The sequence below is a fragment of the Macrotis lagotis genome, chromosome X (assembly GCF_037893015.1).
Source record: "Macrotis lagotis isolate mMagLag1 chromosome X, bilby.v1.9.chrom.fasta, whole genome shotgun sequence".
Taxonomy (NCBI): Eukaryota; Metazoa; Chordata; class Mammalia; order Peramelemorphia; family Peramelidae; genus Macrotis; species Macrotis lagotis.
This window is the reverse complement of record NC_133666.1, coordinates 587,469,957-587,542,045: the sequence shown is the minus strand read 5'-3', so window position 1 is coordinate 587,542,045 and position 72,089 is coordinate 587,469,957. Positions and strand designations below refer to the sequence as shown.

Genomic DNA, 72,089 nt, shown 5'->3' with positions numbered 1-72,089 from the left:
TCAACTTTTTTTCAATTAGATGCTCTTGAAGAGGAGAAAACCAGTAAGTCATAGGACTCTGGCTAACCTAGTATGCTTTGAAAAACTAGCTATAATAACACAGCACTTTTAAATTTATAAAATGTGTTTTACATAATTAGTTCATTTGAACCCTATAACACAATGTATGAAAATCAAATATTGAGTTGCAGTCACATCATTTAGTATGTGACCTTTTCCAGTGACCCTCTCTCTAATTTATACTACAAGGTGCAGTGGTTCCCAACAATTTTAATTCCATGAACCCTTTCATTCCTTTTCAGGAATGAAGTAGAAAATTTAACTTCTAGCTTAAGTACATATGTTCCATGATTAAAAAATTTCTACTGTCTTGGAATTTTTAGAAAAGCATTTGATTTAGCGTAACAATGCATCTTTTAAAACCTCATCTCAAATAAAGTGAATCCACACACATTAATCTATTAAGTATCAATAGCAAGTGATGGGGGGAACAGGAAGAAAATTCATTTATTGTGGATGTTTGGCAACATCATGACAGATGTACTGTACAGAGTTGGATGGAAGATTACCCCAAGGGGCAAGTTTCTTCAGATGCTCCTGATGCTGATGTCAATTGTACTGAGCTTTGGAACACTACAAAGGCTCCTTAATTAAATCTTTCATCATTCCAAAGAGGTTGAGCTAACCGCCCAACTGAATAAATGAAGTGGCTAAAAATTTATGTTGGCTAGATTTTAGTATCCATCCCATTGGCTCATTAAATGACTGATGGCCAGTGAGCTGGTTGCAGCATTGAAAGAATTTACATCTAATCTGTGAAGAATGTGTAGCACTTGGCAAAATTCCAAGGTGTTTGCCTCTGCAACAATCCCTTGTTGATACTGTTCTTAAAAACAAAAAAAAAAAAAAATAGATTGTACCTTATTAAACCATTTCAGAAGAATCAAAACTGCCAGTAATCCAAAAACACATGATCAGTCAGTAGACAATTAACAAGCATTTAATTAAGCACCTACTATGTGCCAGGCACTTCGCTAAGTGCTGGGGGGATATAAAGAAAGGCAAAAGACAGTTCCTGCTCTCAAGGAGCTCACAGTTTAAGGGGAGAAACAACATGTAAATAACTATATACAAGATAAATACAGGGTAAATAGATAAAACAGCAGAGAAAGACATTGCATTGCCCGGGATCCAGAAGGGCTTCTTGTTGAAGTAGAGATTTCAGCTGAGACTGGAAGCCAAGAAAGCAGAGGAGGGGGACTTGGAGGACAGGCAATGTAAAAAGCCTGGAGTTTGAGACATGTTTGTGCAAGGAAAACAGATGAGAGGACTGAAATCTGAGGAAGTTAGACCAGGTTGTAAAAAAGACTTGGACTCTACTTTTAAAATTAATTCTAGAGATGATAGAGTGTGACCAGAGTTGGTTGAATAAGGGACAGACATGGTCAGACCTGTACTTTATGAAGATTGACAGCTGAGTGAAAGATGGATTAGAATATGGAGACATCGGAAGCACTGAGATCAACCAGCAGGCTGTGGGTTGTGAGGTGATGAGGACTCCACCAGGGAACTGACAGTGTCAGAGGAACAAAAGGGCCATAGAACAGAGATGCTGCAAAGCTTGACAGGACTTGACAATAGATCAGATGCAATTGGTTAAAAGTGAGGAGTCAGGACATCTAGAATGTGAACCTGGGCGATTGGAAAGATGGTGTTACCCTCAGCAGTAATAGGGAAATTCAAAAAAGTGGGCAGGTGTTATGCAGGAGATTCAGTTTTGGACATTTTGAGTTTATGATGTCCACAGAATAACGAGTTCAAGGTGGCTGATAGAGATAAAAATCTGGAGATCAGGAAAAAGATTAGACCTGGACTAGTTCATATTGGGTGTAAAATGGTCTTAAAAGTATTACCGAAGTGACATTAACTGTAAAAGTGGCATTCAAGATACTCTTTTAGAGGCAGCTAGGTGGCACAGTTTAATAGAGTGTTGGGTCCGAGTCAGTAAGACAATTCTGGCCTTAGACTTTTAGTAGCTATGTGATCCTGGAAAAGTCACTGTCTGCCTTAGTTTACTCAACTGTAAAATGGGACAACAGCACCTCCCTCTCAGGATTCTTGTGAGGATCAAATGAGATAATCAGTGCCTGGCACATAGTTAATGATATATAAATATTGTTATAATTCCCTCCCCATCCTCTTTTTACGGGGGGGGGGGGGGGGGGGGGGATTAAGTGAGCCAGACTAGGGAATGAAAAACAGTTGTACCATGTGAATGATGTAGTGTTATCCCACCAAGCACTAAAAAACCAAAAGCTTCTAGAATGACTAAGGGAAATTAACAGAAAAATCATTGAATATTTAGAAATAAAGAAATATTAGAGATCATCAGATTCAATCCCCTCACTTTAAAGGGGAGGAAACTGAGGCCCAGAAAGATGAAATGTTTGTCTCTTAGGTTCATATAATGCACCTGTCAAGAGTGTGGAGGAGCAGAACCCAGGATTTCCAGGTTCTAGTTATCTGCTGCTCTTGTTCTTTCTGAAAAAAAAATGCACAGAATGAGAAAGGGGAGGGACATTCTACACAAACCTGCATAAGGACAGATCCTGATAATTGAGACTAAAAAAAAAAAGTTCATATTTAGTTTATACCATTTTAAATTGACAAATCTTACAGTTTCATGGATTTGTACAATTTAAATGTGGAATGCAGCAAACCAATTTTTCTTTCATTTAACTTGGTTTAACTAGTATATACAGTTGTTTCTTTTCCCCCAAGTTATATATATTTTTTTCATACTGTAACAACAATCACAAAACTTTAATCAGGAAACCATTACTATAGTTTATACTAGTGACAAAAAAAAAGAATAAATGTTGGGGCAATCCACACCTCAAATGTAGTAAGTCTTACATCAATCAGCAAGCATTTGTTCAGGCTAAGTGCTGGTATACAAAGTCAAAATGAAAAATATTCTCTGTTCTTGTCTCCCTCCTTCAAGTTTACATTCTCTTCAGATTTCCAAGTTATTTAGAATTATAGTTTTGTGGGGAGAATCTGACTTACACTAGTAAGTCTGATGATGAATGATCTTATGACTTTTTTAAAGTTTTATATATATATATATATATAACATATATATAAAACATATATGTACACATGGACTTCTCAAATATTTAATTATATAAAGCCCAATTCAAAGTTTATCATATTTATAAGGGACTGATACTTATATAAATGTCAGCTTTTTAACATAGTTCATGAATTCAAGAAAAACAACAGCCTTAACTCAGGAGAGAGTCTGAGAGTCATTTTAATTTCTAATACAGTAAGAACCAATAGGCATAACTCATATAAATAAAACCTCTTTGGGGTAGAGCCATAATATGGGGGTTCTGAGACCAGAAAGTTTGAAACCACTTTAATTTATAAGAAAGGGCTTTCTACATAAGTCCTTTCAGATTTAGGTCATGGGTCTTCAGATATAGAAGCATCTGCTCACCCTTAGTTATTTCATCATGGAGGCTCAACCCCAAGTCTCATTCTCAGGGAAGAGGAACTTAAAATCCTGGAGTTACACTGGAAGTTGATATAGCTTATTATGAAAAACTTTGTTAAGTGATACCATTAATCAAGGAGTAAAATCCTTTACCAGAAGCTCCCTCTGCCATTTTTAGTTGTGGTTCTTCCTTGTTACCATGGCAATTAAACCAAAATGACCTGTTTAATACTTATATCCTGTATCATTGAAAGCTATCTTGAGTCAGATTTCATTGTGGCATAAAAGTATCCTTATGGAGAAAAAAAGACCAAATGATAGGTAGATTTGGACCAAAAGCATGGGTAGTACCAAGAGATATGTCTGTAATACAGTAGGCACAAGGCTGTACCTTGCTATATTCTGTTCAACATTTTAAAAGCTTTCACGTTTCTCTTTGAGAGTAAATAATATGAAGCTATGGGAGATAGTTAATAATACATTGAATGGCAAATCATGATCCCTAAAAGATAGATAGTTCAAATGTAATAAAATGAAATCTCTGATAGGGATAAAAGACTACTTTGCAGAAGAGAATGCAAAAGATTTCAGTGCAAACTCAAGTTTAAAAAGCTAATACCATTATTATGATCTTTGGCTGCTTTTCCAAAAACAAACAAACAAACCAGTATATCCAAGAGTAAGAGTTTATAATCCTGTTGAATTCTGCCTTTCAACCATATCAGGGACCTTAAGTTCAGTTCTGTGTGCTGTTGTTTTAGGAACAATATGAATAAACCAATGTGCAGAGGTTGACCAAAATTATAGAACTTGAAATGTCATGGCGGGGGGGGGGACAAATGGAGGTAATCAGAGATATTTAGACTCACTCAAAAAACCTTAACATTCATATTTATAAGGCAGAAGTTAAGAATTGTTTGCTTGCCCACCAAGATGAGAAGTTGGATGTTTGTCAGTTATGTTATTGAAGGGAAATTGCTGTTATGAATTAATTCAACTGATGTGAGGCCCCATCACAAGATCATGATCTAAAACTGTGAGAGGCATCTTGTCTGTCTAATCAGGAAATGGGTCCTAGTCATGTATAGGTTTTGAGTTGGAAAGCCATGATTCCCCCCCCCCCCCCCCATACTAGGATGTCCTTTCTCACATGGCGTAAGGTTCTATTTCACCCCCCCCCGAATGAAGAAAACAATTTATACCACTCCTTAAAAACATGCTGACTTCAATTTATTTTGTGTGTGTATAAATATAGGTACACAAACACGAATGTCTATGTGCCTGTCTGTATAGCTATAGTTACATCTAATTGTATGAATACTCCCCTGCAAAAATGTGCACATGCGCACCTGCACTCGCATGTATGACATTGGATTATACATTTTTGAATACACTGATCCCTGGATCTCCCCATCCCAAGTCTCAGCAGTTCACGGGACAAAAAAAAAATATTTAAGTGACATTAGGGATCATCCTAGAAATGTCTTTTTTTATGGGTAAGCAAACTTAAGTCCAGTGAATTTAAGAGACTCATCTAAGGGTGATAGTGATGAGCCCCAAAGATAGTACTTACAAACCTGCAAACTGTGCCACCAGCTGTAAAATTTATCTAGTTCCGTTCAATTATTTGAATACCCCTCTTGCAAAGAAAATACTTTCAAACATCATGCAATATAAGTTCAGTTAATAAGCAAATGTGAAGGGAGCTAAGATGTAAAAGGTCTAATTTAAAATTTAAGAAATACTTTTAGCACATTAATTTGATTGGTCAAGACCCAGATAATCTGTGCATGCTTAATACTGAAAACTTGTGGGTGCCATTGTTAAAGGACAAACACTAATTTTAACCTATTCTCATAATACCTTAGTGGAAAGATACTCATTGGAAAAGGAAAGAAAATTTAAGGGTATTTAGATTTCATTTTTTTATGTTGAAAAATAATTTAGGGGCAGCTAGGTGGCACAGTGGATAGAGCACCGGACCTGGAGTCATGAGGACCTGAGTTCAAATCTGAACTAAGACACTTAATAATTACCTAGCTGTGTGGTCTTGGGCAAGCTACTTAACCCCATTGCCTTGCAAAAACCTAAAAACAAAAATAATTAAAAAAATAATTTAACCAATCCTAAAACCAACTGTACCTATGTTATTTCTTGGGAAAATGACAGGGCTGGCTGTTTTTGATGGTAGGAACTAGAAGAAAGTTAATAGTTCTCTCTCTCTGTGGAAAAACAGCCTTAAATACCACTTTCTTAACTGCTTCAAATAATCATTGGTTCTATATAGCAACTGCCCTTGATAAATTTTGCAGGGATAGGTTTTGTTTTTTAAATAAGGCAATTACTTGTTTGGAAAGGGAAGGATACCTTTTGAAAGTTTCACTTCTTAAAATTATTATCAGTTTCTTTTATTCACTGGGTTGGTTCCAAGGTTTGAAATAGGGAGGTGGATTATATGGTTTTTTTGGGGGGAACTCAGTTCTCAATACAATAAGATAGTCTTTTGTACCTCATTAACTGCTCCTTCCCTTATTCTAGAGTTTATGAAGTCATATCAGTCTTATCTTTTGAGATGTATTAAACTACTAAGTGGAATTTAGCTCTGAAAAAAAGGTTTAGTAGTTTTACTTTTCCCAAAGATTAAGTTCAATTTTGAAATCAAACCAGAAATGTTAGTTGATTAAGATAGATAAGTCAAATAAAATGGCTTTTTCCTCTATAAAACTTACCATTAAATTAATATTCTCAATTTTTTATTTTTTTCCTTTAAATGCAATCCTTCACTAATCTACTGGGGTGGGGGTGGGGGGGTTTGTATGTTTTTTAGTCAAGTCCTGGAAATAATGGCAGCCGTAAGAGATGATGACCCACTTGAACTGGCCAATACACTGTATAACAACACTATTAAAGTCTTCTTTAAAAACATGTAAAGCAGCCATTTGTCATATGTGATTTTGTAATGTAAAACTGCATGGTAAATCTTAAATAAAAGTATGAAATTTATCTAAAGAGGTATGTCTGTCATAATTCAGTTGTTCATTCTTTGTCCTACACAAATATATCAATCAAGTATACCAAATATTTAAAAACAAAACCAAAAAAAAAAATCTAATTTAGTTATAATGAATCTCTTCTAGAGTCTGAAAAGGCAGTTTTTTCCCATAAATGCTAAATACAAAATTGCTATGTCCATGCAACCTTTATGACATAATTCCATTTAGAATACATTAGAAGTTACTACACCAAAGCTTACTTGATGAAAGCCCCAATTCTTTAAGACAGCCCCTTTAGAAACCAACCTTCAAAACACAGGTCAAGGTAAAGTACTACCTAAAAACTGAACAGACATTTCTATCAGTTACATTCCAGGAAGTTTATTTTCTTGGATTTCAAGCCTACCCCATGTGTGGCTCTCATATCCTTAGAAAATACTTGCTCATTTTTTCACTTTAGTCTGTGTAAAGTATCTTTAAGTTTTTTCAGGGCTAGATAATTCATTGTAAAGGAATGCTTTCTTGCATTTTTACTATCCATTTCAATGAGAAAACTGGGGTCCAGAGCTAACACATGTGTATCTTTGGCACAGTTGACGCACTGTATGATCATTACATCTATCAAAAATTTTTTTGTCCAACTTTGTCTTAAAAACATGTGAAAACGTTTTATTCTATGTACAATAATGTACACAAATTTAAATAGGTCACCAAAGAGACCAGCAGTAATTAAAGAGGTATATTTACAGTAGCACATCACAGTAAACGGAAAACCATTCACAGACTCAACATTGATACTGTTTTTGTGCTTGGTTACACACTGAAGTGAAGTATTTTACTCCATTTTTGTTGAACTGAATTTTAAACAAATACCTCAGTGATTAATAAATGCCATTTTTAATCAGTCAGTATCATCATTAAGAGATTCTTCAGCTGTTGTGTCTGTGTGCTGAATCACTCCATTTCTTTCATGTTGAACATCATCATCCCAATCGGTACTGTCATCTTCATTTATGTCCCTATCAGATTCAGCAGCAGCAGCAGCAGCAGCTTCTCTTACAACTTGCTCAGGATTTTCATTGGGTGAGATAAATCCATTGTTGTTAGATGAGTTTGCATTTTCCTTCACATCTTCAATGTATACTTTTTGATGGCACATTGGACAAGTATCTTGAATATACAGCCATTTCCGAAGGCAAAGTGCATGGAAGTAATGATTACATGGCGTAATACGAGCAGATGTTGTAAACTCATGATAGCAGATTGCACAGACATCATCTATTTCATGTAAGCGGCCCCCTTTTATTTCAGGAAGTGAATTAATTTTCTTAACAGCAGTTCTACGATTGATAAATGTCTTCCAGCCATTCTTTGCTTGTAAGTAGATGTTAAAATATGCATGTAGGCACATCATGCAAGCCCGAATTTTACTTCCTGACTCAAACATCATGGTATAAGCCCCATTTCCAAACATAACCACTCCAAATATAAATTCAATAATATTGCCTGTTGAACGAACGTAGTAGACGTAATCATCAAGCTTTTCCCAGAGGACATTATAGTAGCCATCAATCATGAATAACGTATAAACAGTGAGAGATACAATTACTTTTAAGCAAAGTTCCACACAAAATGCTGTAACTGCAAACAGCCATGTATTTAGTGCATAATGATGCCAGAGAACATAACTGAGCAAAATCGGAAGAATAAAAAGACAAGCAGAGACGAAGAGCACAGGAAAATGTCTACGAAAAGATGACACATGAGAGGCACTGAGAGACATTAACACAGGGTCTGTCATTCCGTGGATGAAATGTAGGACTGCAGTTAATAAAAGGCACATGTTTCTACTTAGGCGAACAAGTCTTTCTTCTGGCCTTAACCCACTTAAACCTGTCTGCAGAGCCAAGATAAAAAACAAAACAGGTGCTACAAAGCCAAGCCTCCTGTCATCATCTTCAGTTGACCCAATGAAGGCTAGTATCCCTAACCCCAAATAATGGGCGATTGATGAAATTACAGCACTCATGCCCAAAACAGTTAATGTGGAATCACATCCACTAATTATAAGATTGCAAATTAGTTCCCAGAAATTATCCCAAGAAATAAGGTAGGAGTTTTCTCCAGTGTCATTTGCCATCTTTAAAACGTATATTAACACAGAAGCTTGGGCTGCAATTCTTGTTAGCCAGAAGACTCGCAATATGTCTGGGAAACGAATCCTTTTCCAGGTATCCTCCATCAACAGCTGTAATCCATAAATACGATACATATGCCTTACCAAAAGATAAACATATCGTGTAGAATAATAAAACCACTTAATTTTCACAGCCAACACAATTGTGGTATTTAATGTCAGAATCAGGGAAGAAGCAAAAACTAAAGTCTCTCTGACATGTAAGGGTAGCTCTGTGATTAGGCCTATTACAGGAACCAAAAAATTCATTATGATCAGTTGTGAGTAGATGGACTGAATTTGAAGTAATGTGATATATCCAATTCCAAACGTTAGTTGAAGAACAACGAGTGCCATCCATAGCGAGGGCCCTTTCCGAGGAAGAAATTCAATTCCAAATGCTGATGTGTTGTAGGCACCATAGAAGTCAATGTGCAAAGAGGCGTAATAATTCACGAACACTGAAGTTGCAGCTAGTAGAAAGGCTGAGCTGTACATGTAGAACTTGAAAAGTGATCGCTGTGACAAGATCAGAACAACACTGGATACAAATATACCTAAAAGAAAAAGATGGAGAGAAATCACTGTTTGCTTCCTTTAAAACAAACCTCTTGTCTTGGGATTTTGGGAAGAACTGATGGACCTCTACATGTCAAGTTCTTATAGTACTCTATGAATGTCTTAAAGTCCATCAAAAACCCACCTGAAAAGACCCATCAAAAGGGTCAGTAAGACAGAAGACCTGTGAACTCGGCACTGTTTGCCCTCATGTCTTTTTTGCACTCTTAATAAAGTTAAATTATTTGAGATTAAATGTGTACATAGTCTTATTTCTCTGGCAGACAAATCTGCTAAATGTATCCTGTGTGTTATGGACAATAAATGAATGCACTGAATAAAAAAAAAATAGGGTATATTTCCTTAAAAGTGGGTGAAAGAATTTTCTCCACAAAAAGCATGAGAACGCAACAATTCAAAATTGTTAGTCTGGAAAAATATCCATTGCTGCTGTTATATTTTGTTAAAACCAAATAGATTGGGCGGCTAGGTGGCACAGTGGATAGAGCGCCGGCCCTGGAGTCAGGAGTATCTGAGTTCAAATCTGGCCTCAGACACTTAATTACCTAGCTGTGTGCCTTGGGCAAGCCACTTAACCCCATTGCCTTGCAAAAAAAAAATAGATTGTGTATTTAAATCATAGTTTAATTATTTTACTCTGATAACTTTATAACCAGCAAATTTCTTTTCATTGCCAGAGGTTATATATTATCTCTTGGTGCAGAACATACTTTCTCCCCTAAGCAAGAGAAGAGCATTCTCTCTTCCCTCCACATTTCCCTTTTAAAGAGCACATCCACTCCTGCATTCCAGGTATCATTTCTGTGACAGGTGACAAATTGCCATCTTCAGTCACACATTCACAACTGCCTGTTGTACCCCTGTACCTAAATGTCCTACCAACATTTCAAATCAACATGTCTAAAACTTCTCTCCCTTTTAAAACCCATTTTTTTCCCTCTTGATTTTCCCATTTGTTTAGGATAGTGTACTGAAATTCTGCTCAAAAAATTTTAAAAAAAGAGCAATCTATAACTTTTTTTCATTTGCCACCCATTCATTCACTAAGTCCAGTCATGTCTTCCTTTGTGCTGCCCTTAAATCACTTCCTTTCCATTCTTAATGCCATCACCCTTATTTCACCCTAATTTCTCCTACAATACTGCAATAGCATTCTTAACTGATACCCCTTCTAAACATCCCTTGTCCCAAACACAGAGGCCAGATTAATCTTTCAGTTCAACTCTAATATTTTCCCTGCTCAAAAACATTCAATTCCTCACTGTCAGCAAAGTCTCCACTTATCAGGTCTTATCTCCTACTACTCTATACTTCTTTAACTATCTAAAAATATGTTATCTTAAACTATCTCTGTGCTTTTGGTTATGTAAACAATTTTCCTGTACATTTCTGTTTATCCTATCTGGCCTTTAGGGCTCAATTCATCTTTACTTTGTGCAGCTCAGATTACCTGTCTGAAAAAATTGATCTTTCTTCCCTCACAAGGGAGAACTCATTATTTCCTAGGGAGTCCATTGCACTCCAGGACAGCTCTTATGATTAGGAAGTCTTTCCTTGTATCAAGTTTAAATTCACCTCTTTGCAACTCAATACTCCTTTATAAATTTTGCCTGCAAGAGCCAATTAAAACATGCCTCATCTTTCATGTGACAGCTTTTCAGGAACTTTAAGACAGCTCAAGTGTCCTCTTGGAGCCTTCTTTCTCTTCTCTATGCAAAACATTCTGTTATTTCTTCAATTGATCCTCAACCCTTGACCATTCTTGCTTCCTCCAAATCTGTTTGATCTGAACACAACAGAGAATACTAGGACTAGGTATCACAACTATCTTCACATCACTGTTAAAGGTATAGACATCTTTCTCCATCCTCCCACACCCTCCCTCATCACCCCTAATGAGTGGCACTGAGTCTCTCAAATTATAAGAGCATCATATCAACTTTTATGGCATCATACTTGATAACTCACTGAATTTGCAATTAACTACGACTTCCAGGACCTTTTTTCCTTTAAAATGTCTCCTCCCAGAGTTGCAATCAGCAATAGCAACAGTGGAAAAATATGGAAGTAGTTTTTGTGATGGACTTATCATAAAGAATGTGATCCACCCATGACAGAGCTGGTGGTGTTGTGACACAGACTGAAGCACATTTATTATTATTATTATTATTATTATTATTGTTATTATTATTATTATTATTATTGAGGTTTGCAGGGCAATGGGGTTGAGGTGACTTGCCCAGGGTCACACAGCTGTGTGATTATTGGGTGTTTGGGGCCTGATTTGAACTCTGGCGCTCCTGAGTCCAGGGCCAGTGCTCTGTCCACTGCGTCACCTAGCTTGCCACTATTTTTTTTTAATTTTTTTCTCTTTATTGCTCATGAGGGTCTATATTTTGGGGGGAGGGGTATTATGTTTACTCTTAAACAAGAATATTTTAGTAATGTATAAAAAACATCATTTGTACAAAAATAAAAATATAATAAAAAATAAATGTCTCCCTCTTATTGAATTTGTGAAGTTCATTCCTTGAACTAAAGTGCCCCCCCAATTAAATTTAATCTTACTGGATTCAGTCCAGTGTTCTAGCTTGTCAAAATCTTTTCAGATTCTGACATTTATCAAATTAGCCCTCTGAAATTTGTGCCTTTTACATATTTGATAAGCATGCTTTATCCAAATCAATGATAAAAATGGTAAGACACCAAGTATTGACTTCTTGAGCACTACACTGAAAAGTTGATGCCAAATTGATTGACTACTTTTTGGATCTAGACAATTTCTTGGTGCAAGTCATAACTATGAACAATAGGTTTCCCACTGTAAATTCAGATGTAGCAATAGGGGTTAAGAAAAAAACAAATGAGACTGCGAAAGAGAGAGACTGAAGAATGCTAAAACTGGATTTGAAATCAAGGTATAATATACCTATGTTCAAATTATTCCTCATTTACTAGGTGTGTGAACATGTCAGGATTTCATATTCCTCATCTGTAACAATGTTACTATTTGCAGCTCCATTGCTGCTAATTCAATTTGAAAATCATTTATTAAAACACCTACCCTGCATGGAACTATGCAAAAAATAAGCAGTCCCAACTCTCAAGGAGTTTACAATCTTATGCAAAGTGCTTTGCAAATCTTGAACTGCTCTACACTGAGTTGGTGCTTTTAAATTGCCAAACCACCTACTAAAACCATAATTATTCATTCACCCTAAATTATAAGAAACATTATCAAAACATTGTCGTCCTGTTTTTACCATGGCATCAGGGAGGTAATGGCACAGTATACATTGTGCATTAGATCAGAGTGAGGGAATGCTGTTCTAAGTCACCAGCCACCTCACTTTCTTCCCCAAAGCCATCTAGGTCCAGTGACCAGATATCGATCAGAACACCTAGGGATAGCCCTGGACATAGTGCAAGGCCTTAGCCTTTTTTAAGCTAGGTCTTTCCCAAATCACATTGGACTGAGAACACACTCCTTCAGTGATAACCTTAATCAAAACATTAATGCAAGTGTGAAGTATTAAGTAGCCTATATTTCGGACAACATCTGGAACCTAAGGTATAACCATATAGCTTACCAACTTTGGAAAAAAAAATACTTACCTTGACTGAACACAAAAAAAAGTCAAAGCAGCACCAAGGTCAGTGAATTACTAGACTAAGTTGTTTCATAAAAGACTGTGATTTCATTAAAGCCTGTGAACATCTTGGTCACCCCATTTAATCACCAAGCTACTGACAGATTTTTGGAACTTCTGAGTAGAAAAATGTCCTAGGGGGGACATGAAGAAGAATCTGCTATCACTGTCAATGCATGTGGGCTTATAAAGCTTAAATATCAGGTAAACTGAAAGTGGAGAAAACTCTGAATTGGATATCTTGAGTTAGTAATCTGATTTCTTTTGAGAACTGAGTGACATTCATTATTTGGATTACATTTTTTAAAAGAACATTGACAATTTGAAAGAAATTAGAAAATAATGTTACAAAAAAATTGAGCAATTAATTCATGGAAGTTAGGGGAAAAGATACTAAAACCATGATCACAAAGGAAATGAACAGAGCCAAATATTATCTATCTGCTGTTTTATCTTTAGACCATGAAATGTTAAAGACTAGAATTAGGAAATATCACAACAAAATAACCAAGATAGATAAGTGAGTCCCAACTTATATTCAAGATGTCCATAGGGGCGGCTAGGTGGTGCAGTGCATAGAGCACCGGCCCTGGAGTCAGGAGTACCTGAGTTCAAATCCGGTCTCAGACACTTAATTACGGAGCTGTGTGACCTTGGGCAAGCCACTTAACCCCATTGCCTTGCAAAAACTGAAAAAAAAAATGTACACAAAATGGAACTTATCATCTTTGCCTCTCCCCCACTTTGAATTCCCTTATTTACCATCCTGGATACCTATATCCTTTCCAGTCACTCAAGCTCCCAACATAGGTGTGTCATCCTTAATTCCTTACACTCCCCCCATCTGATGATCTATTATTAACCCCTATCAATTTTACCTTTAGCATCTCTACTCTAAATTCCCTTCTGTACTCTTGACATTGCAGCCACCCTAATACATTACCGCAAGCCTCTACTACTGCAATAGCCTGTAGATTTGCTCACACTGCTATAAAGCTTCCCACTCAGTTATCAGTCTAAAGCCCAAATAACCATGTCAGTCCCAATTCAACTAAATCCATGGGCTCCCTACTGACTCCAGGATCAAATATTTAAATATCTATTTGGCCTTCAGAGCACTTCAGCTGGCCCCCTCCTACCTTTTTTATACTGAACTCCCTACCAAGTCTCTGCAATCCAGTGACACTGGCTTCCTTGCTATTCATTACACAAAAACTGGTCATCTCCCAACTCCCAGGAATTTTCAATTGTTCATGCCTAGAATACTCTTCCCTCAACATCATTATCAGAGCTTAAAATCCCACCTTCTGCAAGCCTTTCTTGTTTTACATTAATGCTAGGACCTTCCCTATACTATGTCCAACTTACTTTATCTAGTATATATTTTGTTTGCACATGGCTATTTATATGTTGTCTCCCCCATTAGTGGTTTGGGATTTTCTTCCTTTCTTTACACAATACCTGGCCATATGCCCTTAATAGATGCTTACTGACTGCTGCTAGATGAGACAGTAGAGAAGTTAAATCTATGCACAATTATGAACTATTTACAATGTTTATTCAATGAATCTATATCACTAAAGTATATTAATTCCTATGATCTCTCCATCAAGGTAAAATTTACCCTACCCTACCTTTCCATATATACAACAAAAAGAAGAATCCACTCAAAGTACTCAAAACCTTTCCCTAATTTTTTTTTTAAATTTTTGGGTGTACTAGTGTTACACACTGGTCATAACTTATCCTTTGCTCTCCATACATGATGACCATACCCCCTTTTCCATACATATCCTGAATATCTCTACCCCATAGAGAAGAAAGGTCTCTCACTAGAAAGAAATCCATTTTTAAGGGCAATTAGCATGGGCCCTGGAGTCAGGAGGACCTGCCTTCAAATGTGGCCTCAGACACTTAATACTTACTTAGCTGTGTGCCCTCCAGCAAGTCACTTAATCCCACTGCCTTGCAAAAATTAAAAAAAAGATCCATTTTCAAAAATATTAAAAACTTTAAAAACCATAATAGGATATGACAGTCTTTCTCATAGGCTAGACCCACTAAAAATGTTAAATATTCACTCTATACACCTTTTCACTCTAATACTCCACAAACCTTCAGTAACTGAGAGAAATTCATAGTCTAAAAGAAATGTCAGGAAAATGTTTTCAGATATGATGTAGAGATATTTATGGGCTAATTAATAAAATTAATGGATTAGTGTAGCTAATTTTTGCTGAAATGAAAGAAACCTAAGCAACAAGAAATGCATCAATTTCAAGGAAAGGAAGTCTTAAATAGCATGACTAAGTACACCCTAACTCATCTCCTGTAGCAACTACCAATTGCCTTTTTCTACTAATGGTCTCAAAAGTAAATGTGAAGGCTCCAAGTACTATTATCCATTTTTCTTATCTGTTGTTTTGTTATTGGAATAAGATATATTTTCATACAGATAAGAGAACTTTTATATTTACATTTCCAAGCTTGATTTCAAGTTATCTATGACATTACATTAGCTATGGATTACAAATTTTGAAGCACATTTAATGTTTCCTCAGAAAAGGTTAGAATATTGACATTATGAAATAATCTATTATGGTTTTTCAAATAATATCTATGGTTTTTTCTAACATTTGGGAACAAATTCCTGAAATTAATGATCTCAAATCACGAATACTAGACTATTATGGGAAATGTCTTCAGCTGTCTTTATCTGGTCCAAATGTTGAGGACAGAGGAGGAGGTGGAGATGGAGGAGAAACTCTCAGTAATAAAAGGAAGGAGAATAACCCAAGTCCAGAAAGGAAGGAATAAAACAATTCCAGGTAGTCTTAAAGGAAACCTTGAGAAAGAGAAAAACAAAAATGATTCAGAAACAGGACACATCACTGTTTCTGTAAATTCTGGGTTAAAAGCAGCAAAGATAAAAATGAGACAACTCCCCCCCCACCCAAGCCAAAAAAAGGTATAAAATGGCATGAATACAGATTCCTTACCGTAAGGGCATTTTTTGGTCTGTATTATTGCCATTTTCAACATTTTTTTTAAATAATCAAAAGGAATTAAGTTGAAAAGTAATTTCCTTGAATATACATATTCTTTTTTTTTTCCTTTTTGCAAAGCAATGGGGTTAAGTGGCTTGCCCAAGGCCACACAGCTAGGTAATTATTAAGCGTCTGAGGCTGGATTTAAACTCAGGTACTCCTGACTCCAGGGCTGGCACTCTATCCACTGCCACCTAGCCACCCTGGGGTATTTTTTTTTTTAACATGGTAGTATCTTATATCTGTTTTCTAGCGAAAAATTTAGTTCTAGCATTTAGTTTTTAAGTGAATGCTAATCTCATAAGGATTTAGTACAAAAAACATTCTTAGAAACAATCTCTTATGTCTACCTATCCACTCTCCCTCACTTACTCCCCCCATTTTACACATGAGAACTCTGAAGTCCTGAAAGGGGACATGACTCGTTTAGGGTCATGCTGGGAGTGAGGAGTCAAACTCTCAAATTGTTTTATTCCGCCCCCCCCCCTCCAAATTCAGCACTCCTTCCTTTGGGTTTGTTTGATTTAGTTTGGGTTTTTTTTAAGTTATTTTTAAACAGAATGGTCCATGAAGCCTTTTGTTCCCAACAAAATTACATTATTTGAGTACAATATTGTGATTCTCTTCTAACATCATTTTGCAAACAAAAAGCTGCTGAACTTGTATCAGAAAACCTGAGTTCAAATTGTGACTAAGCTTTGTAATTTCTTCCTGAGTTTCCCAGCTCTTGGATTAGTAAAACATGGCCAAGTCCTTTAATTTCATTGGTCCTCTGTCTTCTCAACTTTAAAAATGAGGTGATTGGACTAGACAACTACCTTTAATTTTTACCAGTGTGAAGTCTATCATCCTACTAAAGCCCTAACCCAGTATTTCATCCTGGTGCAGAGATAAGTCAGAGTCATGAAAAGCCCTCAAATTTTAAAGACCTTACACATTTGGTAGGTGGGAGAATCGAAGGACGGAGCTGCAACTAGAGACAGAAGACCCAGATTCAAATCCAAACTCATGACACTTTCTTCACTTAGAAAATGGGGATGGATAATAGCATCTAATTCTGAGAGTGGTAGTAAAAACAAAATGAGAAACAAAGTCAAAGTGCATCAAAGAGTTTGCATGTTGGGATTTCTCCCCCCTCTCTCTCCCACCATGACAAAGGTGTGCCATTTTGTTAAGATTTAATCACTCTGGGGAAAAAAATGCGATGATATTTGTAAAGCTTCAAGCACTATAAAAATGCCAACTATTGGGGCACCGGCCCTGGAGTCAGGAGGACCTGAGTTCAAGACACTTAATCATTCCCTAGCTGTGTGGCCCAGGCCACTTGACCCCATTGCCTTGCAAAAACCAAGAAAAAAGTGCCAACTATTATTAAATGTTGAAGAATGCTGATCTGTTTGAACTGAATATAGAACATCTGGCCCTTAATAACAAGTTGTTATGACTGGCTAGTCACAAAGGTCTTACTAAGAACAGGCAGGGAAGCCCCCAGTCCCCGGTGGAAGCTGTCCCGGCCCCTCTCGGCTTGGCCGGGCCTCAGTTTCCCCGCCTGCAGGACCGGGGGACTTCGAACCCGTTCCACGGAGTCTAAGACAAATGGGGGCTGAACTTGACCCGCAGCTGCTGAGCAGCACCCGGGAGGACCCCCCGGGCCGGCGGGGAAGGGGCCCGGCAGGCCCGAGCTGCCCGGGCGGACGTCCGAGGCGGCCGCGGCCGCGTCCGCCGGGCTGGACGCCCGCTCCCAAGGTCACGCCGCGCGGCCGGGCGCGGGGCTCGGCCGCAGCCGCACGGAGCCGGCGGGCCCCAAGGTCACGCCGGGCCGGGCCCCGTCCCCGGGCCCCGTCCCCGGGCCGGCCCCGCCGCGCCGCCTTACCCAGCAGCCGGACGAGGATCTGGAGCCCGACGCAGAGCCGGCCCTGGCTGGCATCGTAGTACGAGTTGAAGATGGCGTCGATGATGAAGAGGCAGGGGACGCGGAGCGCCACCTCCAGCGCCGTCCAGACCTGCGGCGGGGCCATCCGCACCTGCTGGGCCGCCCCCACGGCCGCCATGAGCCGCCGCCGCCCCGGGCTGGCCGGGGGCGGGGGCCGAGGCGCGCTGCGGGCCGGCGGAGCGCGAGGGCGCGGAGGGGGAGGGGAGCGGCGCGAGGGCGGGGGCAGGAGGGCGGCCCCGCCCGCCCGCCGCGCCCGCCCGCTCCTGTCTCTGTCGCGGCCCGCCCCGCCGCCCGCTCGCTTCTCCCGGGCGGGAGCAGGCGGCGGCGGCGGCTCGGCGCGGGGCCTCGGGGCGTCGGTGTTCCGGGCCGCCTAGCGCCAGCGTCCGCCTCCCTCCTCCCCCGCCCGCGGAGCGCCCATCTTGACCTCTCCTCCGCCCCTCTGCCGTAGGCGCTGCGGCGGGGCCCCGAGGCGTCGCCCGCGGTCGCGCGAGAGCGGAGAGCCGCCTCCGTCTGGCGTCATAATCCGGCGCTGGGGGCGCTCCCGCGCCATGGCGGGGAACCCGCGGCGGCCCCCCCCCCAGGCCCGGCCGTTGCCATGGCGCCGGCGCCGCCGGGGGCGGGGAGGCCCGGCGGCTGCATCCGGGAACCCTGGGCGGGCTACGGCGGCCGCCGGCGTCCAGCCCGCCGCCGCGGGGGCCTGGGCCTCGGCCCGCCCGGCCTTTCCGCAAACACCCCCGGCCCCGGGCCGGACTCGGGGAGCGAAGGCGCTGCGTTCAGGCGGCGGAGGACACTGAGGCCCGGGCTGCAACCCGGCGGCCGGGGGGAAGCGGGCTCAGAAATGCAGCCTCCAGCGTGGACGATTGACTTAAAAAATAGACAAACAAATAAATACATAAATAGGGAAAAAAGGAAATTTGCTGAATGAATGAATGAATGAATGAATACTAGGGGCGGCTAGGTGCTGCAGTGGATAGAGCACCGGCCCTGGAGTCAGGAGGACCTGAGTTCAAATGTGACCGCAGGCACTCAATAATCACCTAGCCGTGTGGCCTCTCAACCCCGTTGCCTTGCAATAAAATAAAATAAAATAAATAATAATTGGACTCTAGATGTTGGAGAGCTCCCCTGCTTAAACTACCATGATTCCCAGCTGCCTGCCAGATACAGCTTCCCTGTCACCCAAGGCCTGCCATCTGACTCCATGCTATCTTGAGCTCTTTAATACTCTTTTGCACTCTGATTCAACCATTCACGCTACTCCACTGTTGACTTTTCTTACTATATATTTGCACTTGGCTTTCTCATCCCTAAAATGAATTGCTTCTACTACTTGATGAAAATTCTTCTCTTTCAAGGTCAAGGGGAAGGGCCACTTCCTCCTCGGTTACCAGGAGTGGAGTGCCCCCTCTCTCCCTTTGCACCTAACTTCCCCCCACACACCAAGGTTTTCTTGTGTGCATGGTAGCTATTAGATTACAAACATTTTTTAAAGCTTTCATCTACATAATCCCCAGGACATGACCTAGCGCCTTGCGCAAAAGAGGTGCTTAATGAACAGGTTGATACAAAAAAAAAAATGCAAACACCTGCTATTTGTCTTCCTGTTGCTCCTGGGATAAAACAGTCTTCTCTTTTAGCTTTAAAAACCCTCAAAACCTGCTTCAAATTATCTTTCCAGCTCCATTCCCTTTACTCCCCCTCATAGCAGCTTTCTTTCTGTCCCTCACAAGTGATATATGCTTCCCCATATCCCCTTGCCTCGTTGAACATACTCTCCTCACCTCCTACTTAGCTAAAGCACCACCTTCTGAACCTGAAACCTTTCCCGACCCACCCAACTGCAAGCACCCATCCTCCCAAATTATTCATTCTTTTTATTTTTGTTCGTCCTTTTTTTTGGAAGAGGATATGACATTGATGTCTTGACTCATAGGTGAATTGGATTCAAGTGAGGTAGAGTTGCCTAAAGTTACCACCCTCATTCTTTCCAGAGTCCAGTGGCAGGAGAAAAATCAAAACAACTGGCAATGAGCCAGGATGCAGAGATGACCTTGTGGCGTCTGAAGTCTGACCAAGATCTGAGTGTTCCAAATTATTCTCATGTGCCCATTTCACTAGGGGAAGTTTTCACACACCTGGGGTATGCATCCTCCAATTCACTAATAGGCTTGAGGCCTGTGGGTTACCCTCAACCCGGTTTAGCCAGTCTGCCGAGATAGTTTAACAGGACATGGTCAGTACTCAAGAATTCATCCAAAGATGGATGAACAGTCCTGAAAAGGGTTCAGCAGGCCCCCAAATCAAAGGTGCTATTCTGCGTAAGTGGAAAGTAATCTTCCAGGCACATACTTGCACCTGCTCCCCATTAGAATTTGAATGTATGCTCCTTCCACCACTTAGCACAATGCTTACTCCATAAATACTTATGAATAATTATAAAACTCTTTACCAGGATGCAGAAGTGGGAAAACATTCTTTGTAGATTCAAGGATATATATATATATATATATATATGCAGAAATTAGTATACAATTAATATATAACTGAAGGAGGTAGCATGAAATAATATTGAGAGGTAGAGATGAAGGAGGACATAGAATATAGTATGAGGCTCAGGGCAAAACCAATAGTCTACTTTGGCAGAAATTTAAGGAATACAAAGGAGTGATAAATCTAGAAAGATGGACTGAGGCAAGATTATGAGGGACTTAAACACTATGCTGAGGAGTTTATTTTTTTTCCTGTAAGCAGAGTTAGGGATACACTTTGACATTACACAAATGATAATGTCTGGATTAAGAGCTCCACCAACATTATATTAGTGTACCTATATTTCCATGATCACTCCAACATTGGAAATTTCCTTCTTTTGTCTGCTCAGCCAATTTGCTGCTGAATGTAAGGTGAAACTTTGATCTTCATTCCTCTTATATGAAACTTTCATGCAACTATTCCTCTGAGAACTGTTTGCTCATATGCTTTGACACCTTTGAGAAATGATCTGTGTTTGATGAAGCCATGGCAGCTCTTTATGATTAGGGCTTCTTTTTTCTGGATGCTCATTAACCATCTTTTTAATAATAAAATGGAATATTGTCATGTATAATGCTGTTGTAAAGGATTATATCTTGTCACTGAATGATTGGCAAGGGCAGGGGGGGTGGGTACCAAATCCCTGCTTTCATTACATTTGATGTATGATAATTATGTGTTCTTTTGCCACTCAGAAATCAAACATTAGATATCAATTTTATACAAAAAACTTTCAAATAGGAAGTGAATGAATCATGACAATTTTCATGTTAAAGGTATGATTCATATAGATAATGCTTCCCCACTATTTTAAATTTAAGGCAATTTTTCTCTGACTCATAATCGAATTTACCTAATAATGACTTTGGAGAACAAATTTGACAATTCTATAATAAATCAAATTAAGCTTCATAAATAAAATTATTTAACAGTTGATATCTTGGTGTCTGATTTAATTATATGAAATTTAAAAAAATATAAAACAATAATTAAGCATTTTTAATTAATCTTGAAAAAAATATTTTAAATACCCTCACAAGGAAGTAAATTCAGTTCCTGTTTCCTATAAAAGATGTTCTAATTAATGAAACCTTTCTCAAACAGAAATGGAATACGTTGATTCTAATTGGAAAAGCATCATAGTTACCTAAATATTACAAGCAGAGAAATATTAGAATCCTCAACTTTTTCTAGTGAATTTTGAAAACCTGGGTAATCAATAAAGAGAATAGGGTGAAGAATCTTTTGAGTGGGCCATAATAGTTGTAAAAGGACAATGTTGGCTGTGAATGAATCTCCCCCTCCTCCAATATGGCCTATTTACTCTAGACTCAGCAATAGCTCAGACAATAGGTCAAATCTCAGAGTATGGGTAACTTGAGGTGTGGGAGTTTTCTCACTACTATGAGCCCACATCCAATGTGTGTCCCTTATTTTCATTCAACCAGTTAATATTCTTCAATATCCATTAATCAATTGATATCAATTAGTTTTTTCAATGGATATTTATTGAGAAAGTTTAGTAAGGACAGAAGTAGAGAAATAATACCTATAGGAAAGGGCTTCTTAATTATTCATACCCAGAAACAGATCCATCAAATCTCCAGTAGATGGGATTAGTATCAGACAGAATATATTGCATTTGGGTCTTCATCAGCCACTCCCCCATTACACAAATATATCACTGAAAGAAAAGTAATCCCCATGTAATACTTTCAAACTGAAAAGGATACTCTCTAAAGATTCTCAGTACTTATTTGGCTGATCATTTGCCTGAATATACTTTTCTGGTCAAGATGAAAGGAAAGGGAGCAGTATTTATTAAATACCTTCATGAATTGTGCTAAGTACTAAGCTACAAATAACTCATTTGATCCATACAACAACCGTGGAAAATAGGTTCTATGATCAATCCTATTCTACAGTTGAGGAAACTGAGGCAAACAAGAGTTAAGTATTTTAACAGTAGGCTAATAATAGTAACAAATGTCTTCAAACTTAGCTGGACTGATTCCCAGAAAATAGTCTATTGCCAGACAGTTCTAGAACATGGTTGGGGCTTGCGCATTGACTGGCACTACTAATCAAAAGAAAGCCCTAATTTGCCCAGCTAAAACTCCAAGACAACTCACTGAGGCCCCAGGGCTCTTGTTTGCTCCCTCCCACTCCATGATGTAGAGTAGCAAAGGGAAATTTAAAAATAGAATGTTAATCAGGAATGATTAGTTAACAAATATTTATTGTATACCTAATTATAGTAGCTGGAACTTCAATTACACATGATTTCACATGGCTATTGGATGAACTTTAGTCAACTTTGTTTTTGAATTGCTGAGGTCAAACTAAATGAAAGGGCAGAACAAGGCAGAAAATTACCTGTCTCCCTGAACTCCCATGCTCCCTCACCCCCACAATAATAACAACACCTCAAAGGAAATTTTAGTGATATAAATAATTAAAAGTTGAGGCAAAGCAATTATTCAGTCTAAAACAACTTGAGAGGACATTAGAAAAGCTCTGATCTCCCAGGGTGGTCTGGCTGGAGGAAGTACAGACACAAATGGACAGATACCATCATCTTAACAAAAACCAAGTTTTAGGGGCCAACAGGAGGGTGGTGGCCTTAGCTTAGAACTTTCACCACACAGCTGTGTCAGGGTGTGGTTTTTGTTTTTGTTCATTTTTTTTTTTGAAGAGGACCACAACATCAGGGAGGTGATGCCATGACAAGTACATGAATTGGATTTGAGTGAGTGGGGTGCTGTGTTAAGTCACCAGCCTCACTTTTTCCTCCAGAGACATCTTGGTCCAGTGACCAGATATGAATTGACTAGAGATGGTTCTGGCAGTCAGGGTTAAGTGACTTGACCAAGGTCACACATCTAGTAAGAGTCAAGTATCTGAGACCAGATTCAAACTCACTGCTTCCTGAATTCAAGGCCAGTACACTATCCACTGTGCCACCTAGCTGCCCCAGGGGTTGGGTGGCTGATCAGGGAAAGATTGAGAAGTGGGTTCCTCCATAAATAAGCCTTAAAAATGAGTAAACAGCAGAAAGAACCCAACTGTAAAAAGTTATTATGGTGATAGAGAAGATTAAGGTTCCAACTCAAAAGAAGGCAATGAAGTCAAAACAACTATTTGTAGAACTTCAAGAAAAAAAATGTAAAATGATCACATATCCCAAAAGAGTTCTCCAACGAGCTTTAAAAAGGACTTTAAAAAAAACAAAAAGAAGTTAGTGAAAAATGGGAGTGGGGGTGGAGAAATAGGAATGATGCAAGAAAGTCAATAATAATATGAAACCAAATAGGAAAAAAATTCAAAAATTCATGGAAGAAAATAATTTTCTAAAAATTAAAATTGGGCAAAGGGAAGCAAATGACTTCATAAGGCATTAAGAAATAATATAATAAAATTAAAAGAATGAAAAATAAAAGAAAACATGAACTATCTTATTAGAAAAATGAATGATCAGGAAAACAGATTGAGGAGAGAGAATATAAGAATTTTTGTATTATCTGTAAATGATGATAAAAAAAGTTCAGATATTATACTTTAAGAAATTATTGGGGTGCTAGGTGGTACAGTGGATAGAGTACCATCCCTGGAGTCAGGAGTACCTGAGTTCAAATCCAGCCTCAGATACTTAATAATTACTTAGCTGTGTGGCCTTGGGCAAGCCACTTAACCCCATTTGCCTTGCAAAAACTTTAAAAAAAAGAGAAAGAAAGAAATCATTAAGGAAAATTTTCGTGGAGTTTTAGAGCTAAAGGGTAAAATAGAAATTGAAAAAGTCCACTGATCACCATCTGAAAGAGATGCCAAAATAAAAACTCAAAGAAATGTTGTAGCTGTTCTGAAGCCTAGCAGGTCAAGGAGAAAATGTTACAAACAACCAGATAGAAACAAATTAAATATCAGGGAGGTACAGTCAGAATAATACAAGATTTAACAGCTTTTACATTAGAAGACTGAAGAGCATGGAATTTGATATTCCAAAGAACAAAAGAGTGAGTTTGCAACTGAGAATAACCTACCCAACAAGTCTGAGTATAATCCTGCAAGGGAAAACATGGATATTTAATGAATTAAATGATTTTTTAGGAATTCTTGAGGAAAAGACCAGAATTGAAAAGAAAATTTGATTTACAAGATTCAGGAGAAATATAAGAATGTAAACATGAAGACATTATAATGTATTAATAAGTTAAATTGTATACTTCTTATATGGGAAAATGTTATTTGTAATTCTTAAGAATATGGTTTAAAAGAACATACATATATAAAAGGCTTGGGATTGGGTTAGTTATGATGAGATGATATTAAAAAAATAAAACTGGGTAGGGAGAGGTAAAATGGAGCAATTTATCTCCTACAAAAAAAATGTGGATGGAAGAACTGTTAAAGTGAAGATAAGTAGGGTGCAGAGGGCAGGTGGTATGGAAACTTTATTCTCATTGGAGCTGGGTTAAAGAGGGAATAACATATATGTCTAGTATGATAAAAAAAAGTCTTAACTTACAGAGAATTAGGAAGGCAAGGGGAAAGGATAAGAGACAATTCTTAGAAGGAAGTGTGGATTAGGGAGGCAATGAAGTAAATTAGACTTCTGAGGAGAGTCAGAGTTCTGAGAAGGATAAGAACTGAGGAAAAATAGAGTGGAGGGAAATATAAAATTAATCATTATTATTTTGAATGTGGATGGAATGAACTTACTTACAAAACAGAAATGGATAGCAGAATGGATCAAAAACCAGACCTCAACAATATGTTGCTGTCTGATTAATGGTTTAGTTGGAATTCTCACCTAAGTAAGACACATTCCAGAAGGGGAAAAAACACAAGGTAGTTTATTATTATTACAACAAAGATAAAGTCACAGAAAGCTTACAACAACAATAACTAATGATTTCTAAGAGGATTATAAGAATAATAATTATAATTAAGATAATGAAAGAGATAGGAAACAATATCAAAGATAATCAAAAGAGATAGAAAGTTTTACCAATAGATAAGCAATCAAACTACAGAGGATGGGGGAACTCTGACTCATGAAATCTCAGGCTGGAAAACTCCAGGAATTCAGCCATTTCACATTCCTGATCAGAAGGGTCCCTCCATCAGTGAGATTCCAAAGGGGTCTAAGTAAGGCTTGTGTAATTATGGGATTCTGATCAAAGAAGCCATGGTGCCAAGTATCCACGTGATTCTGGACCCAGAAGATCCATCCTGAAACTGAACAAGTTTCAGGATGAATGTTCGTTCTCCAAGTAATTGAGGAAAAAGGGGGTATGCTCACAGGACTGGCCAAGTTCCCAGTAAACACTCCCCTCCTTATCGGGAACTGGCTAGGTTCTGGATTAGGAGAGTATTTTACTTTAAGGTCACCATACCCCTAATTTGTTCTACTAGTTTTGTTCAGGTCATACTAGGGACATGGAAGAGCTTCATTGATTAATCATTCAGCTGCTTAAAAGAAACACATTTAAACCTGTGAGACACACATAGAGTTAAAAGACATATAGAATTTATTATGTTTCATATGATGTTAAAAAAAGCAAGTGTAGTGATCTCAAAGTTAAAGCTAAAAATGGATTTAATTAAAAGGCATAAACAAGGAAACTATAGTATGATAAAAGCTAGAAAATAAAAGAAAAGAAAATGAAATATTATCAATACTAAACTTATATGCACCAAATGCTATAACATCCAAATTTGTAAAGGAAAAGTAGAAAACAAGTCAAGGAAAGATAATCTAGGAATTATCAGATTATCTGAAAATCATTATCTCTCAAAAACCTGGATGCCATATTTCAAGAAATTATACATTGGTAACTAGCCAGAACTCTTAGAAACAGAGAGAAAAATGAAAATTAAAATACTTCACCTGTAATCACCTGAAAGAAACTCAAAAATGGAAATAATCAAGCATATCCCTGCCAAAATTCAAAGTTTCTAGGTTTAAAAAAACTATAGATCACAAACACACACACACACGCACACAACAGGTGTCACTATAAAGGAGAGGAGAATTTGAAATATGAGAGTCTAAAAAGCAACAAATAAGGTCATAACTAAGGATAACTTGCTACAGAAGAAAATGGATCTTTAAGGGAAGAAATTTCTAAGAATATCTGATATAAAAAGAAAAATCCAGAGCAAAGTTGATATTTTACTGTGGAAATGTAGGCTCTGAGAAAAACATGGAAATACACACACATTTATTTAATAGGAAGACAATATTCAGGAATTAATTATTTACATGATTATAGGGAGATATGTGACAAAATGCCTTCTTAGAACCGGAACACCCTAAAAATCACAGAGAAAGATCATGATACAGAGCTTTTGCCTTGTTTTATTCTGTTTTGGTGGTCATAGGAGAAGACAAGAATGGAGAGAATAAGAGACTCCTTGAGGAGAAAGGAGAAACAAGGGGAAGGAAATCACTATCACATAATACAGGTTCATAAGATGAAGAGTATATAATCATTGGGTAAGGGGGAGAATAGACATCTCATTAACCTCACTTACATCTGAATTGGGTAAAAGAAGATTAAATACAATTGCACAAGTGCCACAGAAATTTTGATATAAAAATAAATTCAATTCAAATAGAGGGAGACAGGGACAAGGAAAGGGAAAAGGGAGATCTAAAAAGGAGGGGCAATAGGTAAAGGTGTAGTCACAAACAAAATGAATTTGAATGTTGAAGACAAAATGAATGGGAGATTAAAAGAAAGGAAGAAATACTAAAAGCCTGGTAATAAGAATAAGACAAAGGGAAGAGAAGAACTGCAATAGAAAGGAAACAGATTTTTCATTTATGTATTTAATATCAGGTAAACAAAGGCCCTCACTTTTACCATTATCTTCTCATCTGGAAAGGGGGAAAGGATTGAAAACAAAGAGGAAAAAAACATTAGAGGACAGGATTGAAAGTAATGCACATTTAATAGACACAATGTTGAATGTGAATATGGTGAAATAGAAGATAGTTAAATGTAAGAGAAACAGAATGCAACAATATGTTGTTTATAACAAGGCCACAACATACATTGGAAACACAAAGATTCACACACAGTTAAAATAAAAAGGCTAGACCAAAATCTATTATGTGTCATCTGAATTATTTTTTGAAAAAACAAAGGTAGTAATTATGATTTTACAAAAGGCTAAAATAAATACAAATAAACTAATAGAACTTAAAACTGCACTTAGACTTTTGCTTCACCCTGTATAGATATCTTAATAAAAAGAGATATGTAAGAAACTGACATTCTTTTAGGTACTATAGATAACAAATCAACTTCAGTACTTAATATAGATGCACTAAATAACATCTAAATAAGTATCTACTAGGGCAACTTAATCAAATTATAGGTAAAAATAGATGGTAAAATTATAGCAGTGGAGGACTTTAATGTATTCTTTTTAAAGCTAGACAAATATAAACAAGAAAAGCTAAAGACAGAATAGAATTTTAGAAAATAAGATAGTATAGATCTTTGGTATTTGAATAGGAACAGAAAAGAATTTACATACTTCTTAACTGTGACTGGTACCTTTACAAAACTTACTATGTATTGACTCATAAAGACCTCACCAAAAAAATTGTAGAAATACTAAACATATCACATACTGACCACAAAGTTATGTTCAATACAGGGCTCTTACAGAATTAAAGTAAATGAAAGCTAAAAAATCATAATTCCACTTAATAATTACCTAGCTGTGTGGCCTTGGGCAAGCCACTTAACCCCATTTGCCTTGCAAAATCCTAAAAAATAAAAAAAATCATAATTCCATAAAATTGATATTGATGCAGAGAATTATGAGAGAATTATAAATTTAGCAGAAACAAATTCTGTAATTTTAGCTTTCTCTGTTAAAATATCTCTCCCTATGGTTTTGCTTGCTCAATCGTTTTTTACCCTGAGTTTCATTTCTCTAGGTTACCAGCTGTATATCTCCAAGACCAGTCTCTGCAGGATGGCAGTCAGCTGTGCCAGTCCTGATAGCCAATACCCTCTGGACTCTGCCTCAATGGAGTTCTCGCTGCAATGCATTCATCTCCAAATGGACTCTGAAAGGCCCTGAAGTATCTGGATCCTGAATAATTTTGAGGGGGAAATATCTATTTAAATTCATGAGCAAATATTAAATGTAAAAAAAGAGAAGTTAGGGCTCAGTTAAATAAGAGCAGGGGTAAGGCAAGGATGTTATTATCAATACTTCTATTTAACATAAAACTAAATATGCTAGTTATAGTAAGAAGTAATATAGACAAAGAGGATAAGTATAAGTAGAAACAAATATTTCTCTTTTATTGCAGATGATGTGATTTACAGCAAAATCCCTAAAATCCCTAAAAATCAATTGAAACAAATAACAAATATCAAATTCTAGAATATGAAATAACTCCAAATAAATTATCAGCTTTAATTTATGCTTCAAATAAAACCCAGAAGAACTAGAAAGCCAAGTTCCATTTCCGCTAACTAAAGAATCCACAAAAATACTTGGATATGTCTACCAAGTTGCACTCAGAAATTATATTAATCCAAATATAAAGTACTCATTGAAGAAATAGATCTAAATTTTTTTTGAGGAACATTAATTCTTATGAGTATATTGAGTAAATATAATTAAATGACAATATTATCTAAATTAATTTACTTATTCAGTGTCATATGAATCAAATTACTAAAGAAATTTGTTTAATTACTTAATTTATTTAATATGTTTATAGCGCTAGAAAAAATGCAAAATTCACATGGTGGTACAAATGGTCAAGAATCTTGCAAGTGCAGTAATGAAAATAAAAGTGGAAAGGAAGAAGATCTATCAGTACTGGAACTCAAACTATAATACAAGTCAGTTATCATTAAAAAACAATTTGGTTATGGTAAAAAAAAACAACTAGCTGTTGTAAGTGTAATAAACTACTTTCACAACCTATAGGAGCAGAGTGTTTGATTTAAACTAAAGACCCTAATTACCGGGGGAAATGACTCAGAAAACACTGTTGGGAAAACTTGATAGCATTTGAGCAGAGATTCTATTTAGAGCAGTATTTCCTATCACTCAGCAAGTTGATGAAGGTTTGTCCTTCATTCTTGCAGAAGACTATGACATCAGGGAGGTGATGTCATGACAAGCACAAGAACTGAATTTGAGGGAGAGGGTATTGTACCTCGCTTTCTCCTCCAGAGCCTTCTGTGTCCAGTGACTAGATATTTATCAGGACAACTGTAGATGGCATTGGATGAGATAATCAGGGGTAAGTGACTTGCCCAAGGGCACACAGCTAGTAAGTGGCATGTGTCTAAGGCTGGATTTGAACTCCAGTCCTCTGGACTCCAAGGACAGTGCTCTATCCACTGTGCCACCTAGTTGCCCTACAACTCATCAAGGTAAGTTCCAAATGGATATATAAGCTAGATATAAAAGGTCAAATCAAACAAATTTGAGGAGCAAGAAATGAGTAAATGAATTGAAACATTTATTAAGAGTTTAGGACATGCAAAGCACTGTGCTAACACTCTAGGGTTAGAAAGAGAAAAAGATCAACAGTCCCTTCTCTCAAGAAACTCCTATTCTAATGGAGAAAACAATCTTTCTGGAAGATTTTTAGCTGCAGGCCAGATGGTAAGGTCCCACGTTCCTTCAGGTGCAAGGACAAAGTAGGTTAATTAATGTTTCTCCTTTATTATTATTCTCATTGATAAAATTATATGTATTTCTGATGTTGAACCATGTAACAATACTAAGGACTTTGGTGACTTTTTTTTTTTTGTCCTCAGAAGCTTGTTGCTACAATATTCACAGGAGCAGTTGCCAAGTTGCATCTCTAAGGAGGTTACTTTCCAGGATGATGACTAAGGACACTGACTGGAAGCACTGCTTACACAAGGCTCTTGGGTTCAGTGTTCTAGTCTGTGGAGAGATAGTGGTCAAGGCTGTGATGATGATTTGACTTTCCTGGCATATACTTTTGTTTTGCTGTTTTAGCTGGGCAACTTTGCTTGCTGAAATTGCCTTTTGGATCTATGAATAGAAGAAAAGTTGATTACTAAACAAATGATTGAGAGGATGTTACAAAATTTAATGGACACTTTTGATTATATAAAATGTAAAAGTTTTGTCATGAAGAATCCAATGTAGTTAAACATTAGAAGGGAAACAGGTAGATGGGAGAAAAATCTTGACAAGTTTCTCTGATAGAAGTCTGATATCCAAGTTATATGTGGAACTAATTCAAATTTATAAGAAAAAGAGCCAGTTTCCAAAGATAAGGGAATAACAGAAAACAAGTAGATAGTTACTTCAACTATAAAATGAGAATAATAATAGTATTTACCTCCAGGCTTATTGTGAGCATGAAGCAATCAATAAATATTTATTAAGCATCTACTCTGAGCACTGGAGATACAAAAAGAGATAAAGAACAATACCTGTTATCAAAGAACTAATGGAGGGAGATAGCATGCAAATAAATACAAAACAAGCTACATACAAGATAAAGAGGAAATAATTAAAAGAGAGAAGTCACTGGAATTAAGAGGGGTTGGAGAAGGTTTCCTAGAAAGTGAGATTTGGTTGGTATTTAAAGGAAGTCAAGGACATCAGTAGTTTGAGTGCAGAAGAGAGAACATTCCAAGGCATGGGAGACAGCCAGAGAAAATGCCCAGAGCTGAGAGATGGAGTATTGTTTGAGGAAAAGTCAGGAGGTTGGCATCACTAGATTAAAGAGAATGTTGGGAAGAAAATAAAACATTTATAATGTGTTTAGTATGGTATCTGTTACAGAGTAGGCTCTATATAATGCTAGCTACTATTATATCATTAAAGGAAGACATTCAAGCTCACTCATCATATGGAAAAATGTTCTAATTCATTAATAATTAGAGAAATGTAAATTAAAGCAATTTGGGGATTCTATCTTACTTATCAAACTGACAAAGATGACAAATGACAATATGAAAAATGTTGGAAGGGCTTCAGAAAAAACAGGTACACTAGTGTAGTTTATTGGAACTGTAAATTGGTCTAGCCTAGAATGAAAGTAATTTGATTCCATGCCCCAAAAGTGTATGACCTTTGACCCCACTATACCACCTCTCCCTTATTCACCAAAGAGATCAAAGAAAGAGAAAAAGGACATTTCATATATATATATATATATATATATATATATATGAAATGTATCTATAATAGTACATGTGGTAATAGCAAAAAATGAAAACAAATGGGCTATTCTATTGGTGAATGACTACGCAAATTATTGGCAAATGAATGTAATGGAATATAGTTACACAATAAGAAATGATGAAATATACAGTTTAAGAGGAAATGGAAGACTTTTTTTGATGTAGATGGAGGTAGGCAGATCAGGGAGAAGTTGTATAATGATAATAACATTATAGAGAAAAGCTATTTTTAAAGACTTTAGAACTCTGATCAGAGAAATGACAAATCCTGAGTCCAAAAGAGGTTGAGATATGTCTTTCATCTTCTGGAAGGGGACGAATTTTTAAAAAAAGTTTTTTAAAGCAATGGGGTTAAGTGACTTGCCCAAGGTCACACAGGTAGGCAATTATTAAGTGTCTCAGGGCTAATTTGAACCCAGATCCTCCTGACTCCAGGGCCGGTGCTCTCTCCACTGTGCCACCTAGCTGCCCCCTTGAAAGGGGATGGATTTAAAATGAAGAGAGGAACAGTCATTTTAGGATGCAGTTAATGGGGGAATTTATTTTACTAGTCTGTAAATGTTTATGGTAAGAGCTTTTGTTATTATTTTGTTCAACATAGCAGTGGTGGGGCAGATTATGAATGCATATAAAACATTTTTACTTTTATTTAAAAAATGACATTAAAACATAAAAAGTAGATGACATGGGCCATGGGTGTCTGAAATGTTGTCTGTGGTTCAAACATAGTCCTCTTAACCCTGGATTGCAGCCTGGATGAAATTTATTTAACAGCTTTGTTTTTTACTTAATTTACTAGGATACTACTTGTCAGAAAATCCATCAATAAGCATTATTTAAATGTTTACTTTGGGCCAGGTATTATACTAAGCATTGGAGATACAAAGAAAGCAAAGGATGATGCCTCCCCTTGAGGAGTTCCCAATCTAATGGAGGAGACAAAAAGCAAACAAAGATGCACAAATAAGCTATATACTGAATACATAGGAAATAATGCAGGGAAGGGAAGAGAATTAAGAGGAATTTCTGTAGAAGGTGGGATTTTAGCTATGACTTTCTAAAAGTCAAGAGGCAGGGCTGAAGAAGGAGAGAAATCCAGGAATGGAGGATGGCCAGTGAAAATGCCTGGAGCCAAGGGATAGTTGTGTTGCTTATAGCAAGTGGGCTATTTGCCATTTCTGGGTAATTGTTGCTGGATGGTCATGTGAAGGTTCCAGCCTTAGGACATTTTTGAATTTCTAGTATATTGCAGAATTGTACTGAATACGCACAGCTGCTTGAGCAAACCCGGAGTGACCTCCCTCTTGCTCCTTGAAACCTACTGCCAATATTGAGGAGTTTTTAGTGGTATATCTACTACAGACATGCTGGTTATTATTATATAACCATATTTATTCAGTTGTTAAATTCAGTTTTAAAAAGTGTCTGATATATGTATTGTCTAAAAACACATTTGTACTTATTGTATAAAAATTTGATTAGAACTCAGAAAAATGTATTTTAAAAATACATTTAAATCAGAATCCTTATCCTTTTTTGTGGCATGAATTACTTTGGCAGATATGAAATCTATGGACCTCTTTTCAGAATAATATTTTTAATTAATTAAAGATACTCCCCCCTCCCCCCCATCTAAGTTCATGGAGCTCAAGGGGCAGCTAGGTGGCACAATGGATAGAGCACCGGCCCTGGACTCAGGAGGACCTGAGTTCAAATGTGACCTCAGACACTTAATAATTACCTAGCTGTGTGGCCTTGGGCAAGCCACTTAACTCCATTGCCTTGCAAAAAAAACTAAAAAAGTTCATGGACCTCCCTGAAATCCATTTGTAAACCTATTGGGGGTCCATGGATCACAAATTAAAAACTTTCAAATGAATTATCAAGATGTACTTGTTTTTAATTCTCTTATATTTTATGTCCCATCTTCCTCCAAAGAAATGTCAGAATGTCTCAGTGATATAGAAACCGGAGTAGTAACTAGCATAACCAACTGAGGTTTTGCCCCCAGGGACAACATGGGAACAATGTGCACTTCCTCCCAAAGGCAAATACCTTCCCTGTACCTCTTCTGGAAGTCCTCCAGAGGCCTGGAATAATTGCCCCTGATCATCAACCCTGGGGTATGTACATTTGTGGCCTTTCTCTTTCTTCCCCCAATTCTAAATGGGCAAAGTCTATCCTCTTTGGGGGACTAATCATTCCCTTCTAGCTTGCACATTTCCCCTTCTCCAATGCCAAATAAATTTGGTCATGTAAGTTTGCAGTTAACTATTTTAAGTTTTTAACTCTGAGGTAAATTCAAATGTTCTCTCTGTCTCTGTCTCTCTTCTTTCTCTCTCTGTCTCTATTTCTCTCTCTTTCTTCCCTCCCCTCCCTTAATTCTTTTCAGTCACTCACATTTCCAAAGAGAGGAAGTCACTATCTGAAATTTTCAGTAACAGATCCTTAAACACCACTGTTTAAAATAGAAGGAAAATGGTGTCTTTAAACTTATTTTTAAGTAATTAACTGTGCTTTTCATCTCAGGGTTACAGAATATTTTGAAAAAGAGAAAAAAGGGGAACCAGCTAAATCAAATGACTAAAGATACACAGTCCCTGGTTTCCACAGTTACTTAAAGACAGAGTTACAATTTGATTCTGTTCTGTTTCATTCATCAGACACCCTACTATATATTAGGCACCTGAATTAAAAAGACAAAAACAAAGTATTCTCAAGAGAGTTTACTTTCTGGGGGTTGGTGGGAAGAGAGAAGGAATAAAATAGTTCAATCTATGCAAAATATATATACATAATGAATACAAAGTAATTTGGGACTTGGGGTGTTTGGGATCAGACTTATTGTCATTAAGTTATGTCAGTATTGTTTTAAGTGAAATAATTATTTTAAACAGAATATTGGTAAAAAAAATTCAATTCTTCTATCACCTATTTAAGAACTAACAATTTATTTCATTTAGTTCATAATTTAATTCATTTCCAAAACAACTCCTTTCATGATATGTGACAAATGATCCCTTCGAACCCCTACTCTCTTCCAATCAGTATCAATCAGCTTGATATGATTTCGTAGGGTTAGTGATTATAAGTTCCAGATATCAAACCCCAGAATTGTGAACTGCAGATTGTATATTCACTTGCTAAATCTTAGGTAGCTAACTAGAGGTGCTCCACCCTTGTTTTTCCTCCTTATGGCTATCCAGCCCAGAGTGGTGGCATTGATTCAATTACACAAAAAAAGTCCCCAACTATTTTTGTTGCCCTTTGTCCCTTGTCATCCTTCAATTGCCCAACAAATGGCCCTGGCTGCTGGCCTGCAGTCTGCCTTTCTAGCAGCCCATAGGTGTGTTCATCAGGACCTCCTGAAAGGTCAAAGTCGGTCTGTCAAGGTCTGTTCAAAAGCAATGCCTATCAACTAGAGAGTCTATGTTTTACATGCCTCTTTTGCATATTTAGTTATCAAACTCTGTAAAAACTAAGTCTTGGGGACTAGGGGCATGTCAGATCATGAGGAAGATAGGTCTACTTCATTAGAAGGGACCATGGACTCTTTAATAAAATGCCATTGACTCAGAGCTCTGCCTCAGTTTCTTTTATTAGATGGAAAATTTTAAACTCCACAATTAAACAGGAAGAGAACAAGAGCTTTGGATATGAAAAGGTGATGGGATGATAAAATATCAAGTTAGACTAAGAGAAAAAGCAATAAATAGCATTATATGTCTCTATGAAATAGGAAGCAACCTAGAACAACAATTCTCAAAGTGGTCTCATGACTAGACCCTTTTAAGAGAGGAGGTCCACAAAGTCAAACCATTTTCATAATAACAAACATGTTTTAATTTCTAAAGCAGTGAATGCTGATAGGCATAACAATAGGTACCGCAAAAGCTCTTTAAGGGGTTCTCAATAGTTGTCAAGATTATAAATTAGATGATCTGAGACTAAAGATTTGAGAACTATTGATTTAGAGAATTGGTCACCATACTTTTTTGATCTTGCTGCCACATCAATAAAACCATTTTGAACATTTACTACTATTATGTATTTATTTATAAATGGTATCTGTCAACTATATTAATATATTGTATACATTGTGCTAAAGTTGAAATAAATTATTGATTAATGGTAGGAAATATTTTGCTCTTATTAAATATTATTAATAATATTTTAATAAGATTAATTTAATATGATTGAATATGCTTTTAAAATAATTCCTGAGTATGCTCTAGAAGGTAGGAAAAACTTGTAAATAATAATTATTTACTAATAATGAATTATTTAGTTACTTTGTAAATGTAGCTAAGATCTTTTTATTGAATGATGTACAATAAAATCAATAATCAAATAATAGGTCAATAAACTTACAGTTTTTCAATGGTATCTCTCTCTCTCTCTCTATATATATATAGCTACTACTACAAAGTGTCCTGAGTGACAATCAGGTTACTCAGAGGGGCAGGTCTGAAAACTTGTATTATAGTGTGGAAAAGCCAAGTGCAATTGGGCAATTATAAATGGAAGGTAGCTATGGTTATATTGGAGACAAGCCCTACAGCAGTCTAGAAAAGGGATCTAACTCCACACTTTTCAACTGGTTAATCATATATCCTTTGGAATCATACCAAAACCCTCTTTGTGCTTTATCACAAAACCCTGGAATTTTTTTTTTGGGGGGGGGCTCCTATTTTCAGAACCGACAATCTATAGGTCTTACTGTAGTGAGTGTTTTTTTTTTTAGGTTTTTGCAAGGCAAATGGGGTTAAGTGGCTTGCCCAAGGCCACACAGCTAAGTAATTATTAAGTGTCTGAGACCAGATTTGAACCCAGGTACTCCTGACTCCAGGGCCGGTGCTTTATCCACTGTGCCACCTAGCCTTCCCTATAGGTCTTACTGTAGCAAAAGGCAGCTAGTTGTTGCAATGGATAGGGCAATGGGCTTGGGATCAAGAAAACTCATCTTCATGAGTTCAAATCTAGTCTCATATACTCTGGAAAAGTTACTTAAGCCTATTTGCCAGTTTCTTCATCTATAAAAATGAGTTGGACATGATGGAAGAAAAAACAATAGCAACCTAGAACAGAGGTTCTTTTTCCTTTTCAACCAAGTTTTATTTAAAAAAATTTTTAAGTGGTATTTTATTTTATTTTTCTAATTATATATGCTATGGCTGGGTTTTTTTTTGGCAAGGCAATGTGGTTAAGTGACTTGCCCAAGGTCACATGGCTAGGTAATTATTAAGTGTATGAGACCAAATTTGAACTCAGGTCCTCCTGCCTCCAGGACCAGTGCTCTATCTGCCATGTCACCTAACTGGCTGTGCTATGGTTGTTTTTCATCATTATCCATTTGCAAATTTATAAGTTACACATTTTTCTACCACCCTCCCTTCTCTTCCTCCTCCCCTGGTGGCAGGCAGTCTGGTAAAAGGTGTATGTGTACATTTATGTTCAGCACATTTACATTTTAGTCATTTTGTGCAAGAGGAATTAAGACTAAGAGAAAAGAAAGAAAATTATGATATAAGGAGGAAAAAACTTAAGAGAAGTTTTACTGAAGTTAAGCATAGTATGCATTCAGAATCTATGTTCTTGTTTCTTCTGGGTATGGATGGTATTGTGCATAACAGGTCTCCCAGCTTGTCCTAGTTCTTAACCTTTTTAAATGTTATAAACTTCTTTGGCAGTCAGGAAACCTTGAGGAACTCCTCACAATGTTTTGAAATAATTGAAGGTAATGTTAAATTTCAATTAGAAGGGGCGGCTAGGTGGCGTAGTGGATAAAGCACTGGCCTTGGAGTCAGGAGTGCCTGGGTTCAAATCTGGTCTCAGACACTTAATAATTGTCTAGCTGTGTGGCCTTGGGCGAGCCACTTAATCCCCATTTGCCTTGCAAAAAAAAACCTAAAAAAAATTTCAATTAGAAGGTAGTGAAAATAGTTGTAATTCTTTTTTTCCCATTCAAGTTCATGGACCCCTGAAATCTAGAGTCAAGAATATCTGACTTGTCTCTCAGCACTCTGAGTGAATCTCTCTGTAGGGAGTTGATGGATAAGTTTCACAGGAAAATAAAACATGCATGAATTAAGAAATGTAAAATAGGAAGGAGTTGAGATTATAGACCTAGTGAACACTTTCTCATTTTTCTATATTTTTATGTGTCAAAAAATACACATGGAAGTTGGCTTCAGATTTGAAATTTCTGAATGTTCTTTTTAGGATTCTATGTGTGAATGTGGTCTCTATTATCTTAATTCAGTACATCACAACATAATAAGGGCACTGAAAGAATGATGTCTTAGTTTTATATATTTTATATTTATATTCCTTACTTTTATATATTTGCAATTAATGTCTCTAAATGGAATAATTGGGTGATAAAATACAAAAGAGCAAATGACCTCTCTGACTTTCTTTAGGTTCTTTTGCCATATATATATATTTTACCAGAATGCTTTATTTTTTTCAGTCTTCAATCATTTTTTAATCAATTACTTCTTAGAGAAACTATTAAGAATAGATTAGAATTTTCATGTCTTCAGTTAGTAGATAAAGAAGCTAAAATTCAATTAATGTTATCTAAGGGATCAAGTTAATATTGGATATTTGACAGATATTTGACACATTTTATGAAATTCTATCTATAACTTTAAAACCACTTTCAAGCCATAAAAAAATCTGTAAATTTGATCACTAGTACTATTTTTGAAATATGTGACTTCTATCTTTTTTGGTCTTTCTATACTGTTTCCCTTGGTGGGTTCACTTCCTCCCAATCTGCACTCATGCTGACAGATTAAGTCCCTCAGAGAGAATCAGAAACTCAGAAACAAGAATATGAGGCATGTTCAAAGGACAAATATAGAGATGCAGATTTACAATGTTACAAATAGTTAATAGCCAATTGTGTTACAGTAGAATTTCAATTATGATACAGTAGTATTATAAAGTATCACTTTTTTCAAATGAAGGATTTTGGTTGATTTATTTTTATGAACTATATGCAAATTATCAATTTGACTAGAACAGAAGTGTGGGACAAGTGCAACAAGTCACAAAGGGGTTCAAATCTTGACTCTGAGGTTTGTGTGACCTCAAGCAAGTCACTTAACCTACCTATGCCACAATTTCTTCCTCTGCATAAAAAGGGGATTAGACTAACAGGACTTCAAAGTCCCTTCTGACTCTAGCTCTATGCACCTAAGTAATTTTATACATTGGGCTTTGGTTTCATAAAGATAATCTCTAAGATTCCTTCCAGCTCAACATCCTATCATAGGGATAGATTGTGTTAGATTATAGAAAGTTTGAATAAGCTAAGTAATTTGTACTTGATCATGAAAAGAGATTTAGATTTTTTTAGTTAGGAAAGTTATATATATAATAATAATAATAATAGTAATAATAACTCATTTTGCATAGTGCTTTATTTAATGTCTGCAAGTGTTTTACATATTGTTCATTGATATTTAATTAGGAAAAAATCAATAGATTAATTTGGAAACACTAGAGAATGCAATAGAAGGAGTTGAAAATGGAGGTAGGGAAATCACAGAACTTTTTTTTTTAGGTTGTTTTTTTTTTTTTGCAAGGCAAATGGGGTTAAGTGGCTTGCCCAAGGCCACATGGCTAGGTAATTATTAAGTGTCTGAGACCAGATTTGAACCCAGGTACACCTGACTCCAAAGCCAGTGCTTTATCCACTACGCCACCTAACCACCCCAGAACTTTCATATAATTTTGGTGCTGTGTGGGTTGAATTATCAGCAGTTTTTGTACCCAAGGAAAGCCAAATAAATTGCACTAAGGGCAGAAATAAAAATGTACCCCCAAATCAACTTTATAAGAAAAAGTCAGATTATGGAAGGAAATGCTCAGATTCTGAGCAGGAAGCAAAATATAACCAGGCAGGGAAGGTGCTCACTTGGTATGCTGTCAAGGAGGTAAGAGGTAAGAAATCATCAGGTAGTTGCCTTTTTAAACTAATTATTCTTGCTAAATAACTCTTAAGTTCAGTATTTTTTTTTATGTTCTGAAGGACTGAAAATGCTGTCAAGACTCTCTTAAATTTCACTACCTTAAGCAAAGTCCCACTCATCCTGCCCTAGTAATGGCTATGATGGGCTAGATAATGTGTGAGGAATGGTTGTTAACAAAATATCCAATTATCTATTACTCATACGGGGATCTGATCAGTCATGATCAGACATCAGAGAACAATGCTATTTTGGCCCTCTTCAAGAGCAAAGGACAATAATTGTGTGCCAAGCACTTATGTGGCTCTAAAGATAAAAACTCATCAAATTTTTTTGAATGCAATTATACAGTTTGGGAGACTAGCATGAAGCCTTAGAAACCTCAGCAGAAGCTTGGAGATTACAGCTGTGTATGAATTCCTGGGAGAATTGTACTGCTTTGACCTCAGAGAGAAAGGTTGTTCACATGAGTCTTATTCCTGTAAATAGTTCAACTATTCAAAGTATTCTGCATTATTTTTTTCCCAAAGATTTTATTTATTTTGAGTTTTACAATTTTCCTCCCAATCTCACTTTCCTCCCCCCAACCCCACAGAAGGCAATTTGACACTATACATTGTTTCCATGGTATACATTGATCCAAATTGAATGTGTCTGCATTATTTTTTAATTGAATTGCAATATTAGCTATGAAGAGAAATGGTGAAATATATTTCATCCCAAATGTATGATTTTTATTCTTTCTTGACTGTAGGAGCTTTTTCCTTCCAGTAGACTTTAAGCTAACATTATGAGAAGGAAAGATGCAATTATTAGGGGTCTACTCAACACCACATTAATTTATCATGAAACTGCTATGTAGAAGATCCTGTGTTAGGGGTTGTCTATAATACAGACAAAATAAAAAAAAACATTTCGGGGTGGCTAGGTGGCACAGTGGATAAAGCACCGGCCTTGGAGTCAGGAGTACCTCAGTTCAAACCTAGCCTCAGACACTTAATAATTACCTAGCCATGTGGCCTTGGGCAAGCCACTTAACCCCATTGCCTTGCAAAAACCTTAAAAAAACATTTCTTGCCCTTAGGGAGTTTATTTTTTACTTGGGAATTATAATATTTTCACAATCAGTATATTTATGTAAGAATAAGAGAACTCTGAGGAAGGAGAAAGTACTAACTAGTAACTGGTGGGTAGTAGATGGAGTAGTAGTTAGGAAAGAATTCTATAAAAGATGACATTTGAGCCAAACTTTGAAGGAAAAAAGATTTTAAGCTAGGGGGCACAATGGATGGAAAACTGGTCCCAGCGTCTGGAGGAACTGAGTTCAAACTCAGCTTCAGATACGTGACACTGCGGGATACTGGGCAAGTCACTTAACCACAATTGCTTCACCAAAGGAAAAGAAAAAAAAAGAGGTGGAGGTAAAGGGTGAGGAGGAAGTTCAATAGTTATGAAAGGTAGTCTAGTTGAGGGAAATGTTTAGTTTAGGGACCAGAATGTAGACTAATTTGATTAGAATCAATGAAGGAGAGTTATATGAAATAAGTCTTAAAAGTTAGTCTGGATTCAAAATTTTAAAAATTTAAAATTCTAGGGTGAGGAGTTTATATTTTATCCTGGTGGTGATAAAGAGACACTGAAGAGTCTCAATCAGGGGAGTGGTATGCTCAGACTTGTTCTTTAGGAAGATTTAAAAAAATATATCCTCAGATATTTTTTAAAATTTATTTTTGTTTTAGTTATACCTTTGTTTTTACCACTACAATCATTTCTCAATATTTCCCTCTCTCCTTTTCTACCCATCCAATCTTTCTTTGTTGCAAAGATTAAGAAAGAAAACAATTCATTAAAAGTGAGCCTCTGGCATCTGACAGTGTATGCAGCATTCTATACCATAAGCCCCAACTTCTACCACATATAATTGCTCACAATTATATTTGCATAGCATTTTTTTTTTTTGGATTATTGCTCTTTCAATTTGCATTGTTATAGTTCATTTTCCTGGTACTGCTTAGTATATTCTGCTTCAATTCACACAAGTTTTTGCATACTTTTTTTGAATTCTTTTATTATATTTGTGTACTACAATTTGCTTAGCTATTTCCCAGTTGACAGGTAGCTAAAATGAGGGACCTGAACTAAGGTAATAACCATGGGAATGGAGAGATGAAAATGGAATTCTAGAGATCAATGTGATATCTGGCTATATGTGCTAACAAGCTAATAAATACTTGTTGAAAGGAGGTGTTATGGGAGTAGAATTTATAGTATGAGGCATCTGATTGCATATTGAGGAATCATGGGAAATAAGTATAATGTGATCTCAATAGAAAAAGGAGAGCAGGATGGAGGGAATGGCCTTAGGAGTTTTTACATAATTTGTACAAGTTGAGTTGCGCTTTCTGATGAAATATCCAGATGGAGATTTCTAGAAGGTAATTAGTAATATGATAGGTGGTTAGTAGAAAGATGAGGTTGAAATCTCTAGATTTACTAGTTTTCTTTATAGAGATGATACATGATCCCATTGGAGAATGGTGAAAAGGGAGAAGGAGTAGGACATGGCTGAAAGTATCCACTCCATCCATGTGGATTGACACAAGTCAATTGTTGGTTGTCAAAGTAATAGCTAAGACAACTCCCTGACATTGGGGTCTCTTTTGAGGGTAAGTGCTCTGTACTGGGGGGTCAGGTTCTGATTCTGCTGATGTGAGCCTGTGCTGAGAGTCACTTCATCTTGCTGCATGTCATTTTTCTCCATTGTAAAATCAGAGTTGAACCAGATCCTCAAGATCCTTTTTGATTCCAAAGTCCTATAATGGAAGTGACTTAGCAGATAAATTCTGCTGGCCTTCCTTAAATATCCACAGGAGACTGTTGGTATTCAGGGCAACTGTTCTCTTATCTACCTTTGAGAATGAGCTCATTCACCTTTATCAACATAAACTTGTTAGGGACATGTTGGCATCAGCTCTATCTGGCTTAAGAAAGCCAATTGCTGGGACATCTAGGTAGCTCAGTGGATAGAGCACAGGCCCTGGAGTTAGGAGTACCTGAGCTCAAATCTGACCTCAGACACTTAATAATTACCTAGCTGTGTGGCCTTGGGCAAGCCACTTAACCCCATTTGCCTCGCAAAACCTAAAAAAAAAAAGCCAATTGCTAAAAATTCAGTGTAAACATTTACATCTTTCAAATTGGCAAGAGTTACAAATCCTCTGTGGACACATGGGGAAGACAGACAGAAATAACAAGAATTAGCAACAGATTAGATATATGGGGTGATTAAAAGCGAGGACTGGAGGGAATAACCTGTGATTAGGTATTTGGGTATTTGTCAATTTATCCCTACTAGAAGGTATCTGATTAGTAATGAGAGGATTAGTAACAGTAATAGATATGTAAATTGAAACAGCTCTGAGGTATCTGAGGTATCATATCTATCACATAAACAAAGATGACAGAAGAATACCATAGTGAATGTTGAAGGGCTATAGGAAAGTAGCCCAGAATGCATTCTTTCTTCACCTGTGCTTCACAGATCCCCTCACTTCCAAGAGTAGAAAATTTATATACCACTTTCTACATGAAGCCCACCGGGAATGACCTTGACCTTGGGAGGATAACTACCTTGTAATTATTATCTTTATATTTCTTCCGTATCTACTTTTTATAAATAATTGTTGTCTGTAACCTCCTTGAGAATAGGATTGTCTCCTCATTTCTACTTGTATTCTCAGTGCCTACTTGTAGATTAACTGTTCTGTAGCCACTCAAACTCAACACTTCCAAACTGAAGTCATTATCTTTTCTTCCACACCCCTCTTCCTTACTTCCCTTCCTATGTAGGGTAAGTGGTAATGTCATGCTGATAAAGGGAACTAATTGCTTTGGTTGAATTCTAGTTCCCTAAACAATATTCTAAGGTACAGGCCAAACATTCTTGGTAGAATTCTTCCAATAACATTTGAAAAACTGTGGAGAAATGGAGAGGAGCAGTGAGTCAAATGAAATGGAAACTCTATATACCATGGTATCAAAGTTAAAATATTACATACTTTTATATAATATATATTATGCTAAATGTTGCATGATATACACACACACATATATATATGTATATATATATATATATATATATATATATATATATATATATATGTATATGTATTTTTAGGTTTTTGCAAGGCAAATGGGGTTAAGTGGCTTGCCCAAGGCCACACAGCTAGGTAATTGTTAAGTGTCTGAGACCAGATTTGAACTCAGGTACTCCTGACTCCAGGGTCGGTGCTCTATCCATGCGCCACCTAGCCTCCCCTGTATGTTATATATTAATGTGCTATATGTCTGGTTTGTTATCCAAGGAAGTCTGGTATCTCTTATCTTGCAGGTGGACTCAGAAAATAAACATTTATTAGTCCCAGGAGGGGAGAGAGTTGTTGCCAGTCCTCAATTCTCAGTTTTTAACCCACCCAATGAAGTGCTAGTCTTTGCTCTGTACTTTTCTAAAAACTATAAAAAGGGTAGTCATTCCCTACTGTGGAGTCTTACCTTTGTTGGGGAATCTGAGATCCTATTTATTGATAATTTTTCACTTTACTAAGAAATTGATTAAGCTTGGAACTTTGTGTATCAATCTGCCTTAATTTAGCTCTTACACTGTTCTTGGGATTAAGACAGGGATAAATCTGTGAGAAGAAAGTGTGGTTAGATAAATTTGAAATGGTTGATGGTTTTTAAAGACTTGAGAACTTTGATCAAGGCAATTACCAAAGATGATGCCATAAGAAGGATAATAAAATAATACCCACATCCTAGACTCTAGATGAAGAATAAGATATATTTTGGGATGTGGGAATGTGTCTTGTTAGAGTAGGGAATATTTGTTAAAATATTCTATATATTTTATTTTTCTTTCTTTTTTTTCCAGTAGGGAAGGGGTGGGAAGAGGGGCTATTAATAGCTTAGCAGAAAACAAAAAGAAATAAAAGAGAAAAAAGGTCATTTAAACTTTTTTTTTGCAAGGCAAATGGGGTTAAGTGGCTTGCCCAAGGTCACACAGCTACGTAATTATTAAGTATCTGAGATCAGATTTGAACCCAGGTATTCTTGACTCCAGGGCTGGTGCTTTATCCACTGCGCCACCTAGCTGCCCCTGTAAACATTTTTTAAAAAGAAAAGAGAATAGTAAAAAAGTCCCAAAGAAGTTATAGACAAGCAGGACAGCTTTGAAAACTACAAGTTTGATTCATAACATACCTTTTTTTTTTTAGGTTTCTGCAAGGCAAATGGGGTTAAGTGGCTTGCCCAAGGCCACACAGCTAGGTAATTATTAAGTGTCTGAGGCCGGATTTGAAGGCAGGTACTCCAGATCCGGTGCTCTATCCACTGCACTACCTAGCTGCCCCCTATAACACACTTTTAAAAATTAAAAGTATGATTGCTTTTAATAAATATTATTTATTAAATTTCAGCAAATATTTATTATCTACTACTAAGTACTTGAGGCAGGAAAGGGTAAAAAGAACTGCTTTTAAATAGTTCACAGGCTAATGAAAAAAAACCATGAAGACAATTATATACAGGATAAATTGGAAATAAACAACAGAGGGAGCAGGAGAAGTTTCTTTCAGAAAACAGAATTTTAGCTGATAGTTGAAGTAACCTAGGGAAGCCAGGAGGCAGAGATGATGAAGCAGAGTATTCTAGACCTAGAGAAAGACCAGGGGAATTGCTCAAGTCTGGCAGAGGGATAGCTCAGTTGTTTGTCCTTTAAAGATATCTGATGACATCACAGGAGAGATCTTAAATTGAAGTGGATGAAGTGGATTTAAGTGAGGCAGAGCTACACTCTCTTCCAGAGCTATCAAAGTCCAGTGGCAAATCAAAACTCAGGATAACTAGCAATGATCAGGATGCAGTGGATGATCCTGGCAATGCCTAACCCGTCACAGAACCTGCTTCAGCTATCCATCTTATCTATCTACCCATCCAGTCAGGGAAGCCTTCACAAGCTGGGGGTAGACATTACCTTAACTTATAAATGGGCTTCAGGGCTGTTGGTTACATTCAATGTGGTTTAAGCCATCTGCTGATATGGTTTAATGAGTGTGTTGTCTCTGAGCAGACTACAGTTTCTTGGAATCATGGGTGAAAGTTGAGTGACATGTGGACACCAAAGATGGATGAGCAGCCCTGGAAATGATCCAACAAGCCCTTACACTCGAGGTTCTAGTTCTCTCTGAACATGCCATACATTCCAAATAGTTCAATATATGGTAAGGGGAGGATAGAAGTTCTTTGTATATTTATGCATATATAGATTTATGTATATATATATATGCATAATGAGAGATGAGAACTCAAGAGATCCTATTGATTAATCAACTTCCCTCAACTCACTTATTGAAAAAGGTAAGGGACAGATAATAGTGACATTATTACCAACATAATAGGTATTGATGTTTAAAACAAAGGGCAAATAATTAACTATACCCTTTTATTCTTTTAGGAAATGTGAAGTTCTTTAGTCAAACTTGTTGGCATTAGAGGGCAGCTAAACATTGACTGGTCAAAGGATTGGCTCCCTCCTAAGGCACTAAGACCTTAAAAAGTTTATGGGGGGGGTAGGGTGGATATTTTGTAGCTACTACTTTATTTTTTAAAAATTTAAAAAAAATTTCCAATTTATTTTTAGCTTTTGTCAGTCACTCAATAAATACTTCTTAAATGCCATCTATGTAACTGGGAAGTAGATTACCAGCCTTATAATTAGACTCATCTTCCTGAGTTCAAATCCAGCCTCAGATACATACTAGCTATGTAAGCTTGGGCAAGTCACTCTACCTTGTTTATCTCAATTCCTCATCTATAATTTGAACTATAGCAGAAAACTGCCAATCATTCAAATATCTTTACCAAGGAAATTCCAAATGGGGTCACAAAGAGTTCGTACACAACTGAAAACAACTGAACAACAATAATAATATGTGCCAGACACTGTGCTGCATCAGAATATAAAAAAAGAAAAGAGAGTTTCTGCCCTCCAAAAGCTCACACTAGGGGCGGCTAGGTGGCACAGTGGTTAGAGCACTGGCCCTGGAGTCAAGAGTTCAAATTTGACTTCAGACACATAATAATTACCTAGCTGTGTGGCCTTGGGCAAGCCACTTAACCCCACTGCCTTGCAAAAAAAAAAAAGAATGAAGAAAAAGATGAAGGGTTGAATATGTTTGGAATTAGCTGGATTACTGGATATGTTTGGAATTAGCTGGAATACTGGAATTAGCTCAAAGAGGGAATAACATATGTACTCAGTTAAGTATATCTTAAAAAGGGGCAGCTAGGTGGTGCAGTGGATAGAGCACTGGCCCTGGAGTCAGGAGTACCTGAGTTCAAATCCGACCTCAGACACAATAATTACCTAGCTGTGTGGCCTTGGGCAAGCCACTTAACCCCACTGCCTTGCAAAAAAAAAAAAAGAATGAAGAAAAAGATGAAGGGTTGAATATGTTTGGAATTAGCTGGATTACTGGATATGTTTGGAATTAGCTGGAATACTGGAATTAGCTCAAAGAGGGAATAACATATGTACTCAGTTAAGTATATCTTAAAAAGGGGCGGCTAGGTGGTGCAGTGGATAGAGCACTGGCCCTGGAGTCAGGAGTACCTGAGTTCAAATCCGACCTCAGACACAATAATTACCTAGCTGTGTGGCCTTGGGCAAGCCACTTAACCCCACTGGCTTGCAAAAACCTAAAAAAAAAAGCTCACACTTGAATAGAAGAGACAATAAGCAAACTTAAAGCAAATTAAGTGGAAAATAATTACTAGAGAAAGGAATTAAAATTGAGAGGATTTGGGAAAGGCTTCCTGGAGAATACAGAATTTTAGTTGGGACTTGAAGGGACACAGGGAAGTCAGAAAGTAGAAATGAAGAGGGAGGACATTTGGGTTGGGGGATAGCCAATGAAAATGTTCAGAGATTGTAGATAAAGTATCTTGTTTGTGGAACAGCTGTGAGACCATAGTCATTGGATTGACAAATAAGTGGGAGAAAGTAAGGTATAAGAAGACTAGATAGGTGGGGGTGGGGATAGGAGGCTAGAATATGAAGGGCTTTGAAGGCCAGATGATTTGTAATTGGTTCTGGAATTCTGGTGGTTCTGACCTTTGGATTTTATTGAGTTGGGTGGTGACATGATTTATGCCTGTGCTTTAGGAAAATCACTTTGGTGGTTGAATGGACTGGAGTGGGGAGACTTGTGACAAGCAAAACATCCAGAAGGTTATTGCAATAATCCAAATATGAGGTGATTGCCTTCATCAAGGTGGTGGCAGTATCACAGGAGATAAAGGGATGTATTTGAGAGGTGTTGGAAAGGTTGAGTCAACAGGACTTGGTAACAGTTTCTATTTGGTGTGGGGTGAGAGAACCAGGAGTGGAGAATGACAACAAGGCTGTAAGTCTGCAAGATAGTGGAGTTCATGATAATGATAAGGAACTTTTGAAGGAGTGAGGTTTTAAGGGGAAAGAAAAATGAGTTGAGTTTTGGATGTATTGAAATTGTCTGAAAGGCAATTTAGAGATTTGAGACTGGAAGTTAGCAGAGAGATAGATCTAAGACTCAAAATCATATAGCAAGGATATGGAATCTGATGAGATCATCAAGTGGAACAAAATCAAAAGAGAAGAGAGAAGGGCCCAGGACAGAGCCCTGTAGAACATCTTAAATTAGTGGCCATGACCTGGATGAGGATACAGCAAAGGAAACAAAAGGAGCAATCTGATAGATAGGAGTAGAACCAGGTGAGAGGGATGCTCCAAAAACCTAGAGGACAACAGTGTCAGAGGCTGCAGAGAAGTCAAGGAGAATGAGGACTGACAAAAGGTCAATGGATTTGGCAACTAAGAAATCATCAATAACTTTAGAGAGAACAGTTATGGTGAAATGATAAGATCAGAACCTGGATTGTAAAGAGTTAAGAAGAAAATGAGAAAAGAGGATGCCTCTTCAGAAAATGTCCTCACTTTGAGCACATTTTATATTCTCATTATTAAAGAGAAATGTATTGATCGAGGCCTGTGAGTTATAGTTTTTAGAGCATAGACCCAAAGAGGTCTATAAATGACCCAAAGAGAACCCTGAACTGGGAGGTGGTAGCTCAGAAAAAAGTATAATGTGCAAAAATAAAAACAATCGCTTACTGAAACAAATGTGATTTCAGAAAGGTATGCTTCATGTTGAGAAAGGGTTTCAGTCTCATCTTTTGGCTAAAAAAAATTCACAGTTGTCTGTATTCTTTTGGTTCAATTGCCTGGAGACCTATGGTACTTCAGTGATTCTACCTTCTGGGGGGTGATTCTGGGATTCTCTTGCTGCTTCCCTATCTACCTTGGTAGTGTTCATCTCTTGACTTTCCTCTCTGTTCTCTGCTATGCCTCTGAAGTTGTCACCTACCTCGTCTTCCTCACCACTGACCTTCCTACTATGGACTTCCTAGTGATTCTGAAAGTCTGCCTACTATGCCTCTTTGGCAGCACCTGCTACAGCCATTGATGTTGGTGCCTTTTCTGTTTCCTGGGAAGCTTCGACCTTCTTTTATAGTGAGGACAGTTTGATCAGCAACCTTAGTGGTCAACACTCTTTTAGCTCTATAGTTTGCAGTTGTTATGTTATTCAATTGTTTTTAATTGGGGTTTTCATTTTATGACCCCAATTTGGTTTTTCTTGGGATTTCTTTCTGCAAATCATTTGACAGATGAAGAAACTGAAGCAAAACAGGGTTAAGTGATTTACCTAGGATCACATAGTAAATATCTGAAACAAGATTTGAAGTTAGGAAGATGATTTCCTGATCCCAGATCCAGAGCTTATCCACTGTGGCACCTAGCTAGGGTTAATTAGGTAACTAAGATCTCAAGACTTAATGTTCTCAAAGAAAGTTTCATAGACCAAACTCTGAACTGAGTATAGGTGGAGGAAATCTTTTTCTTTTCTTTCAAACCCCAGGATATAGGTAATATGATTTCCCCCATAATCATACCTTAGTAGGAATAACCATACACAATACACAAACCCCTTTCTAAGTGTCCATTCAATGCCTGTCATACTACATGTATTCTTCCCTTCCCACCTAACAACTAACATGCAACCATTCAAAATTGTCATGATATTTTGATAAACCTCGAGAAAGTGAAAGAAACACTAAAGGGGAGGATACAAAGACAGGTAAAATTTTTCCTTGGGTTTGTCTCAGTTTGTCCTATCTTTATTATTATTATTATTGTTATTATTATTGTTATTTCCTACAAAATACAGGTTTTATTCAACTGAAAAGTTCTTTTTCTACAGCTACAGTTGTGTAATGTCATATGGCAACAACAGGACTTTTTTAGACTCTCCCCTCACCTTTTCAATTTTATATGACATCTAAAATGGTCCTAAAATAAAAAAGAAAGACATTTAAATTCACAAAAAACTGTACATTATCAAAATGTCAATAAAACAATATTTGGTTAAAAATAAAAAGTTAGTCCCTTTTGCCACAAAAGGAATATGAGAACAACCTTTGCTGATGCTGTGATTTTTTTTTTTTTACTGTTAAACTGATGTGGTAGAAGATGGTATAGGATCTTTTTTGAGGACAGGGATAATGCTTGATTTTTAATATACCTACTCCCAAATACTTAAAATTTTCAGGAATGAAGATAGAAGGAAGAATGCCATTAACCGGATAGCTGGAGGGGGGAGGGGGCATTTCACGCCAACCCACCACCTCAGAATACTTGAACCTTGGGATTTGTGTGGAGTGAAGAGAGCACAAAGTGGAACAAGTGAGATTCCAGATCATCATTATTTCTCCCAGTAAGTTCAAAATTAATTTAGTATAATTTTTATAGTAGGAAAAATATTACTCTGTGGGGGATAGGATGAGACCTCAGTTAGGGACAGCTAGGAGATGCAGTGGACAGAGCATTGGCCTTGGAGAACAGGAGGATGGCAATTCAAATCCAGCCTTATATACTTGATTCTTACTAGCTGTGTGACCTTGGGGAAGTCACTTAACCCTGACTGTCTCATACCCAGGACCATCTCCAGGTTTATATCTGGTCCCTGAACCCAGACGGTTCTAAATGAGAAAGTGAGGCTTGTGATTTAGCACAGCAGCCCCTCACTCAAATCTAATTCACTTGCTTGTCATGGCATCACCTCCCTGATGTCAAGGTCTTCTTTGAGAACGAAGGACAAGCAACAATTCCAAACATTTACATAAACTTTGTTACATTTGCTACCTCTTTTTTTGCAAGGCAATGGGGTTAAGTGGCTTGCCCAAGGCCACACAGCTAGGTAATTATTAAGTGTCTGAGGCCACATTTGAACTCAGGTCCTTCTGACTCCAGGGCTGGTGCTCTATCCACTGCACCACCTAGCCGCCCCTTGCTGCCTCTTTTAAGCATAGAGAGAGACAACTGTCAAGTAGGATAAAATCTATTTGGGAATTTTGGAGTAACTTTGTGTGTAACATGTGAACCAGAAACCTTGATACTTGAGGTCCTTTCCTCCTACATCCAAGTCTAAGTGGGGGCAACCTTTCAGTCATCTGCAATATCTCTTCTAGTCACTAGAGGGTAGTAAATGTATGAGTTCTATTTAATATGGGCCAGTTATTATTTTGTCCATTTTGGATGAGGAAGCTGCATTTTTCTAATTTTGCATGTTAGCACTTCCTGAGTTCTAATTGAGAGGATCCAAATATTTAAAAGTGTAATTGCTGCTATGTTCTGGTTCTTTCTCTAACTCTTGCAATAATTAGTCTAGGCAACATAGATAATTGCAGTTTTATTATACAATTACCTTTCCACATTGTGCCTTTCCCCAATGCAGTTTATATTGAGGATTGGCATAAGAAATTATTTGGGATTTTTTGGGGAGCTTTGTGGAAGCTGAAGATAATACAGAAAAAGTTCAGAAACTTATAAATGCATAAAAGATTTGTATAGTATTGTATGATAGCAACATATTTTTATCTTTTAATGTCATTAATAATTCAAACTTCTCTGGTACAAAGGAAAGGAAAAAATTTTTTTATATGGATTTTTTTAGATCTTTGGGCTTCTATGCCTGTAACCCCCATGATTTAGAAGGAATGGTTACATGTGAAATTAAAATAAAGCATTCATACTCATGTACCCAACCCAATGAGATAGCTGTCACTATTTCTTTCTTCCCTCTCCTCTCAGTCATAATGCATCTCTACCACTTAGGGATAAAAGGAGGAAGGGAACCATTACTTGCAAATTCAAATAGTCTGATTGCTAATGAAGAGTCATTGTGATTATAGTAATATAGGGTCACAGATTTAGAGTTGTGAGAAATTTTAGATGTCATATAGTTCATCTTCATTTAACAGATGACGAAACTGAGTTCTAAAGAGGGGAAGTAACTTGTCTAAGGTTACACAGGTAATCAAATCAATCAATGATTTATATTGAGACCAGACATGTGATAGGTGCTAGTGATACAAAGACAGAAAAAAAAGAAACCATCTCTGCTCTCAAGATCATATTCCATAGAGAGAGACAACATGTACATATAGCCATATTCAGAATAAATATATACATGTATTGGAGGTCTGGTCTATATTCAAACTGCATCAACTTGCTTGGTAGATGCAACACCTCCTTGGAAAGAATTTTAGGGAGTTTGTTTCTGGAAGAATTATGATGACATAAAAGAGAAATGTCTTGTAGCAACTGTGGAGTACACAAATATACATTCCATGAGTGGTTCTGATTGGTTACATGGTGATAGGGATGCTCTTTGCCTTCAGAGCATTAAAAGGGTCTGTCATGAGCCACCACCTTTTTATCTCAGTCATTTTTATGGAATGTTGGTGTTGTATCTGCTTATCCTGCATAGAATTAGATTTTTAGATTTCAGATTAGATGTTCAGATTTCAAAGACTTGGTATAAAAATTAATTCTCCTGAGGTCAAGCTGGTTATGAGCTTCTTAGCAAACAGACTAAGCTAGTCTGGTCCTCAAACTACTCCATTCCTGGGTCCATATTTGAATCTTCTTCAGCTTGTTGCAACCTTCTAGAACTTGAGTTCAACTGACATAATCTTTTAACCTACCGTTCCTAACTTGGAACTGTAATTAGAGTGTAGTCACTGAAGCTTTTCTCCAAAAAACTGAAATGTATTGGGTGCTGATGACACTTTAACTCTTTAAAGCAGCATAGAGGGGCAGCTAGGTGGCACAGTGGATAGAGCACTGGCCCTGGGGTCAGGAGTACCTGAGTTCAAATCCAGCTCAAACAATAATTACCTAGCCGTGTGGCCTTGGGCAAGCCACTTAACCCCATTGCTTTGCAAAAACTAAAAAAAAAAAAAGCAGCATAGAAACAACTGATCTTAACACCCAATTAGCCAAAATAATTATTTAAATGGGAAGCTGCCAGGTGGTCCATTTCTTCCTTTCCTTTGTGCTTCATTGCCATGGCTTCCTCCAGGACCTACCACCTGCCCTGTTCCCCCCAGTCCATAGTGTGCTAACCTTTCTATTTATGGGAGGTAGTGTAATAGCTTTCCTGTGTCTTTTCAAAGGGACTTTGTCTTAGGGTCTCTCCTCTTGTCCTCAATTTAAATGTCAAGTAAATGAGATTATGTTTATCTCTGGTACATTTTATGAAATATCAAAATTGCTAGTTTTGGCTTTGCTTCCATCCCACAATAAAACACCCAAGAAGAATTTAGTAGAAGGGAATTTATACATATTAAACTTTATTTTCAGCTAGAGAGAGTACTGGGATTTACCTGTCTAAAGGAAGACCTGTAAGAATACCTCTCTATATCGCTATGGAAGAGTGCCTAATGGCTAATGAGTTAAGAGAAGGATAAGAGGAAGCATGCTACAGGAGACTGGCTTCTGAACTTGGAATCACAGGTCCTGAATTTGAATCTTGGTTCTTGTCACTTACTGACCTATGTGGCCCTGGGTAAGTCATTTCACTTCTCCCTAGTCTTGGTTCCTTATTTTAAAAAATGAGAAAGTTAGACTACATAATCTGCAAGCCCATTATAGCTCTAGGGCTATGCTGATAGACGACAGAGACATGACCAAAGTGACCCTGTCATGATCTTGCCATCTGACAGCTGTTCTTGACTGGGTGTAGGAGGATAGGGTTTTCAGCTACGAAAAGGCCACTCACTTGCTTAACATTGCCTAATGATGTTTCCTATAGTTCATTTCTATAATCCTTGAAGTTACTAGTAACTTACCTCAGTCTTTTCTCTTAGTAAGTTCTTTGCTCATCTGCTTGGAAGCTTTTTCATTCAGTCAATACTTTTCTTTTCTTTCTTTTTTAGAAAAATATTTTATTTAAGGCAATGGGGTTAAGTGATTTGCCCAAGGTCACACAGTCAGGTAATTATTAAGTGTCTGAGGTCAGAGTTGAACTCAAATCCTCCTGCCCTCTAGATAGTACTTTTCAAACTTTTTCAGTCTATAACTTACCTGTGCATATATTTTTTTTAGCTTTTGTAAGGCAAAGGGGTTAAGTGGCTTGCTCAAGGCCACACAGCTAGGTAATTATTAAGTGTCTGAGGCCAGATTTGAACTCAGGAAGTCCTGACTCCAGGGCCAGTGCTCTATCCACTGCACCACCTAGCTGCCCCTATAGTTTAAAATTTTATAGTGCAAACTGATCCTATATAATTTTCTTATTGATCTTATTTACAATTAATTGATATTGTCCTGCAACTGCCCTAAGTCATAACTCTTTGTCTCTAAACTTTAGTGCAGAGATTCAGTTGACCTATAATGGTTTAAGTTTAGAAATTCAGCTCTCTTGGTAATCACTGCTCTATTCTTGCCTCAAGGAATTCTTTTATCCTTGGGGGAATGTGTTTTGCTATAAGAGCTTCAGGTCTAATATCTTTACAGAACCAAATTATCCTTTAAGGATGTCTGATTTGTTCTCTAAAGAAGTCTGGGTCATTGTGGCCTCAAACAATGAACACTTCTTAGCCACAGGAGGGAAGGAGGCTATATTCTTCCCCACCCCTCAACGTGTTCCCTTGACCCCATGATGTCATTTACTCTGTTCTAATCTTTGTTCTGTATTTCTCAAAACCTAGAAAAAGGGAGCTGTCCTTTTGGTAGGGTAATTTGCAACTACTGACCAAAACTGGTGCAGATCAGGAGACCTTTCAAAATGATGAGGAGAAGCGGGGGAAAGACCAGAGTTTGGGGGCAGATTTCGGAGCTGACTGGAACTGCAGCTAAAGTTTTGAGGAAAACCTTGCTTAGCAAATGAGAAAGTGAAAGACTGAAAGTTTGAACCCAGTTCCTCTGACCCAGCATTCTTTCCATCGTATTTTCTGGCCCATACACTGGTGAAGCTGGAACTCAAACACTAGTCTCATGCTTTTCCCATTCTTCTAGACTGTGTCACCCTCACTCCAAATAGCCTCATTTAGCATTATTATGCCAACAAGGTCCTGGAGGGTAAATTAGTGAGGCTCACCACTGGCAGAAGGTTGAATGAATTCACCTGTGGGGGTGGGGGTGGAAGTGGGGTGGGGAAACAATCACTATACTGATGAGTGATGCAGAATTTTCTATTAGTGCATAGCAGCTGCCTTTTTCCTTCACTTTCACTTAATTGGGTCAAATGGGTTTAAAAGGAGGGTAAATGAAGATGCTTTAGGGATACTGAGCTGGTGTATTGAAGCTACTCTGTTTATACATTTTCTTTAAACCTGAATTTTGATGTTAAAGGATTTAGATACCCCAGTGTCCCAGAATTTCCATCTGATGTGTGAATTTTCTATCAATAAGATGATTAATGTGGATTTGCATGCTAGCTATGTCTATTTTTCCATGGTAAGTTTCTAAGTCTCCTGGTTTGATAAAACTGATAGCCAACTACAAGTAACTCACTTCTTAGAATTATGAGATACCCTTTGGCAAAGAAAGTAAAGATGGGAAATCTTATTGAGTACCTTTTATCTTTAAGCTGAAACTTTGCTTTTGGTATAAGAAGCTTTAGCCTTGGTGACTCATTGACTTGGTCTGTTAACATAAGCAAGTGCTTTGATTACATTCTGTAAAAACTAGAGATATAAATAGAATGATTCTAGTATTTTTCAAATGGAAGGGATTATATTTGGTCTAATTTCTTCCTGAAATAGGAATTTTCTCCACAACATTTAGCCTCTGTTTGAAGATCTCCAGTGATGGAACACTTATTATTCTTTGAAATAACCCTTTACATTTTTGGACTACTTCTTTTTTTTTAAAGTTTATTTATTGAAGGCTATGGGGTTAAGTGACTTGCCCATGGTCACACAGCTAGGCAATTATTATCTGAGGCTGGATTTGAACTCAGAACCTCCTGACTCCAGGGCCAATGCTCTATCCACTGTACCACCTAGCTGCCCCTTTTGGGCTACTTCTAGGAAGCTCTTTAGTTGATCTAAACTCTGCCTTTCGAAATCCATTGGTCTGAACCTTGTCTTCTAGGGTTCAAAAGAGTGAGTATAATTGCTTTTCCACAAGACAACCATTCAGATATTGGAAGATAGCTACCAGGTCCTACAGGAGTCTTTTGTCCCTAATCTGGGCTCAGGATCCCTAGTTCTTTTAAATGCCCCAGCTCCCCTCCCATGACAGAACTTCAAGTCTTTTCACCAAGTGATGATATTATCCTAAAGTTGGAAGGATCTCAGAAGTTATCTGGTCTAACCCATGCCTGAAGCAAGAACCCCTCTACAGCACCAATAAGTAGTCATCTGGCTTCTGCTGGAAGACCCCAAAAGATGACAAACTAACTAATTTTTAACATAATCCATTTCAATTTTAGACTGTTTTCAGTATGCTAAATGTGGGACTAAATATTATCTTTATACTTTTTAGACTAAGAGCTCCTTAAGGGTCTTAGAATATAGTAGGCTCTTAGTATGTATTTATTGGCTATCTATCTAACTCTCTAACCCTTCTACCTTCCATGCCTTATTTTGTCCTCTGGGACCAGGCAGAAAAAGACTATTTTTTCCCCCTCCAAAGCAATCATTTAAATATAAGAAGACAGCTATCCAGTTTTCTTTTTCTCTAGGTAGGTTGTTATTCCTAGTTCCTCTAAATAATCCTCCTCTGTCATGACTTCACACCCCCTCACTGATCTGGTTTCCTTCTGGAGCTGTCCAGCTTGAAAAAATGGGTTTGAATAAAGAACTTATTTATTTGCAAGTCTTTTGGGGGAGAAGGAAGTAGTGATATTGGGAGTAGAACTCCTGGGTGGGAGACCCACCCAATTTTGCTACTTAATTCCCTTAAGCAGTGAACAAGCTCCCTAATCTTGCTTGATCTCCATTTCCTCTTTGAAAAATGAGAGGATTGGATAATCAATCTCTTTGGTCTTTTCTAACTTCAAACTCCTATGTGTTTATAATCCAGAGAATGCTGGAGTTGGAGGGGGTCATACGCCCCCTAAGGATCCAGAGTTAGGGGCAACTGGGTGGTACAGTGGACAGAGCACTTTCCCTGGAGTCAGGAGGACCTGAGTTCAAATCTGAACTCAGACACTTAATAATGGCCTAGCTGTGTGATCTTGGGCAAGTCACTTAACCCCATTGCCTTAAATAAATAAAATCTAAAAAAAAAGATTCAGATCTAGAAAGGTCAGAAGAGAGGGTCCCAAAATTTTCCAATGGAGAATGAGATCTGGGTGGGAAGACCTCTTATTCTATAGGACTTCCAGCCAAAGGGTGGGAACCTTCTGGATGAGATATTTAACATTTAAGTTCTTAGTCAATACAGCTTTAATAGTGAGGGTAGTAAGCCTGGCTCCATTGCCTCCATGTTAAAAAGGCAAAGAATGTTTTATGGACTGCTTACTATCAAAAGTACTTAAAATTCTGCTCAAGGGTTCTTCCAGAATCTCATTCAATGTACATGTTTATTTCAAAAATGTCTTGAAGCTTCATGGAGATATAGGTTTTGGAGCTAAAAAGGGACTTTAAAGATATGGCTCTAGGAGCCTAAAGGTTCTGGCTCTAGGAGCCTTAAAATTATAGCCCATTAGCTCGCTCTAGGTGTTTTAAAGATAACAGCTAGGGGCAGCTAGGTGACACAGTGGATAGAGCATTGGTCCTGGAGTCAGGAGGACCTGAGTTCAAATCTGACCTAAGACACTTAATAATTACCTAGCTATATGGCCTTGGGCAAGCCACTTAACCCCATTGCCTTGCAAAAAAACTAAAAAAAAATATAGCAGCTAGTTGGTACATTGGATAGATAATTGAGCAGGAGATCAGGAAGACTCTTCTTCCTGAATTTAACTTTGACTTCAAGCTCTAGCTGTGTGATCTTGAGTCAGAGTTGGACATGACTGAAAAGACCCAATAATAATAATAATAATAATAATAATAATAATAATAATAATAATAATAATGATGATGATATATATATAAAATCTCATTTGTTGGAGTTAGTTAAGAGCTACAGAAACTACCCCCATTTTATGAAGAAGAAAACAGTACTCGGCAAAGTTAAAGAATTTTTCCATAGTTACTTAGATATGTCATACTTGGAATTCAGACAATCTTTTTTTTATTTTTGCAAGGCAACGGGTTAAGTGACTTGCCCAAGGTCATATAGCCATGTATTAAGTGTCTGAGGTCAGATTTGAACTCAGGTCCTCTAGACTCTAGGACTGATACTCTATCCACTAGGCTACCTACCTGCTCCAAATCTAGACATTCTTGAGTCCAAATCTAGAACCCTGTTATTCTACACTGTGCTTCTTCCTACAAGGGAATCTAGGATACATGGATAGTTTGAAGCTTATAAACTGTCCCATTTTCTCTACTCTGCTTGTTCCAACAAGATCTAGTAAGATTGCAAAATTTTGAGGGAATCTACATACCCTTTAATGCCAAAAATCATAACCTCCTGTTGCTGATCAGTCTTTAATAGTTGCTGTGCCTCTAAAACTTCACTGCCCTGCAGCCTACTTGGAGATGAGCCTCTCCAAATTTATATAAATTGGTCTTAATTCAGGACCAAGGTGCTATGTAAAGTGAGTTTTCTAAGGTCCTGCCTAACTGACATTTTAGAATTCTTTGCTAAAATTGTGAGAAGTGTGTGTGTGTGTGTGTGTGTGTGTGTGTGTGTGTGTGTTGGGGGGGGTCACTCAAAATCTTGGGAAGTGCTTTAAAATCAGGTCATGGACTGGGGAAATGAGCAAACAGAAAAAAAAGGAACCTGACCATAAATAATTACTTTGATCCCATGGAGGATCAAAACACATTCTGAAGCTGTCAAAGTCAAAGCTTCTGTATCCAAAGCCTCCAAGAAAAATAGAAATTGGTCTCAGGCTATAGAAGAGCACAACAAAGATTTTGAAAATCAAGTAGGGGAGGTAGATGAAAAATTGGGAAGAGAAATGAGAGTGATGCAGAAAACCATGAAAACCAATTTAGCAGCTTGATGAAGGTGATACAAAAAAATACTGAGGAAGACAACACATTGAAAACCAGTTTAGGTCAAATGGAAAATGCAGTCCAAAAGGTCAATGAGGAGAAGAATGCCTTGGTCAAATAGAATTGGTCATATGGAAAAGGAGATAAGAAAGCTCTCTGAAGAAAACAACTCCTCCAAATGTAAAATGGAGCCAAGGGAAGCTGATGACTTTGTGAGAAATCAAGAAACAATAAGACAAAATAAAAAGAATGAAAAAACTAGAAGAAAATGTGAAATATCTCATTGGAAAAAGAACTGACCTGGAAAACTGATCCAGAAGAAATAATTTAAAAATTGAAGTCGTGTCCAGGAAAAGAGCCTACACTTCGCTTTTCAAGAAATAATCCAGCAAAATTTCACTGAGATACTAGAAGCAGAGTATAAAAATAGAAATTGAGGGAATCCACCAAACACCTCCTGAAAGAGATTCCCCCCTTCCAAAAAATTCTCACAGGAATATTATTGCCAAATTCCAAAACTCCCAAGTCAAAGAGAAAATACTACAAGCACTCAGAAAGGAGCAATTCAATTATCCTGGCATTTCAGTCAGGATTACACAGAATTTGGCAATGTCCACATTAAGGGTTCATAGGGTTTGGAATATGATATTCTGGAAGGCAAAAGAACTTGAATTACAACCAAGAATCAACTTTCCAATAAAACTGAACATCCCCTTTCAGGGGAAAAGATTGACTTTCAATGAAATAGGGGAATTTCAAACTTTCCTGTTGAAATCACCAGAGCTGAATAGAAAGATGGCCAAGTACAGGATTCAGGTGAAGCATGGAGAGGGTGGATGGGAAGAGTAAATTATGAGGGATTTAATGATGTTGAACTGCTTATATTCCTGCATGGGAAAATGAAACTGATAACTCATATGAACTTCTTATTTATTAGAGCAGTTAGAAGAAACATATATAGATAAGGCACAGGAGAGAGCTCAATATGAAGGTATAATATATTATAAAGATGTGTCAATGAACACAAAAGGAATGTACTGGTAGAATGGGCTAAGATATTTCATGTAAAAGAGTCAAGAAAAATGGAGTATAAGGGAAGAAGAGGAGTGGGAATGTATAAACCTTCATTCTTATTGGAAATGGCTCAGTGAAGACACAATATGCACATTCAATAGGGTATAGAAATCCATCTTGCCCTAGAGGGAAAAGGTGAGGAAGGAGATGGGAGAAAGGGGACAGGACAAAGGGGAGATGAGGGGAGGTGGGTGTAGGTGATAGAGGAAAGGGAAAATCATGGGAGAGGGTAATCAGATACACACTTTTTTTTTGCAAGGCAGTGGGGTTAGGTGGGGGTCACATGACTAGGTGGCTGTTGGGTGTCTGGGACCAGATTTGGACTCAGGTCCTCCTGGCTCCAGGGCTGGTACTCTGTCCACTGCATCACTTGGCTGCCCCACAACATATATTTGAGGATGGACAATGTGAAAGGAGAGAGAATAGAATAAATGGGAGTAGGAAGGAATAGAGGGAGGAAAATACAGTTAGCAATAGCAACTGTGGGGGGAAAATGTTGAAGAAACTTCTCTGATGGACTTATGATAAAAAATGCAATCTATGATGGTATCTGAAAATAGACTGAAGAGCAATTTTTTTCTTTTTCTCTCACTTTATTTTTGTGAGGTTTCTCAATCTTTGTGGGGGGGAATTATATTTACTTTTACAGCAAGACTATTATAGTAATTTGTAAATAAATAAGTAAATTTTTAAAAATTGTGAGAAGCAAGTACAATTTAGGAAATGTGATTCCTAAAGGCCAATCCCCAGACAAGACTGATGACAATTTTCTCCCCAAAGCACATTCCCCTATATACTAGTGGACATTTTATAATTTTTATTATTATTAAACTGAGAGGTAGTGAGGAATAGTGAAGGGAAAAAAAGGTTGACCTTGGAGTCAGGAGATCCAGGTTCAAATCATACTTTTTTTTTTTTTAGAGCTCTTTCCATTTTATTTGAAAACAATCCATTTCATTATTTCTTATGGCAAAATAATATTCTGTTAGATTCACAGATCACAATTTGTGAATGGGGTTCATTACAATAGATGGGCCTTCTTTAATTTCCTTTTGGAGACTAATAAGAAAATATCTGCCACAGATGCTATTGTCCTTATGGGTCCTTTTCCTCATGGTTCTATCTATTTGGGGTCTAGACCTAATAGTAGCAGAGTTGGAATAAAAGGTATGTTTGCACACTGCATTCTTGCTTATCCTCATATTGGCTTGCCATTAGCGATCCTGTGGACTATTTTCAGTTCACACTTCAGGTCATCTCTTCAGTTTCTTTCTCTTTCTCCTCTGTTTTATCATCAGTTTCCTCGACTGCATCAGGAGGATCTGGTATTACGAATCCATCAGTCAGTTTATAATAGACGATTGTGGAATCAGACTCTACTATGGCCAGGGAAATCGACATTGGGGAATCTGGTTCAACTTGCAATTTGCAAGCATGTGTCATGATCTCTCTTATTCTCTCATGACTGAAAGATGCATGAACAGATGTTGGCACCACAATCTGTAATCTTTTCCCTTCCTTCTCACGACCATGGAGGCAGATGAGCCAGTTTCTACCTTCCAGAAGGTCTAGGTAAACTAAGAATGATGTATAAATTTGAGAAGTCTCTGCCACATCTAACTCCTGCATCTCCAAAAACTGCGGGTGGCCGGTCACCCAGTCGTGCCGTCTGCCGGGGGCTGCTAGGGCCAGGTGCAGGCTGCCCTCCATGCTGGCCGTGGTGCAGCGCGGCTTCGCTCCGCCGGCGGTGCGCCCCGACTTCCAAATCATACTTTTGACCCTTATCAGCTGTGCAATCATGATTAGGTTGCTTACCTTCTCAACCATAAGATTTTTCAAGATTATGAGGTGGGGAGGTGGGAAGGAAAGGGAGCATAAGAGGTTAAGGGGGAAGTAAGAAGTAAGGAAATGGGTAACGGAGTCGGGGATTGGTGGGTAAGGGAGGGAGGGTGGTTTAGGGAGAGGGGTGGTACTAAGGGAGGGAGGGGGATAAGGGAGTTTAGGGGGGGGAATTTAATAAACTATCCTGAATCCTATCAATAAAATAATTGGGTCAACAAATATACAAAGGCAGTTAAATATCACTGGATTTTATCTTCATTAAGCTGAGTTCAAATTCTCACTGTTACATTGTACCCATTGACTTTTTGTTTTTACAAGACAGTGGGGTTAAGTGATGCCCAAGGTCACACAGCTAAGTAAGAATTAAGTGTCTGAGGCTGGATTTGAACTCAGGTGCTCTATCCACTGCGCCACCTAGCTGTCCCCCCCAGCCGCTCCCCCAATTGACCTTTTAATAAGTTATCTAGACTATCTGAACTTGTCTCCTCATTTATAAAAGGATAATGTCGGTGGTGTCATTTCATGATCTCATTTGAGGGTTGTTTGGCAAAGATTTTGGAGTGGTTTGCTATTTCCTTCTCCAGCTCATTTGACAGGTGAGGAAACTGAGGCAAACAGGGTTAAGTGATTTGTCCAGGGTTACATAGCTAGGAAGTGTCTGAAACTAGATTTCACAGTTGTATGTGGAATTCACAAAGAGGTACTGTCCTGACTTGGGCTCCAGGTGTTATATCCATTGTGTCACCTAGCTGTCCTGAGATAATGCATATAAAATATTTTTGTTATTGCTCATCATTGAAAGGAAACGTCTTATGGGGCAGCTAGGTGGCACAGTGGATAAAGCACCTGCCCTGGAGTCAGGAGTACCTGAGTTCAAACCCAGCCTCAGACACTTAATAATTACCTAGCTGTGTGGCCTTGGGCAAGCCACTTAGCCCCATTTGCCTTGCAAAAACCTATAAAAAAAAAAGGGAACTTCTCCTTAAGTGTGAAATCATTTTCATGCCACAGAATGATGTTTTTCAATTATAAATCTAGACCATGACCTAACTCTTCTCTCCCTTAATAGAGTTATCACTTTAACCATCATTCTATAGCCCTGAGGCACTTCACAAAGTTCTTCTGAGATCAGGCTGGAAAAAAGAAGGAACAAGCAGAGAAATTTCTTCAGTAAGTAATCAAAAGGGGAGGAAGTTATCTTCTGGAAAATATCCTGGTGAGTACAAACCATGAGGCTATAATGTCCTGGAATAGATGTAACTGAGTCAGTGGTAAAAAGATAAGATAGGAGTTTGAGGGTACTGCTAACAAATGATGTTATATCACAGAACATAAGAATTGGAAAGGCTCTCAACATATATTGACCCAAACCCCAGAGCTTTGATAACATCCTTGGCATGTGGTCACCCAGTCTTTACCAGTGTTGGAGGGGACTGACCACAAAAAGCTCAACTTTTATGAACATGTGTAACATGTGAGGCTGATGCCATCCCCTTGTGAGCTTTGGAGCATGTAGACATTCTAGAACTAGCTCCTATCCACTAACCACATAGTTAAGAGATTATTTCTGAATAGTTCCTGAACCAGATCTGGGGTATATTCAAAAGGCACTACTAGCTGACCAAAGTGTCTTCTGCCTTCTTCTCTGGTGAGGAGGTAAGGACTGCTGTAAGCCTTTGGTGGATGAAAAAATCTTGGGCTTCTATCTCTATACCAAAAGTGACATTTCATGGGTGAGCTTATGTCAACCCTCACGATCTTGTGATTGTTTTTATTTATGCCAGAGCTTACACCAAACTTGGTGGCCAACTGTGGTTAGTGGGCTTGAGTCATTTACAGAATGTCCATGTGGGCATTGTGCTAGTTGTGCCTACTCATAAGAGTTGGGTTTGTTGGCCAGTCCTCCATTACACTAGCAAAGGATGGATTGAGCACTCCTTAGGGATGATGGATAAACAATTCTATGCATTAATCCTCTGTCTGTGTTCATTAAACAAACACTTAAAGTTTAATATTGGGGACTCTTACAGAAGCCAGAGTGTGTAGACTGGTCAGATGGCCTGCAGAGCCTGGAAGAAGCACTTAGGATTGAGAAGACTATTAACAAAGACCTATTGGAACTACACCGTAAAGCAAAAGAGAAAAATGATGTACATGTAAGTAAAGAATTGAGGCTTTTTATGTATTCATTACCTATTATTTAAATGACTATAGTGTATAGAACACTCAATAGAGTGCTGGGGGAAATGAAAAGTTTAATTAGTCATTGGCCTCATGAAAATTATAGTCCAGAAGGGAGAATTACAAATTACACATGTAGTTATTTTATAATGTCTATTCGAGTTAAATATATTGATTACAGAGTATGGCATAATGAAAAGAAAATTAGTTTTGAATTGGAGAAGACCCAACTGGGTTCAAATCTTCCTCTGGAACATCCTGATTGTATGTGCTAGTTTGTATGTACCAGCAACTCTTTACAAGTGATTTCTTTCATTGTAGATAAGGTGACAATCTCCATTATTCGGGGGGAATTCTTTACTGGAGTTTTCAATACTGATAAAATCACAGTTTTGGTAAAACAAGTGTATATGTCCAAATTTTTGTGCAGTTTTAAATTTTAATCATTTTAGAAGCAAAAATTCCATCAATTTATAAAAACAGAATTTAAAATTATTTAAATTTCTTATATTTATTTATTGATTTTACATTTATTTAACCTGTTATCATGTGTTGGGTTGGGTGTAAAACAGTTTTTGGATGAAACTTAGAGAAATGGATTAATATAGGAAGACTTCTTACTGGACTACCTTTGACTTCCTCATCAATCTCTATCAGACTTTTTCCTTTTAGGGTCCAGTCAAAACTGTCAGATATGCATCAAAACCTAATTCTTTGGATAATCTTAAGCTATATTTACTGGTACAATTCTTTCAGTCATTGAACAGCAACTGATAAGTTTTTATGAAGTCAAAAAATGGACTAGTGTGACACATCACACCAGATTATAGTTTTGTTGAATTCTAATACAATACATTTCTGTATTTAAAAATTTTAAATAATGTTTCAATTTTTTTAGGCATTCAGGGTTAAATGGCTTGCCTAGGTCCACACAGCTAGTGAGTGTCTGAGGCTGGCTTTGAATTCAGGTCCTCCTGACTCTAGGACCAATGTTCTATACACTGTATCACTTAACTGCCCCAAATGTTGTTTTCAAAATAAATTTGTAGCATTTATATCTTTTGAGGTTGCTAAAGCTTAAAATTACTCCAAGACTTTTGGAAAATTGTATATATTTATATGTGCATACATATTTATATAAATAAAGATTTTAATATACATATAAATGTATAGCAAGAAATGTAATTCAAGGTCCTAGGGGAAAGGTATTAAGTGAGCAGGAAGTTGGGGAAGGCTATATAGTAGAAGTGGTATTCAGATTGGGCTCTAAGAAGGACTTCTTTTGTTTATGTCCTAGGCCTTCTGGACAGTTTGGGGAAGCCTATGAACTCTTCCTCAGGGTAATTTTTAAATGTGTGAAATAAAATATAGTATTACAAAGGAAATGAATTATATGGAAATTGGGTTATTAAAATATAAGTAATAACAACAACAAATTCACAGACCTCAGGTTAAGAATCCTTGCTTTAAGGGATGAATAACATTTCAGGGAAAGGAGATGATTAGGCTCAAGGTCAGCTTATGTAAAGACAATTTTTAAAATAAAGACTAATAATTGTGAGAATCTTGTCTTAAAATTTAGTCTTGCTCAGGAAACTTTCCTTTCAAATATTAAGAATTGGTCATATTTTCAGAGATTTAGAGCTGAAGGAAACTTGGAGGTCATCTATTAGTTACTATTTTAACAATATTAGTAGTAATAATAGTAATAATAGATAACATTTTCAGGTTTGCAAAGGTATTTATAAATTACCTTTATAAAGGTAATGAAATGATATTATTATTTCCATTTTACAGATGAGGAAATTGAGACAAACAGATAAGTGATTTATGTAGGGTCATAAGGCTAGTGAGGGTCTAAGACAGGATTTGAATTCAGATTTTCATGACTGCCTGGAAAGATTCTCTCTAAACCTTATGCCTGGTTGCCTATTTGAACCTCCCTTATTGCATTTATGCTCTGTAGGCTCCATTATCTTCTACCTCAAATGTCCAAGCAGCAAGAAGACTTGCTTCATTAATATGTTGAAGTTAACATAGTATGTGACCACAGAAGCCAACTCTTTTAATGGAGGTAGAGACTGAGATTTGGAAAAGGAAATAATTTGTCCAATGAGAAAAGATTATTTCTTTCTTATATTTATAATCAATTATTGAATTAAGCTTAAAGGGTTTTCTACTTTCTCATCCAGAAATCAACCATCGTAGGAAATCTTAGGGAAAAACTTATCTAACCAGGCTGAGAGAATTGATGAATTCCTGATCATTGAATTTAGTCAGACAGATCTGGGGTAGAAGTGGATTCCCTCTTGAGGTATTTATCATATACATAAATACAGTGTGTGTATGTATGTATGTATTTTATATATATGTGTATATATTTATACACATATATACACACATACCCAATATAGACAAGTCTCTTTGACCAAGACTTGAGTGATCCAAGTCACTGTACCCAAAAGCCCCTTAATAGAATGAGCCCACATCTCATTGTAATATTCATTCTCATTAATTATTAAACGATCAAAGTTGACTGCCACCCTCAGGAATATCCACCCTTCCAAAGCATATAAACTATGAGCCTAGCACCATGACTGGTCCTTGGCATCTAATAGTGTCCCTGATATTTTGTTAATAAAATGCTAGAATTATTAACAAAATAATTACTCAGAAACTATGTCTTTTAAACTTTTAAAACACCACACAAAGGAAAGATAGTTATTAATTGGGATCATGTCCAGGTTTGTCACTCCAAAGTCAATAATTTATTGATTTTCATCTAATCACATGGTATTTTCCATTCAGCAGTAGAGGATCTTAGATTTCAAGATGGTAGGTAGGAATCTTTGAAATCATTTGAAGAAACACACAAAAATCAAGTAACTTGTTCAATATCATATAAAGTAGTAAATGATAGAAGTAGGATTTGAATCCAGGATTTCTGACTCTAAATCTGTTCTTCTAGACCAGTAAATTGGTTTTCTTTGCTGTTCTCAAGCAAGATGCTCCATCTCTCGTATCCATGGAATTCTCTCCATTCTTATTTGTACCTTTTAGTTTCCGTCAGGTCCTTCCTTCAGGAAGAAGCCTTTCCTGATTTCTCTTAATAGTTAGATCTTTTCTCTGAGATTATCTCCAATTTATTATATATATAATATATATTACATTACATATGTATACATACATGCATACATATGTAGCAGGTGTGAATATATGTATAAAGAACCTAGTTGGTTGCATATTTTCCCCAAGCTCCTTCAGGTTAGAGACTGCTAGTTGCCTTTCTTTATATTCCCTGTGCTTAGCACAGGGCCTCAATTACAATAAGTGTTTAATAAATGCTTCTTGACTTGTCTTATTTTGACTTTTGGGTAGTTTCTTCAATCCCAAGTAGAAGAGGTCAAAATTGGAACTCTGTGTTGTTTGGCCACCAGCTCTTCTTCTGTCTGGGAAGAATGTACAATGTAAATAGAGGATTAGATGATTAATCATTATTGACAATATAATCAATATTAATTATGTTATTGTGTTATATTTTTGTATGTTAAGGTTACATATATTAATGTATTTTTCTAGAATTAAATAAGTTATTAATTTCCCATTTTTGAGATGCCAGTCTATTGCCATACTTAGGAAAGAACAAAGTACTGGATTTGAATTTGGAAGACCTGGGTTCGAATTCTACCTCTGCTACTTATGACCCACATTTATGGTCCCAGGGATGGACCCAAGTTTCTCATCTGGAAAAAAGAATGGGTACAACCAGATGAAGTCTAGGGTTTCCTTCAGCTTTAAGGCTGATTATAAGAAAAAAGAGAGGTAGGTATTTTGATGTTGTGAACTCTAAAGATTGAAAATGTTAAAATAGTTAAAATAACAAAATATAGATTAAACATGAAATTCCATTTCTGGAAGGTTTCCTTCTATAGATGGAGACTATCTGTACAAGATGATCACTCAGAACTGAGGGGGAGACACAGTCATATTTATCCTAAAATAAAGGATGGGGAAATCCATGACCTCTTTGGTGGCCTTACAATGAAGGCTGCATAATCTAGATTATTCAAAGGGTATCTAGGCAGTATAGTGGTTAGAACTTTGGTCCTGAAGTCAGGAGGACCTGAGTTCAAATTTGACCTCCAGACACTTAAAAGCTATGTGCCTTAACTCTGATAGTCTTGGATATAGGGTCAACTTCAGTCATCTTGATCCACATCTGGCCTCCTAACTCAAATCCAATTCACACTAGTAAATCCAATTCTAATAATGATATTCTCGGTTGGATTACTCTTCAAGGTCGATAAAGAGAATAGTGTCAAATGACATGGCATGTCATGGCATCATCTCCCTGGTGTCTTGATCTTATTTGAGAAGAAAAGACAAATTATTATTATTATTATTATTATTATTATTATTGTCATTGTTATTATTGTTATTATTAGTAGTATTTCTCAAATTCTATCAACCTTATACAATACTATTTGATCAATTGTAATCTCTTCCTGGATTTTAAGCATCATGAGGGCAGGACAGGTCTTACAGAATCCTGATCATTATCTTCCTCAGTTTGTAATTAACATAGAGGGAGATCGCCATTGAAGTAAGAAGTTACCTGTTGGCAGAAGGTGATTGTAGTGGTATGAAGGCTAAAGAAATCAACCTTTTTTTAAAACCAGAAATATAGTTGAAGATAATAATAATAATATTAACAATTATTATTATTATTATTATTATTATACTTCAACAATGTTAAGTTAGCCTAATTATAAACCCTAAGAAGGAATTTCTTCAGTTTTATTGATGCCTTTAAAAAACTCAACATTTGGTACTGAGGCAGCTGGTGGAGCAGTAGATACAATGCTAAGCCTGGATTCAGGAAAACCTCAATTTAAATCTGGTCACAGGTGCCTGATAGCTGTGTGACTCTGGGTGAATCATTTACCCCATGTTTGCCTCAGTTTCCTCATCTGTAAAATGGGCATAATAACTTCTACCTCATAATGACTGTTGTATTTGTAAAAAAAAAAAAAACCTGGTACCTTGTAGATCCTATACAAAAATGCCACTTTCCCCCTCTTCTTTTCCCTTTGCAATATACTCCTTCCTTGGAACATAAACCTAAGCAAAAGCAGTGGGGAAAACACCACAGTATCTAAGTAGATAGCCAGAATTATACTCCTGCAGTCTTTTCTGCTTCCATATATCAAACCCTTTATTAAAAGGTGTTTGTCTTTCATCTTGTGTTTACCAGAAAAACTCTCGGTCACATGCATAATTCTTATTGGTTTTCTAGATTTTACAATGACCACCATCTATTTCCCACACTTTAGTGCAGGAATGAATAGATTATATGAGACTTTAGGAAATTAAAGATCTTAAATGTTTCTTTCCGACAGCTCTGTAGCTTTTTGGAGTCTGAATTCCTTGATGAACAGGTGAAGATCATCAAGCTGCTTAGAGATCATATCACTAACTTAAAGAGATTGGGAGTGCCTGGAAATGGTATTGGGGAATACTTGTTTGATAAGTTTACACTAGGAGAAAACTGTGGAAGTTTTCCCTAAGACCTTAAGGCCTTGGACCCTTGAGCTCAACCTCAAATATATAACTCCTTTCTCTCCAGACCAATAATAAAAAGATAGCATCTAGACTGTGACTTTTCCTTCAGTGATTCTCTTGCATGACCAGCCTTTACCTGTCTGTGTTGAAAGTGTTGGGTCAATAGACAAGAAGGAACCATAGTAAAATGTGAGTTAGCAGCTCTGTTCAATTTCATATAAATTATGTGAAGTTCCTATTTTTTATGTAAGGTGTTATACTAGGATGATGGAGGCAAATTTATATAGTCTTTGTTCTCAGGGAATTTGAATTTTAGAATTCTATACAATATAATCACACCATTTTGAAAGGGGAAAAATAAGAATGAGCATGTGGGGTTGGGAGATAGGGGAAGGAGAAAAGGAAATCAGAGAAGGCTTCAAAGTAGTAATATTTGAACTATTTCTTTAAAATGAGGATTATGAGGAATTGATATAGACTCATTCTACATATGGAGATACAACCTTCAAGAATGCACAGAAATAGGAGATGGAATGTTATATATGGGACACAGAGCTGCATTCAATCTGGCTGGAATGTCAGACTGTATAAAGGGGAATAATCTGAAGCACAAGTAGACAGGTAGATTTTGAGGAAGAAGTCTAATTTACTTCTGACCATTGTCTCCCTATTTTCTAACCTCCTAAGAGCCCTTCCCTTACCCTTTCCCTTGGTCTCCTGTTTCTCTGTTAGTTAAGATTTTTATATTCTTCTAGATGAATGTATCATTCTGATGAGAAGAAAGTTCTAGCACCCCCTCCTGCCCTGCACTATAACAATTCTTCCATTTATACCTCATTTGTAGAAGATAATTACTCATTTTACCACTCCCTACAATTTTTTTTTTACATCATCCCATCATACTCAACTTAACCCCAAGCCTGCTATGTAAACACTTTCAAACTACTCTAGTAATGATATTCTTGGTTGTCTTCCACTGGATTACTCTTCAAGGTCAATAAAGAAAATAGTGTCAAATGACTATTTCTTAAACACATCGTCTCCACTAGATGGTAGCATTAATACACAATGTGGTTGTCTGGGACTCGGGAAAGGTTTAAAATTGTCAATCACTGTAAGACAAAGAATATTCTGCAATCTTCGAGAATCCTACTCTTTACTATGGATCTATCTTAATTCCCAAGAAAAATATCATATTGGGAGGTAGCCATAAAGTAATGGAAAGAGCCTTTGAGTGATTCAGGAAACCTAAATTCTGGTTCAAGAAACTTCTTTAGGTTCAATTTCCCCATCTGTAAAGTAAAAAGGTTAAACTAGATTGTTCTCTAAGGTTCCCTCTTGAGTTTTGACATTGTGGGACTGATACCCTTTGTGGATAAAGATCATATGGTCACTATGTGTAAAAACAATAACAAAATGATAATTTAGAGAAATGAGATGATTAAAAGGCTTAAATTCATGAGGAACATTCTGAGAACTGATCTTGGTTTCAGTCTTCAGAAAAATGAGAATGTACCAATAAAAGCTGAGAGGTACTTTAAACAAAACAAATAAAAACATATGAATTAAGCAATTATTTGTTTTACAAATAGTGTTACTATAGAATTCTTTCAGCAAATAAGTTAATATTCCATGTCTTCAATTCAGATTTACAAACTTTTTTGGAATACCTTGTGAAAAGCACCCATTTCCATTCTTTTTCAGGATATTATTTCTACCTACCTTTAGACCCTGATGGAGTGATCTGGGATCCAGAACCCCAGAGCCCAGGGGAATAACTGTGTCTCTAACTCCATTAGCTTTGTTTCTATCCTGGCCATCATGGGGGGGAATAATCATTGTGGAGAAGGGACTCATCTTTGTTATTAACAGTTGATCAACTGCCACCAAAGGAGAAAGAAGCCCAAGAGCCATGAGAGTAGAATACCACCTAGGCCACTGGATCTTGTTTCTAGCCCAGTCCCCTAGAGTTGTTATTCAAAAACAATAAACCTCTGGACAAGAGGTCAGTAATTGTCCACTAATTGTCACCTATTATGGCAGGCAAGTCATTTTAATGAAAGCAATGGGGAAATGTAGAGGATAGACAAGATGCAGCATGTACCAGGCTACCTGGCCAGCAGCTGCCTCTTTTAAATACGGTGATAGACCATCTGTCTGAGCCCAAGGACCTGGGGAGCAGCAGAACTGTACTAGCCCCAGCAGAATCAAGGAAGCAACCCCTGTGGAGATTTGCCTTTGTGAGTCTTTGGCATAGTTAATTCATTATTAGAAACAGATGATTTTTATTTGTGGCAGTGAAATTAAGGAAGAAGCATCATCTTTGCCTTAA

General features: G+C 37.3%; 2 protein-coding genes and 1 pseudogene across 5 annotated transcripts in view; 2 read left to right on the top strand and 1 right to left on the bottom strand.

Moving 5' to 3' along the window:
* TATDN1 (TatD DNase domain containing 1) overlaps positions 1–6,512 on the top strand; it is a 44,264-nt gene extending 37,752 nt beyond the window's left edge. For 3 of the 4 annotated variants that reach the window (XM_074201664.1, XM_074201665.1, XM_074201667.1), the window contains one exon: positions 6,330–6,511. In XM_074201664.1, the coding sequence (XP_074057765.1) occupies positions 6,330–6,432 (103 nt within the window). In that variant the 3' untranslated portion in view covers positions 6,433–6,511. Of the gene's footprint in view, positions 1–6,329 lie in introns of all 4 variants that reach the window. The other variant, XM_074201666.1, reaches the window with a different exon arrangement.
* An 861-nt stretch (positions 6,513–7,373) lies between these two features.
* Positions 7,374–18,072, bottom strand: RNF139 (ring finger protein 139). The gene is made up of 2 exons (XM_074201663.1): positions 17,821–18,072; positions 7,374–9,228 (listed from the first exon to the last, which is right to left on the bottom strand). Exons 1-2 carry the CDS (start codon positions 17,996–17,998, stop codon positions 7,397–7,399), a joined length of 2,010 nt encoding a protein of 669 aa, XP_074057764.1. The 5' UTR covers positions 17,999–18,072; the 3' UTR covers positions 7,374–7,396.
* Positions 18,073–34,927: 16,855 nt separating this feature from the next.
* On the top strand, positions 34,928–69,762 carry LOC141499386 (ferritin heavy chain A-like; annotated as a pseudogene).
* Positions 69,763–72,089: the final 2,327 nt, after the last annotated feature.

Bases quoted from the DNA above. Each gene is read 5' to 3' on its own strand.
- RNF139 (XM_074201663.1), bottom strand. From the start codon at position 17,998: ATGGCGGCCGTGGGGGCGGCCCAGCAGGTGCGGATGGCCCCGCCGCAG. The intron at 9,229-17,820 runs GTAAGGCGGCGC...TTTTTCTTTTAG, and splicing joins GATCCTCGTCCGGCTGCTGG to GTATATTTGTATCCAGTGTT.